This window comes from Magnolia sinica, chromosome 8, assembly GCF_029962835.1.
Source record: "Magnolia sinica isolate HGM2019 chromosome 8, MsV1, whole genome shotgun sequence".
Taxonomy (NCBI): Eukaryota; Viridiplantae; Streptophyta; class Magnoliopsida; order Magnoliales; family Magnoliaceae; genus Magnolia; species Magnolia sinica.
Window position 1 is genome coordinate 43,428,847 of NC_080580.1, and position 72,089 is coordinate 43,500,935.

At 39.3% G+C, this 72,089-nt stretch overlaps 1 protein-coding gene across 1 annotated transcript; it reads left to right on the forward strand.

Annotated features, from left to right (window-relative positions):
- Positions 1-19,190: 19,190 nt before the first annotated feature.
- LOC131253269 (uncharacterized) lies at positions 19,191-51,263 on the forward strand. Its single transcript, XM_058254219.1, has 7 exons — positions 19,191-19,481; positions 20,772-20,827; positions 21,433-22,361; positions 22,587-22,785; positions 24,407-24,589; positions 24,827-25,203; positions 50,899-51,263. Exons 1-7 carry the CDS (start codon positions 19,309-19,311, stop codon positions 51,037-51,039), a joined length of 2,058 nt encoding a protein of 685 aa, XP_058110202.1. The 5' UTR covers positions 19,191-19,308; the 3' UTR covers positions 51,040-51,263.
- The last annotated feature ends 20,826 nt before the right edge of the window (positions 51,264-72,089 follow it).

The window sequence follows — 72,089 nt, forward strand, 5'->3', positions numbered from 1 at the left end:
TCAACTCGCTAACCTAAACCTAAACCTAAAACTAAAACCTAAATGTATTCTCAAATCCCTAAACCTAAACCTACATCTAATCCTAATCTCAACTCTCTAACCTAAACCTAAACCTAAACTTGAAAACCCAAACCTAAACCCGATCCCGAACCCGAACCCGATTTCCTAAACCTAAACATTAACCTATTCTCAATTCCCTAAACCTATAGCTTATAACCTAAACCTATACCTAAACCTAAACCTTAACCTTAACCTAAACCAAAACCTATGACCAAAAACCTAAACTTAAACCTAAACCTAAACCTTAACCTAAACCTATAACCTTAACCTAAAACCTAAAACCTAAACCTAAACCTAAAACCTAAATATATTCTCAAATCCCTAAACCTAAACCTACACCTAATCCTAATCTCAACTCCCTAACCTAAATCTAAACGTAAACTTGAAAACTCAAACATAAACCCGATCCCGAACCTGAACCCAATTTCCTAAACCTAAACCTTAACCTATAGCCTAAACCTTAACCTATAACCTATAACATAAACCCAATTCCCTAAACCTTAACCTATAACCTAACCTAAACCTAAACCTATAACCTAAACCTAAACCTAAACCTAAACGTAAAACTTAAACCTAAACCTAAAATCTAAAACCTAAACCTAAACCTAAAACGTAAATGTATTCTCAAATCCCTAAACCTACAACTGGAGTCGTAAACGCCAACAGGGAGAATCTTTCGGCAATTTCACAACCCGCCTAGTGAGTACCTAAGTTTGTATTTGAGTCATGTTATTTACAACATCTGAATTTCTTCCATCCATACTTGCAACTTGAATTATTTCATGGGTTTTGGGATCTGAAATTTAGCAAATGTCTAACCATTTTTAAAAGAACACTACCACAGAAAATTTCTATATCAACAGTGTCTTAATGCTTGGTTTTGCCCCATTTTCATCTACATATCATTCCTGGGGTAACTAATAGAAAATTCGAACGGTTCTATACCGGCAAAGTAAGCATATATTAAGTTTCTTCTTGTCCTATGCAGGGCTTTGACAAACTGAAAGAGAGAGTTGAGAAGTGGGAGGGCATAACAAAGGCACCGGCATAATTTAATCTAAAGGTTTTTGCTGACAAAGACACGTATGAAGCCATAGATAAACTTACAAAGTTGCAGAACAAGACTGCTCACCAGCTAGCCATGGAAGTCATCCGCAACTGAAATGAAAGTGTTTCTCTTGCCTTGCTTCAATCTGAGGCAGCTCATATGAGGCCAGAGAATGGTTCTTGGTTCACCATTGCTGAATGGTCTTGTAACTCTTCACCATTAGTAATTGCTTCAATCTGAGGCAGCTCATATGTGATTGTAATTGAATGAATGAATGATTATGCAGGTGATAATTGAATGAATGAATGATTATGCAGGTGGTAATTGAATGAATGAATGATTGTAATTGAATGAATGAATGATTATGAAGGTGGTAATTGAATGAATGAATGATTATGCAGGTGGTAATTGAATGAATGAATGAATGATTATAATTTTTTTTTTAAATGTAGGCTATAGCTACGGATATTAACCGTAGTTGTTATAAAATTCGGGATATTGCTACGGATCCAACACTACTTTTAGCTACCAATAATATCCGTAGCCGTTGGTTTTTTTTGCTACGGATTATATCTGTAGCTATTTTAACATATTGCATGGATTAGATCCGTAGCCATAGGTTTTAGACCTATTGTTTCGGGACCTACGACGATGGTCGTGCCACGGACGAGCTACGAATTTAATCCGTAGCTATAGTTCTATAGCTACGGATTAAATCCGTAGCCTTTGCCCATTTTTCTGGTAGTGTTACCTTTATGGCTTGGGCATATGTATTGGAATTTCAAAGCTCTCATGATTCAATAGATTTCCCTCTTTGGTGCAAGTAATATATTGGGAATCCCACTTTTAACAGTCAAATAAATATCGTGGACATAATGTGATTTCGGTAGCGGTCCCTAGGTCGACACGTAATTCCATGAATTTTGGGTAGTGGTGCACAAATCGATGCAAGTAATTCGCAATGCATGTTACATCCTTTAACGCCCTGAAATTCGGGGGTCGAGGATAACTCAGCTCACGAGTTTCAAAACATCACTTATACAACATATTTAATGATGGATGTATGTTGGCTGTATTAGTGCATAAAACATGGAATAGATTAAGCCAAATAGCAAATATAATTCAGGGATAAGTGAAGAAAGCAAGCGGAAGACTTATAGAAATATATGTGTACAAGTGCAAATCCCTGAAGTACATATACATACCAGGTCGTAATGAAAGTGTTACTATCAAAATTACAAGTATTAGATTACATTATTTAATTTTCCAAAAGCATTCCCAGCATCCCGCGCATCTGAACGAGGCTCACTAGAACCCGCTGAAAACTACATAAAAGAGAAACCAGCCTCATCATCATCCATCTCCCGCTCTGCCACAAAAGTCGCATCAACATCTGTAACATCAGCAGCTAAGACAGAGTCTGGTGGGTGTTTAACACCGCCCCAGAACGTGGAAGTGAGTGATCAACTCAGTGGAACAATAAAGCACAGGTTAACATGTTATCAGTTCAATCAAGCAGTAATGATAAAGTAGAACAATTAAATAAGTCCTAAGTACTCTTGTTAATGCAAGGATGCATGCAGAATGATGCGTGCCCTCACGCGTACACCCTCAGCGTCTTCATCTTACGTTACCCATGACACCACCTCAAAATGCGCCACATCTACAAAGCACATGCAAATGCGATACATGAACATGATTACCAAGTTGTTATTAGTCCTTTTCATACAGTAGGATTGGGAAGCTAAAGTACCTTCCTCATATCACCATCCAAATAGTGATCCATTCTAGGGTCGTCAGTCCTAGACATCTCATACGATCATATGGTTTGAGGTCGTTGCAAAGGGCTCGTCACCAATCAATGCACGCCTATCATACCTTCATTACTACATTAAGGCTCGTCACCTCAATGCGGTATCCAGGCATGCTCGAGGTCACTACAAAGGGCTCGTCACCAATCAATATAGGCCGATAGCACGAATATAGTGTCCCATACCACCATAATCGGCTCACGAGTTTAGTTGCTCACTGGTCACTACGACGAGGCTCGTCACCCCAGCGTAGGCCGACAGCTCGACCACGGTGTCCCATACCACCATGTCCGGCTCATGAGTCTTAGCGGATCAAGGTACCATGGTTAATAGGATTTCATTGGTAAGTTCAGTACCCTAGATTCAAACAGTAGCGTCCATACATGGTGAACATACATCGGACAATCGGGTTGCTTGACGAACTCGACTAGCACGAACGCACGTTGGGTTGAACGACATAGAGTGCGCAAATACTCCGCGTGGCCAAACCACTGCCGACAACTCTAATACGACTCGGGTTTGTCTAATACGTCCTACGTGGCGAAAGCAACCTCAGCCACGATCTTAAGGCCGATTACCGATTTCCTGGACTAATGCATAGTCCCACACACATTACACTACAATAAATATTCATAACTACAATTTAGAATAGTAATGGAACAACAACTCAAATCATGTAGTGCGCAAGCATTTGAAGAATATCAACTTAACATAAATGTAAGCATAAGTAATGCTTGAAATTAAATAACAAGGAATGTAACTACATGAAGGAAATCATACACACTAGTGGGAGAGTTGAGAATCACTTCTCAACGCCCATACTAGGTTGAAATATCACACTTTAGATCATTCAGACATTTCTACAAACACTTAGAATACATAAAACAACACACATGACGTATGTTGAAATTACAAGCATTTGGACAATTCCTTTCACCAAGGAGTTGTCGCACATACATCTAGCATACATACATGACAAATAATCATGGCAAACATAAGTGCATATTTTATACGTATACGGTACTTTATACATACACATAGAATACACAAATCTCAATATAAAACATGCATATCAGGAACGCAAAAGAAACATAACATTTGGCATGTGAAATCTCATCCATAGCAAGAATAAATCATTAACTGGCATTGAAAGCCTTGAAAACCATAACCTATACGATTAAAGTCCGCACCTTAAACCAGAAAAGAACACTGAACTGATTTCAGACGATATGTCTTCGTCAACGGCGACAAGATAACCTAAGACAAGAATAGAAATGAGATACAGCAACACCAAGACTATTCTAAGCTCTAACACAGATTAGGGTTCGGTTAACTTACCCAAAGATGAACTCAGAATCGTCAGAATAGCGATTCAAAGTGAAGGTTTAAGGATGAAGAAGAACAGGAAAGAATCTAAGATGATTCACCAACTTCTCTCTCACTTCCTCTCTCTTTTCCTTTCTCTTTCATAGGTAGGGTTAGGAAATTCGTATGGAAAAGAGAGCTAGGGTTTTAAGAACTATAAATAGGCCTAAAGTTGATGAAAATAACCCCAAGGCCAAGGTATACTTAGGGTATAACCAAAACCAGCCTCTTACGATCCAACGAAGCACTTCCGGTGGGCCTATTACCACGAAAGGTCGGACTTAAGCTCACTGACCATGGATCTAAGTCAAGCTGAGTTTTCGTACCAACCGGATCTTCAGATCAGCCGTGGCGGACTACACTCAATTCAACGGTCACTGAATCTCGATCAGGTCCACAAGCACAAGGATATGCCTGGGCCACCTTCCCTGATCAGAGGGTGAAATTGGGTCAGAATTCAACGGTCAAATAGCTTAAAATCATCGCGCAAGCGACACGACTCAGATTTCATAAACTCTTAATAAATTTCCAACCGTTCTCACACTCTTCACTCCGAACTCAAACAAATTGACCCAGAACATCATCTGGACTTGATTTTCGAGGTGATGGTCAAGTCCAACAAGGTGACCGCAACAGCCTAAGATCATCGCTATCGGACTTTCGACACGCGGTCCAGGTCCAATCCAGAACTTCCAAAAATTCCCAAGAACAACTGGATTTAGCGATGGATCCCAAATTTCAGAGTAACATAGCGCTAACTAATCTACAAGTTTTGAGTCATGCAGATACAATTTAAAGTGATTGATGCAGATTTCACAAGCAGTCGAGTATAGCACTAATTACCCCAAAAACAACTACTAAGGAAAGATTAGCACAAAATTTTCAGGGTCATTACACATCCCTTCTGGGATTGGATGTCGCAAATAGTCGCTCCATGAACAAATCGTGTCACGTAATTCATCCAAATCATGCATTGTTGTCATCTTGGGATAACTGCATAAATCCATGTTAAACATAGGATACGCCGGCGAATCTCCGTAGAATGGGATGCAGTGCGAGTCGTATAATTCTAAACCATTTCCCACATTGTAGCGATCGTTAAGTGTGATGAACTGCATATACTTTGCTAGGCATACATCTCATGTAGGTTGCTTACACATATTGATATCTCTCGTAGTAGTGGAGTATAGGATGTATCAGAACCCTTTACTTTTAGGAATCTCTTGAATTATTGTTAATCTTAAAGGATAACCATCACTATGAGTAGGGCATTGACCCTCTCCAACTGTACAGATGATGCAGGTGATGTACAGACAGAAGACCTATAAGAACATCTCCTTATGGAAGATTATACTGAATGAATAAGAAGATAGTTTTATGATTTACTTTTATATTTTCGTTGCAAACTCGATAATGTAATAAGCTCCCATTGAGATGGCATTTGATAATTTGTAGAATTCTTCTACTCTGATGAAATAATAAATACAGTTGATTTTATTCTCGTGAATGGTTAACTTCATAAATATAACTAGATGTGATCTAAATGAAAAAAATGATGCGATTTTTAAAGCATCCAATTCATTCAATTATTAACACCCAATTTCTCGGGCACGAGTATAAACTCTGACCATGAAATTTTGGGATGTTACATCAGGTCAAACCTGGTTTGACCTAACGAAAACTAAGAGAAAAAGAGAGCTTTCTTCAGCTTTCCCACCAGAGCATTGTTTAAACGAACAATATTCGTTTGATTGAGTTGGGGTCCACCATCAAGTTGTAGATGAATGATCCAAGCCATTCATCTTATTGAGTAGTTGATTCTAACCAGATCCCACCTAACTTCGCATATTGAAAGCTCCCGTTCCTTTCTTCATTTCTCGCTAGAGCAGGATTTAAACGAACAGCTCCACTTTGTTCGAGTCATAGCCCACTCTCCGGTCACGTTTGGATGATCCAAACCATTCATCTCAAGGAGGAGGGGGATCCGATCAAAGCCTAACCCTTCCCACATGTCGAAGCATGTGTGGCATGGACACGATTTCCAGCGCAAGTAGGAGGTGCATGTGGTGCAATGCCAAAAATGGAAAACATCCTCATTGTCACGCTGGTAAACCTCGTACAGTAGGAATCCTTTGATCCTAGCCTTTCATTTTTGAGTTATCTTGACCATAAAGGTGCCTAGTTGTTAGGGTTTTGTAGCAAGTAGAATGCAAAAGGAATCTTTCCACTTCTGGCAACATATAGCCCTAGACATGATCCAAGCCATAAGATAGCCTTGCAAACCATCTTTGATGTTCATTTCGAATTGATCAACGTGTCTAGAAGCCTATTTTTAATAATTAGGGTTCACAACTATTACTTGTATCTCCCTTGTCACCACTCAATGAAATCCAAACCTATTAAGATATCCTTTGTGTTCGTCTAAAAGATGGGTCCCATAGTGTTCAGTGGACCAATCCACACCATCCATGTGTGATAGATTAAAAGATTAACCATCCAATAGTATTTCACCATTATCAGTGGAGTTGTCTTCTTCGAGTGGCTGAAAAACTCATCTTCTCTAAGTGGGCCATATTCTCTGATCTAAGACAATCATTCGGTTGGTCATGGTGTTAGAAGTCCATCTGTAGTTTTGGTTTATAGCCATGTAAGCAAGAATTGTTGTAACTAGTCATTTGATTGAGTTGTTCAGATTAGAGCCAATCTTATAACTAACTAGGAGATTAACCGTCGAACTCTTTAGATATATCAAAAGCCTATTTAGGCCACTTTTAGGGCATTCTTGCCTAAAATAAAAAGTTGAGAGAGAAAGAAAAAGAAACAAGAAAGAGTTCGTGAGACGAGTCGTGTCACACCATGTGACTCGTCTGAGTCGTGTAGTTCATTGAGTCCGGGTCAAGTCAGGATTCTTCCCTTGTTTAGAGAGAGAGAGAGAGGGAGAAATACTCCTAGAAGAGAAAGAAAATCAGAGGAAGAAAGAGAGTTAAAGAGTGGTGTCCGTGTGGTGTTGCACCAACTGCTGGGGGATGAGTCCAGCTCTATCTTGGTCAGGTGATGAAGTGAGAAAGAGAAGAGATAAGAAGAAAGTAGAGGTGAGGGAGAGAGATATTTGGGTGGTGCCGCACTCCCAATCAAGTTCAGGTCGAGCCAGCTAGCTGAGTCTTACTCAATGCCAAGTCTAGAACGAGTCGGTTAGAGTTGGGCTGAGTCTAGGGTTCTCTTTATCTAGAGAGTTTCTCTAATGTGTGGGAGGCAGGCATCAAAGAAGAAGCTTTGATCTGCATGTTGATCTTCCTTCTGATTTAAGTTCCAGTCGTGTGGAGGTTATCGACTCACTAAGTCAATGTTTGAGATCTGGTTGGCTTCAGTTTCCTTGCTAAACTTTTTATTAGGAAGAGAGAGTCAAAGAAAAGAAGAAGAAGAAGAAGAGTAAAGTAAAGAAAGGAAAGAAAAGGAAGAATGAAGAAGGAGAAGAACCATGAGAGGGAGTCGTTGCCAGGTTTTGCTACCGATTTAACTTGGCAGATGGTCTTGGGCTGAGTCGAGAACGAGTTTGGGCTAGGCTTAATTCCAATATGGGAGTTGGATGTGAGCATCAATTTGGAGGAAAGAAAGAAAGAGGGAGTAGGAGAGAAGGAATAAAGAGGGAAGGAGTCGGTGGTGGCGGATCGTTGTTTAACTCAAATCCGAGTCAGCCGAGTCACTCAGTTCTTCACCGGGTTCCTATAACAATGAGTGTTTTTCCGAGTTCGTGCTTATATCAGTTACAGTTGCTCCTTGTGTGAGTTCATGTTGAGTCGCTGAGCTGAGCTACCAAGTAGAGGAAAATTGAGACATGATTTCATTCGTTTTGTTACCGAGTTAACTCAGTGATTTTTCACTAAGTCTATTGTTTATAGATAGCTTACTGTTAATAGTTTCCATAGTGTTTTGATTGGGTCATGGACTCATGTGCATCGATCAGATTTGACTTATCAAGTTGTAATCAAGTGTTATCTAGTGGGCCTCACATCTAAGTTGTTCAATCGAGTTAGAATTATGCATATTCGGGTGATTCGAGCTAATTTCATCTTGAATTGATCGAGGTGAGGTTTCCCCCTTTAAGATTCCACTTAAGTTCATTAATCTTGCTATAGTGACATTTATTCTTTTGTAATTGTAACCTCTTAAGCTTCTTAAGTAATCTACTTGTTTCAGTACTCAAATATGCTAATCCTCAATGCAATCAACTATTAAATTGAATGATTGACATGCTTCTTTAATTCTAGTAAGCATGAATAATTTGATCGCCACATGTTATCTCAAGTTGAAAATTGATTAATCAATTAAATGTTTCCCACTTGTTATTACCTGATGATATTTTTGAGGTCCTCGAACTAGTGGACATTTCTGATTAATGGATTAAATGAAATTTGTTGTGAACGTACCACTACCTTGCGGATCATTTGTGCCTCTGTGGCTTTTAGGAATAATCCCTTTTTATCTCATCCTTTAATGGACCATTTTCCCTTTTGCGGTTTGACAGAATAATTGCCCTTTTGTGGCTTTGATGGTTTATTTTGTATAAACTTGTTGATTTTTGGGTCATTATGCGGAGTTCTTTATGATTTCTGAGTGACATCAAAATTCATGTGTTGATTTTCTATTCACTTTGCGGATTTCACTTGTATTGTGATTTACGGGTAAAGCTGAAGTTCACTTGTGATTTTCTAGTCACATTTCGGAGTTCCATATGATTTTTCAAGTAAAGTTGAAGTTTATTTATTGATTTTTTTAGTCACCTTGGCCAGTGCCATATGATTTCTAGGTGAAGTGGAAGTTCACTTGTTGATTTTCTAGTCATCCTACGGAGTTCACATACAACCTGATTTCTAGGTGAAATAGAATGGTCACATATTGATTTATCTAATTTTCTTGATATGTTCACTCGCATTACAGTTTCTACCACATTTTTTTAATAGTGGAATTATATTGGTTCACTATATTCTATGTATATTGTCATTAGTTAGAATTTCATTGTTGAATATATCTATTTTTATGTCATGCAAACTATACTTGATTGTGAGTGTTGGGTGTGTAATTGTGTAGAGGTATTCCTTATTCAATAGTCATTGACGCTATCAATATATATCAATTAATGCAAGTATAGAGCAAGCCAACATTGTTCACTTGGTTGCTGGAAAAGATTAAGTTGTTGGGGAGCTAGACGAGATTCTAATGAAGCATGTTGAGCTTCATCATTAGTTGATAGATTTTCATTTCAGATTAGAAATCATATCAAGTGATAAAAAAGTTAGAGCTCATGCTATTTCTACAAGCGATGACCATATGCTTGACGATGAATACATTTCTTTCTTAGCACAAGAAGATACAAATAATAAGACGAAAGAAACAAAGTTAGACTTGTATCTCAAAGAGTCAATTGTAAGGCACTGGGATTCAAACTTCGATGTTTTAGAGTGGTGGAAGTTGAAAGTTAGTGAAGGAAAATACCTTACACTATCGGCGATGTCACGGAATATATTGTCAATTCCTATTTCAATGATAGCATCAGAAAATACTTTTAGCACAGGGAGTAGGGTCGTGAGCAAGCATCGAAGCTCTCTTTCACTAAAAATAGTTAAAGCATTAATTCGTACATAAGATTGGTTGTGTCCGATTTAGGGAGGTAATAACTTTGATATTGAGGAGGAGGATGAGGAGGAAAACAAGTCTCAAGATTAGATTGCACATGCAACAACATTAACGTGATGATGTTATGTTAAAAATTATTGTTAATTTTCTTAAAACCTGAAAATGATGTAACGTGTACTTCTATGTTATGTTGATGGAGGTTATAAGTGCAATGCATCAATGACTTTTATTTTATTTTCATACAATATTTTTTTATTTAATGTTATAATTTACATTTCATTATTGCTTTTATATCTCATATTTTATTATTTATTTATTTTTTATATGTCATTATTATCAAATTACTAATTTCTCCAACACAAAGTGTAGATATGTTTTCGAGTGAACCATCAACTGACGTTTGGGACTATGGTTCCTTAGTCCACTGCCCGAAGTCTGGAAAATTGAAGATTTTGTGTCATATGTGTGGGCCAATGTCACGCCCCAAATCCAGGGACGGACAACTTCCGTGATGCCCCGAATCCAGCACTTAATTTCCATACACCAAGTCCCGAGTTCAGCACACTACAAGGAAGATTTTTTGACTGAAATATATATATATATATATATATATATAAATAAAATACATGATCATGAAGATCCATGATCAAAATACCAAGCAATACTCTCCATTATAAATCCAGATGGTTATAAGTATAATGTTTTTCAAAAGGTACACAACATCAACATTGTCAAATTGGAAAATAGATACAACGCATCGAAAAAGCTAAGTCTTCCAAGCTACTCCTGCCCTGAAAAAATGGGAAATAGGAAGCTTAGACAAAAAGCTTAGTGAGTACACACGTGTGCGCAGTGTGTCCTACATGAAAGCAAGAAAATATGCCACAAAGAAATCATGTATAGTGAAAGGCATATAGTACGTAAAGTATGATGCCAATGCCAATGCAATACATATGCATCATAGTAATACTCTAATTCAATGCTACCAACACCACCAAGTCATATTTTCATTTCTCTTATACCACAGCCATAACCGTATTACATGCATCTGTAATCACATCATCATCATCATATTATCATGCCATATCATAACTGTATATCTCGTGAAAACACCATAGTCGACACCTATGCACTAGACATAAGCAATCGACCTCACTACCCACCAATGGGGTTACAACCTCCATTTTGTATACTAGTAGCGTACCTCATTTGCGCTTCTCCTCACTGGAGGGTCAGATCAGTCCCTGTTTGCGCCTCAGCCCTTAAACAGGTTGGACCCACCTCTTCTTAACCCAACCTCATCAGTGGGAGTCAAATCCATGACTCATGTATCCACTTGGCCCGACGATGAGACATCCCTAGCTAGTATCGAGGTTTAGGGATTTTCAACCCAAGGGGCACATTTTCAAGGATAACTTAAGTCATCATCATAGATGTACATTTCATCGTCAAGATCCAACTCATCTTATACAGTACAACTGTGGTATTTTGATCACATGTATGTCATGTTTATGTATAAATTCAAGCAATTATGATAAGGTATACGTTCAAGGGCATGTGGTATGCATATAATGCCATGAGTTTAGGATCTGCCTAACCTTGAGCAAAAAATGAGATATAATCATCATGTGCCACTATCAAATGTATCAATCCATGTTCATGTGACTAAACTGAAGAGGACATATCTTACACATGAGCAAATATATTGAAGTACACTTGCACATACCATCATTCCATGGTGCATGAGTATGATCAATATCAACATGATTAAGTAGATGAATTTAGTATGCTATGAAGTGGAACAACATTAATCAAGATATTAAATTACATACTTCTATTAACCATAATCACTAACATCACTAAAATCATCCATAGCTATCATAATCACGAGCATTAATTATATTCAGAATTACTCCATATCCTTCACAAGATAGATATCCCATTAGCGGCTGTGGTACGACATGATTTTCTTCTATTGCGACTACATGGTTATACCTTAATTGGGCCTTATGTTTGATGAGTGGTGGTGACACAAAGTACATACACCAAGTAGTTATGAGATGAATGGCATAGATATAACATATAGTAAATAAGCCACAGGATGGATAGTGTTGGTGAAACTCATATAATGTAGTGGGCTTCACCTTTAAGTGGGTTGTTAGTAGGTTGGATTTGCAAATAATTGTAGTTCTATAATGGTTTGGAAGGCACAGGTAAATCTCATAAGATACAGTTAGTCCTACGTTGAACGACTCGTGTATATAATATACACATAAGAGTTAGTCACTGTTGGATGGCGTGGGTTTGTCTCATACAACGTAGTGGGTTTTACTTCCAAGTAGTACTGCAAGCAGATGGGTCCACACACAAACATTACGGTGGGTCCCAATAAGTAGATAGTATAGGTAACTCACATACATTAAGGTAGTATAAGGAAGAATAGTTCAGATGCACAAGGCACACGTTAGCGAGCTCCATGATCAAACTGTTTAGTTGGCAAAACAATTAAACAGTGCGGATAAAATACGTACATTGAGTGGGTTCACAAGTGTTTGAAAGTTATACATTCAATTAACAATATTTCATATTGTTTGACTTATTTAAGAATTGGATGTAGGTCATTTTGGAATCATGTTCTATAATTAGCTAGCCTAATGGATAAATGATGAAATATATAATACTTACATCAAGGTAGGGTCCATAATCAATTTGACACACGTCCTAAGTTCACATACCTAAGAGGTTACACTGTTAGCATAGTCCACAAGTCTGAGTAATCACACAATTCTCATATGCCCACATGGTCTTATAGCCACTCCATTATCAAAAGTCCATATGGTTGAGTGGTCACACAAATGTCACTCTACTTGCCATAATAAAGGATTTAAGGTCACATGGTTACTTATTTTTACTACACTATTACTCATACATCTATGGGCAACCACTTTATTAAGCTCTCACATGGTCAGGTTGTCGATGCCATAATTTCACTTGGTTGAGTGGACATATAATTTGTATCATAGTCTAGTAACCGCATCTTAAAGCATCTAAGACACAATCACAAGCATACCCACCATACTTGGTTACACTACGTTACACTAACTCTTAATCTATGACCGTCCAATACTTTATAGGAGAATGACTCAGATTCGGTGTCACATGATCAAAAGGCCAAGAACTAGCTTTCATCACATCAAATATAGTTTAGTGGTCCCTGCATCTGCCTCACCTATGAGCATAATGTAAGGGTTGTATCTATGTCGCATGACACCGAATTGAGGGCCACTCCATTATCAAGTTGTATAATCTAACCTATATCATAATTCTCATGACTAAGAAAATTTGCACGTACAACCCAATTGTTCATTTTTTAGGTGACCATGGTTGTGCCTATAAGCACGTGGTCATATCATTGGGTGGTCACCAATGCCACCTAACTTCATGTAGTTGGTTGGCCTTGTATGCATTTCGCAATCGTACGGTTAGATGACTACATGTACTCCATAATTGCATAGGATTAGGTGGACATACATACGTCACATGCCCACATGATTAAGGGGCCAAACACATGTATTACACCCTTACACTGGATTAAGCGGTTATTCACACATCTTACAAACATAAGATTAAAAGCCAAAAATTACCATTTTTGTACAGGCGAGTGGGCCATATAAGATCACAAGGTCGCATAGGTAAGTGGGTGGCACAAAATCACCAGTTCATTAGTTTAAGTGGGCCAGGGAATTTTAGCTTAGGCGATATCTTCATGTTTTCAGTTTATCTAATAGGGATAACTTTTGTATGGTTTAGATGGTATATAAACATAATAGTGGGGCACACAACAACCCCCAATAAACTTCGATGGCAAATAAACTTTATAGTGGGTCCCACATGGTGGGCCCAATCAGTTTTGGGTGACAAATAAACATTAAAGTGACCCTAAGGAGGTTAGCCACGTTGGAGGGTCACAATCTGTGTAACACAAATGGACAGGTTGGATCCCTCCTAAACATCAAAGTGGACCCTTGAAGGTTTCAACTATGGGCAATTTGGGTTCATCCAAGTGGGTGAGTCCCACCGATGTGGCAGGGTCACATTTATAAGGTCTACAAAAGTCGATAGATGGTATGGATCTAACACATATTATGGTGAAATTCTAGGAGGTTTTAGTGGCGGACATTACAACAACACTATTTCTTGTGCCGTTAAAATAGACAGATGGTTTGGATGTAGCCTAAACATCATAGTGGGCCCCATGGTCTGGTGAGCCCTACATGAGTATCAAAAGAAGCACCTACTTATCCCCCTTAAAACATTCATAATCATTTGTTGGGCCATCGAGGCATGGTTCACATATCCAACTCATCCATTATGTGTGTCCCACTTGGTTAAGGGGTTAGACTAAGTTGCAGATGCATCTAAATTTCAAGTGGACCCCAGCAAGTGCTTTTATATGTTCGAGCTCCGAGTTGTATGAACAGTTCAAAGGAGATCAAAGTTACATGGGTCCCAAAGTGATGTATTTATTATATCTACACTGTTCATCTATATTCATTTTAGAGCATTATCCAAATAAAAATGAATCATATCTAAAGATTATCTAGACCGCACCACAAATAGTAGTGGAGATAATGATTTCATCGTTAAACAATTCACAGGGCCCACCATAACATTTATTTTCCATCCAATCTGTTCATAAGGTCATAAAGACTTGAATTAAGAGTAAAAACAAGTTTCACATTGATCCAAAACTTCTGTGACCCAAAAGGGGTTTCAATGGTAGACGTTCAATCCTCTGCTGCTTTTGTAGTTTGGACCACTTGATAGTTAGATCTGTCTTATTTTTCTTCGTAAGCCTTAAGATGAACTCGCCAAATGGATGGACAGTTGGGATATAAGGCATACCTCGTGATAAGACCTACGAAACTTTCTGATTTCATAAGATTCTAGATGGTGTGGGCCATCTGAGTTCCGTGTACGACAGATTTTTGGTGTATCCCAATTTCTAAAGGGGACCCATCAAATGCACAATGTAGATGTTCGATATACATCACATTAGGACCTGTGGTTGCACCCACGGTCCCAGCCTCTATTCCATGCAGCAGACGCTGGCGGCAACAACGTCCAGCTGTTTTCATATATATATTGATGGATTTTCATAAACGGGGCCTATATCATGACGATCTACTCCGTCTACTGGGTTCCCGGGCTCGTGACAGATAAAATGAGCCCAATATTCGATATATTTCGGTGTATACAAACATCACAATGGACCATAATAGTTCATTATCATTAATATGATCCTTTTGATGGTATGACCTACCAAAGATTTGGATTAGGTTCATTTTTTCGGCTCAATTCTTAAAATGAGTAGGGGAATCGGATGGATGGCGTGGATTAAATATATGCATCATGGGTGGGGCCCATTGTGGACCCACAACCCCAACCCCTTTTCTCTTTCAAGCAGCAGCAGGGACGCTGCTTACCGCAGTGTCCTCTGGACGCTGGCAATAACAGCATCCACCCCTAGTGTTTATTTATTCATTTATTTTTATAATGTGGAGTGTGTGCACATGTGTGTGTGTGAGTGTGTGGCCAACCCAATGGGCCACAATTTGGACGGCTTGGATGGCGTACAAAATTCTGGTGGGGCCCACTATCAATGGGTCCCACATAAAGTCCATAACAAAATATTTATATTATTATTATTTTTTATATGTATTCTTTTATGCATTCACACCATTGATCACATCATTATCATTATATCATCACCACTATTAATCATCCAAATAATCAAGAAAGAAAACCAACTAAGAGTGTAGTGGGTGTACTCACCTTAATGGAATAGATGGATGGTTGAGATGGATGAAAGGGATGTGATTGATGGAGTTGATGGCCCACCAAGATCACTCCTCTCTCTCTCTCTCTCGCTCTCTCTCTCTCTCTCTCTCTCTATTGTAGGAAATGGTGAAAATGCTAAGGGATGGAGGGGTCTTTGTAGAGAAATGGATAAAAATTTGGTTAGGTTAGGCTAATGTGATTAATGTTAGCTTAGGCTAGGATTATGAGAATTTATGCATGATTAAGAATTAATGGTGGATTAAAGGGGCATGGGATGACATGGTGTGATGATGTCATGCATATGATATGGTATAGAGAGAAGTTGACTTTGGGGATCACATGAGAGAGGGATGGTATGGGAGGATGACATCACACACATGGGTAGAGATTCTCTCACCGATGTGTGTACGACATGTGTTGTGCACATGTGTGGAATAGAGTATATGACGCCAGACACACATGATACACTAACGATTCTTCGCGCTGTATCTCACTAACGGCATAGATGCATGGGTGGTACCTATGCCATCATGGCGATGGGACGATCGATATGAAATCTGTTTCGAAGATTTGGGGTTCCGGTCAGCTGGGTGTGCACTATGCACGGATAGTCTAGGTCTGGCCAAGAGCGTCGATCATTGTGCACATAAGCATAGAAAATGGTACGAAATGGACGAGGTCTTATAGCCAAGTTTGTTAACAAAACTAATCGGCTCAGGTTACATTTATCATGTCAGGGTGGAGATGCAAAACTGTGTCCTGAAGCTCTAAAGGAAGTTCAACTTCTTTTTCAAGCCCTTATTGATTTGAATAAAAAAACATTTCACTTCACCATCCAAACTTTGCAAGGCAGAAGAGGAAATTAGATTATTAACATTGAAAGAAGAGCAATTCCAACTCGCCTTAAAAAGTAGTATGAAAGAGGAGAAGAGTAACAAACCATCCAAGTTTCTCTCTAGTTTTGGTGCATTTTATGGGGTGTTGGGAACTACATGTAAATTTGCTCACAAAGAAAGTTTAATTAATTTAATTCATACTATATGAAAGCACGATGAAAAGCTCTTTCCACCTTTTGATTTAGGACAGGTGGACGAGTACGTATATGAAGAATTTGATAGCAGCTCGAGCTTGACAAACGAATCTCCTCTCCAGCAGTAATTAGTAAATAACGATAGTATAGAAAACTTTTCTAATGTTCTTGTAAATTTGCAAGTTTGTAATTAGAATATTTTTAATTTTCAGTTTGTATATTGTTTTTTATTTTCAATTTTATTGTGTTATTGTTTAAATGTTATGTATAAGTACAAGTTTAACTCGAAACTTCCGACCTCAAATTTGAACTCATCTTGAAAACTTAACTCAAACTCAAACTCAAACTCGGCTTGAAAGTTCAAGCTCAAACTTGACTCGAACTACTGACCGAGCCGTGTCGAGCTGGACAAAGTAGCCCGAGCATTGAGCAGAGTCGAACTCGAGCTGGGGTAGCAGTTAATCGAGCCAAGCCGAGCTGAGCCTAACTCGACTCGCTTCGACTCGATGTCTAGCTTTAGTTTGTACAGGTTGTCGAGTTAATACCACAGGAGTATCGGGAAAATATCACCAAAAAAAATGATTTTTTAAAATCAATTAAGATTTCAAGAATCTCGTGATAATATTGTTTATTCTTTTTTTTTTTTCTTGATATTATATTTGTTAGGAAATCAAAGGCCTTTCGTAGGAGGTTCCTGCGATGGGAACCTAGGTGGGACTAGAGGTGGGCATCGAGTCGAGTCGGACCGGATTGGGCCCAACTCGACTCGGTCCGAAGTTTTCAGTGCCTGACCCGAACTCGATCCGATCCGTTGTATTGCTGGCCTGATTCAAATCGAGTCCGACTCGATTAGGAAAATCGAGTCGGATCGGGTTAAGTACGGTTCAGATCGAATATTCTTGACCCTAAAAGTGTTTCAATGGTAGACATTCAATCCCACCGCTTTTTGTAGTGTGGTCCACTTGATCTTTAGATCTATCTTATTTTTCAGCTCAAGCCTTAAGACGAGCCTGCCGAATGGATGGACGGTTTAGATATAATACATACCTCATGATGGGACCCATAGAACTTGCTGATAGCAACACGCCAAACCAGCTGTGATGGTGCGTGGTACACCTGCCGATCCGCGTCCCAAGGTTTTTCCTTGGGACGTGGATTTTATGCTATGTGGGCCCACAGTGATATTTGTAAGAAATCCACACCGTCCATCAATTTTGAGGGCTCATTTTAGAACATACCAAAAAATAGGTGGATCCAAAGCTCAAGTGTGCTGGACAAGAGGGAAAACAAAGGAAGGTGGCCATTGAATCTACACTCTTTCCTCTCGTAAGGGCCACTTGAGTCTTGGATATACTTCATTTTTAGCAACATGTACTAAAATGAGCTCCCAAAACGGATGGACGGTGTGGATTTATCACAAACATCACGGTAAGACCCACCTAACATCTCAAGCAAGAACGTGAAATGGACGACTTGTTAGGGAGCTCTACTCGAGGCACCTTGAGCCGTGTGAGAAGATGATTTGGCTACTCCCCATCCCACCAGTCAAAGGATTGAAAGTCGGTGCTCTGTGGGCCCTAGCATGATGTATTTATTTCATCCATGCCGTCCATCTATTTTTCTAGATCATTTTATGGTATTAAAAAAAGAGAGGTATATCCCAATCTCAAGTGGACAACATTATAAGAAACAATGGTGAATAAACATTGTGCGGATCGAATCGGGTCGAATCGGATCGGATTGTGGATCGGGTCGGTTTGGGTTGACCATTGATCTAAAATCGATCCGATTAACTGTCAGATCTTACTGGGCCAACTCGATCCGACCCGATCCTAGTCTTCAGTTCGGATCTGTTCGGGTTGGATCGGGTCGGATCCATCGGATCGGTCCCTTTCTGCCCAGCTCTAGGTGGGACCAACTATAATATTTGTGAGAAATTCACCTGTCCCTTTATCTTGTGAGCTCATTTTGGGACACAAGTCAAGAAATGAGCGCTATCCATACTCAAGTGAGCCAAGAACGCGAGGTTTGAACCCACACAATTGAAATATTCGTGGGGTCACGGAAATTTTGAATTTGGCAAATATCTGCGTTTTCAATTCATTCGGTGGGAACGACGTTATGAACGGTACGGATGGCAGGTAAACATTACTGCCAACCCTGGGAGGTTTCAGCGGTAGAAATTTCCCTACCCTACTTTTTCTTTAGTGCGGCCTACCTGAGTCTTGGATTCTGATCGATTTTTGTCTCGAGTCCTGAAATAATCTCACAAAACGGATGGATGGGGTGGATTTCTCACAAACATCACGGTGGGTCCCACCTAGGTTTCCAGCGCAGGAATGCGAAAGGCTTTCGCAGGAAATCCAGCGGAAGCTATTGGAAAAAGAGCAACATCACCCCCCCTTCTCGTGCAGCTGCTTCCGCTGCTCAATGGAGGAAGAAAAAACCCTTTTTCCCGCCTAATCGCACTCTCTCTCTCTCTCTCTCTCTCTCTCTCTCTCTCTCTCTCTCTCTCTCAAATGGATGGAGAGAAGAGCCCTCCAGGATCCAAATCCAAGTTCTCCATCTACCAAAACCCAACCTTCTCTGCTGCCCTCACTGCCAAAAGCCTCCAGCCCTCAAAATCCACCTTTCTTTTCATTCTCTCCGTCTTCATCTCTTCCTTACTCGCTCTTCTCGCCATCCTTTCCAGGTTCTCACTAAAACACAACAAACACCTTGTCTGCATGGTTTACAGTGTTTCTTACTCATCACCTTTCTCTTCTATTGAAAATGCTTACATCTTTATCATTTACAACATAGGGTTCTACTTGGGTTTCAACAGTATTTTAAGGGAAAATTTGAAATAACGAATATTCTGATTTTTTTTTCCTCCTTTGAAAAATTCTGGTTTTGGGTCTATCCGCATTAATCTGTGCAAGGAATGTCACTGTTTTTTGGCTCATGGCATTTCAGGAGCTAAGAAAATTAATTTTTCAATTTGGAATTTGTGAAATGCAAAATGGAGTTGGAAAGAAGGAACTCTTTCACATCCATATCAGTGTCTTTTTGTGATTTTCATGAAGCACATATGAAAAGTAGAATCCAAAAAATTGCGTATTATTTCTCACATTCCCAATACTAACGGCCATTTTGGGGACAGAACTTGTGATGTTGGAATTTCTTTTCTTAGTGGAATTTCCAAAAGGTTTGAATGGAGCTCTTTTATGCTGCATGGGAAAGAAAGAGCTCTTTCACATCCATATAACTACCATTTCATCATTTCTGAAAATTCTACAAATAGTGGAAATTCCAAAAATATTAAAATATTTTTCTTGCATCCTGTGCCAAAACATAGCCTAAGATATTTTCCAGAATACTAGATTTACTATATATTTTTTTTCTTGTTTCTTTTGACTAAAAATAAAAAAAGAAGAAGCTATTTTCATGAGCATCCTAATTGTACCTCTAGTTCAAGAGTGCTGGTAAGGCTAGTTGCTAGACGAACTAGAATTCTAGGCATAGACATGGTAATACATGTGTGAGATTCTACCATTCATCAGGTGGCCGTGGCCCCACTATGTGTTTTCCCTGAACAACAATGGCTGGTCTGCTCACCAGGTGGGGACAAATTCCATGGGGATACTGGATGGTGAAAAAGAATTGACCTATTGTCAGTATTCAAGGTACAAATGTAGCTTACCTAATGGACAGGCTAGCCTTATCTTTGGGCCTGGTTACATACATGTTGGGGCCCACTTGGTGAACAGTCTTGATGTTGTACACATGCAACAATGGCATGAATGCCTACTAGTAGTCTAATGGCACCCGTGCAATTAACTTTACATTTCTCTGAATTTCAAATGCTCTCTCTCTCTCTCTCTCTCTATATCTATATATATATATATATATATATATCAAATAGGACTGTCAGTTTGCCTATGCATTTGCATGCCTGGTCTGGTTTTCGACTTCGGCTATTAACAAGGGATATTGTAATCAGGGAAAATGGGTTCATCAACAATTTGAGATTCATGCACTTCTCCCAGACTACAGCCTGTAAGCTACTCCTTGACTTTCTTATTGTATAATCGGGTGTTGCTACTCTCTAAATATTTGCTGGGCAGCATGCTTTAATTTTTAAGTCCAAATTGTTTTGGTGCATTTCTTATCTGACATGACGAAACGAGAATGATGATTTAGGGCAGGGAAAGCAAAAGAATGAGAACCAGCATATTGTGGTTCCCATTTTCTGAACCGTACCAAATACAGTCCCGAGCAGATGGTTATCATTCTACCAAAATATTGGCTTTGACCTACAATTGAGGTCATATCCAAACCCACCATTAGAACCTGTTTAATGTGCCTGTAAATTCGGGATTGGTTCTGCTTTATTGTTGGAAATGTTAAATGTGTTTAGGGCGGGCTGTGGAATGGGAATGCATTAGACAGGCTCCTCTTTTCACCTTTTCCACCCAAGTCACATGTAAGATAAGAATGGCTCTTCCTGTGATTTTGGTGGAGTGCATTCCATCTGCTGCACACCCACACACAAAAACACACCCGCACACAAAAAAAAGGTGGTAATTTCAGAATGGATCCATAATCGTTCATGATCTTTTGCTCTCTCTCTCCATAAGGATTCTTTATCTTATATGTTTCAGATTTGGTCATCAAGATTTCACAGATGGTGGTAGTTGTGGTTTTGTTGGGAACTCTATCTGCTTTTTTCCGAGCTGTATTGCTGCACAAAGCAAGAAATGGTTCTAGCGTCGGTATCTCCAAGTCATCTGCATCTGCTTTGAAAGGTATCAAGGAGCAGGGTGGTCTAACTGTGCGTCAACAAGGTCTTTTAGGATCAAGGCCAAAACAAACCGAACAGGTTGAATCAGAGTCGATGAAGAAGCCGCCCAAGTCAAGGCCTCATTCAGCATCGTCTCCTTCAGATGTGCTCGTCCCGCTCCATCATTCGGCCTCTAGTTCAAATCGTTCATTCCGGATTGGATCTGATAAGCGACGCACCAGCGGTGGGAAGACTGTGGCTTCTTATGCTCCATCATTATCTCCAGGTTCGCCATCTTCTCTGTTCCTTGTCTCACCGCCGGCGCCTTTACAGGCTTCAGATCGGCAGATATCAACTCCTTGGTCGAAACAGCGACCTACCAATGCAAAAGAAATCCAGACTGAGGCAATGCTTGAGCAGTTCTTGGCAGATGTAGATGAGAAGATAACAGAATCAGTGATGAAAGTGGCAACTCCTAGCCAAAGTCATATGAGCCCTCCACCAACCCTTCATGGTTTTGGCTCTGCCAGCCCCAGTACTATTGCAAATTCAGCTACTACCTCTGGGACTGCAAGGAGTACACCGTTGCGGTCTATGAGGATGTCCCCTGGCTCTCAAAAGTACACCACACCCCCGAAGAAAGGAGAGGGTGACTTGCCTCCACCTATGTCGATGGAACAAACGATTGAAGCTTTCGAGAATTTAGGCGTCTATCCAAACATCGAGCAATGGCGAGATCGTCTCAGACAATGGTTTTCTTCGATTTTGCTAAATCCTCTCGTTGAAAAGATTGAAACTAGTCATATTCAGGTTTCAATTTTCTCTGTGTTTTTTTTTAAAATTTTTGGACCTTATGAGTAAAATATAGATGTCTTTGAGAAGTTTCACATGTCATCCAATTTTATTATCTTTGCAAAAAGATTGAAACTAGTCCTATTCAGGTTTCAAATTTCTGTGTTTTTTGGGCCTTCTGAGCAAAATATAGATGTCTTTGAGAAGTTCCATAAATCATCCAATTTTATGATCTTTTTGCAGGTTATGCAAACAGCTGCCAAACTTGGTGTCTCAATTAATGTCAATCAAGTGGGAAGAGGATCACTGAATGCTGGACCACCTGCCACTATGTCTCCAATTGATGGGACCAAAGAATGGCAGCCAGCATTCACGTTGGATGAAGATGGGCTTCTTCATCAGCTACGTGCTGCTCTTGTGCAAGCTCGTGATGGTTCTGCATGTAAGTTAGTATTGTATCTTTATCTTCCCTCCTTCGACTTGCCAGAATTTGGTTGCTTATGTGTATCCCCTTTAGGTTTATATTGGAAGAGAATTGGCCAGCTACAAATGGTTGTAGGCTAACTTAACCTACAATCAGTTGATGCAGGACATGTGATCTAACCATTTGGATGCAGGAGATTATTAACGGATTAATCAAAATAAGTCAAATGTAATAACATGCCATTTTACCATGATTAAAAGAGTTCCAATAGATAATAAAATTCAGATTTATGTTAAATCACACTCCCACATAGGCATAAACCACATAAGCATGAAAATCTAAGGCCCAATGAGAGACTGGAACTCTCACGTTAGTATAGGTATGGTTCTAATTCAATGGGCAGATTTACACAATTCTAGGGTTCTAGGGTTAGAAAATTAGGGATTTTGAAGGCTATTGGGGCTAAGATTTTACAAAATCAAAGAAGAAATGGGGAAGAGGGTGTACGGCTGTTCATACAGTCGTTCGTACAGCCGTTACGGACAAGGGTAGACGGTACACTTTGGTTTTGATTGATTAGGCGTAGGTTATGGTTGTAGAATGATGGGAAGTGAGATGTGGAGAATGTTGAATGGTGAGGAAGATTTTGGTTCTAAAGTGGAGAAATAGAAAAAAATGAGAATGAAAAATACCTTTTAGAGATGAATAAGATAGAGATGAGGAGAATAACTAGGCTTTACACCTTTGGATTCACACCAAGCAATCTCTTTTCACAAGAGAATCTCAAATCACATGAGAGAAAAGGCTTTTCCTCTAAAAGAATCGTTTTTTCATTCAATAATAATGGGCTAGGGCTGGACGTCCCTCTTTATATAGTCTCAATAAATGTGTCTTGACAAAAATACCCCTCAATAAAACATACCTCACATGTCCCATGATGTAATAAGCTGAAAATAACACATCCTAAACTGTAAATAACCATTAAAAACATAAAAACAACTAATCCTAATACTAATTATCAAAGTGATCAAGGATCACAATGATCCGACCGACCGATCGAAGGATGCACATGATCCAATCGTCCGATCATCGTGTCCTTGTGATCTAATGGTCAAAACTCCTCAAATAAGCAGCCCACATGCATCTTCCTAGTGTAGGGTCTTCGGGGACGCACAATCATGCATGTTGGGTCTTCAAGTCCTCAGTGTAGCCCACTTGGGCCCATGTATAAGTCATTGAGCCAAAGTGAAGGTTGGGCCAATCTCTGCGTCCTTTGGTATACACCAAATGGTCAGATGTCCTCATCATTAGTGCTTACGAGCATTTTTCCGTTGAAGATATCTAATTTTTTCAAGTGAAAAATTATTAGTTTTTGCAAGTGAAAAATGGAAACAAAAATTCAGAAGGAATAAAAAAGGGGTCATACAGTATGATCGGTTCTAGCTGATCAATTCTCGTATTTGAATGTGCATTTGTCATTAATAACTTAACCTCAGAGGACTGCATAATCTGTTTACTCTTAGCAAAGTTGAGAAGTGTCTAATTTATGTGATTTCCAAACTTTCTTTTCATGGTGTTAGTCTCGCCAATTGTCTACACATTTCTCTCTTTTTCATGTGGATCTTCTTTCTATTTACAGCACAGTTGCCCTTATCTGTTCTTCAACATCCACAGCAGAACCCTGCAGTCCCTCTTATACAGGAGTGTGTGGATGCCATCACTGAACACCAGAGGCTTCATGCACTGATGAAAGGAGATTGGGTCAAGGGTTTGCTACCCCAAAGCAGCGTGCGTGCTGATTACACAGTACAGAGGGTCCTAGGTAAATTCTCATCTCATTGACCTCACGGTGGGTCCGAGGTAAATTCTCATCTAAGTGTCCTCACTACTTAGGGTGAGCACTTAACGGTTCTTGTTCATGTGTGTTTACAATAAAATAGAATGGACTTCATAAAAATACTAATTAGAAAGAGGTTGTGCAATTTCCAATAAAAAAAAGCAATCAAGGGCGCCAAGCACTCTGTATGACTGTTGGCTATCTATTTTTGGAATTTTGCAGAGCTTGCAGAAGGGACCTGTTTGAAGAATTATGAGTATCTTGGGAATGGAGAGGTGTATGACAAAATAAATAAAAAATGGACGCTTGAGCTTCCTACCGATTCACATCTGCTATTGTATCTATTTTGTGCTTTCTTGGAGCATCCCAAATGGATGTTGCATGTTGATCCTACATCCTATGCCGGTGCTCAGTCTAGCAAGAATCCCTTATTTTTAGGAATCTTGCCTCCGAAAGAAAGGTTTCCCGAGAAGTACGTGGCTGTCATATCTAGTGTGCCGTCTGTTCTTCATCCCGGAGCATGTATACTGGTCGTTGGAAAGCAAAGCCCTCCTATTTTTGCTTTGTACTGGGACAAGAAACTACAGTTTTCTCTTCAGGTAAGTACTATCACATTGAGAACCTTTTGTCCCATCTGACCAAATTTGGATAACATGACTGCTGATTTCTTGTTTTATTACTTGCATAGCTCTACATTTTAGCCCATTGAGCCTTGACACACATGCTGTGTTCAAAGTACTATTTTGCAGGTTGAGTGGATCAATATTGGTATTTTCAGTAAATTGGATGGGCAAATGAATGTAATTTATAACTGCGATCTGGATATAAGTTTGTCAGTATCAGTAGGAATTTGTATGTTTTTCAGTTATGCTTTTACATGATTCAGTTAACATAGTTCATCCTCTAAAAGTATATGAGACACTGTTTGCTGGTTATTTTCTTGGTGGATGGGCAATGGGGAAACCCATTTGTTTGGTAATTTGTAAAATTTGATTTCTGCGAGATAGCAAGATGTAAGTTGGATAATCCTGGACTCCTAATTGACCAAGCCATTTATCCATGAATTGAGCATCCTTTTTGAAGGAACATAATAGACAAATCAAACGATGTTGCTTATAATCAGATGTACCCAAATATATTGCATTGGGCAAAGGAGCTAGTTACAGAAACTGGTGAAGGGTACTGGAGGGGGTTTGGTACTGGGACTGGTATGTAGGTTTAAAATCATTTTTAGTCTTTGGTCCATCCTCGTATATTTATGAAATATTTTTGGCATATGTTCATGTAGATTTTTTGGGAATGCAATGATTTATTTTTTGGCATGGGGATGGGGGGTTCACATGCATATAAAATCGGGAAAGGCTCATTGGATGCAAGCTAGACTGCTTACTTTTGTTGATAGACAAGGAGAAACACTTCTTGGGGGTTACACTATTCTGCCAAGGCCTGCTTCAGTTCACCATCTGGTGTTCTGGTTGTTTTAGATTCTTCAGGTTTTTAAAAAAAGAAAAAAGAAAAAAGAAAAAAAAAACTCACATTGTGAAACAGATGTGTATTTGGTGATTTGGACATATATTAAAAAGGAATTCGTTGTGACCATTGTGGTAATTGATATTGAGGAAGAAAGCGTTTATTCCTAACCTAGCACCGAATCTGGAAATGATGCAGGCTCACAGCCCACTAGGTCCATAGTAGGGCTCAACAATACGTAAGCCCATGGCCCACCAGAGGGCTCAACATATGCTGCTTTTTGGATTGTTTATTTACAAATTTGGGGGCCTAAATCAAAGATTGTAATTTATTATTTTTGGGAGATATGGGGGTTGATTTAAAGATGTGATTGAAGATATGAAGGGGGATGTGATTGAAGAGATGGGGCTGATTTAGAGATGTAATTAGGATTTTACTTTCTATGTTTATTTTTATTATTATTGGGCTTTTTCTACCTAAAATAGTTTAGATTGGTTTGAAATAAACTATGGTTGATTTGAAATCAATCTCTTAGTTGGGGGGATTTTCATTAAAGATTCATTAGGGTCTATAAAAGGGGAGGTGGTGTAGGAGTTAGTCATTCCAAAAATTTTCTAAGTGTGATTTTTTCTTAAATGTTATAAGAGAAGTTTGATATCAATAAAGTTATTTCTCCCTCTCCACTCCATCATTCTTGTTTGGTGTACTATTGCTTGTTTCTTTCCGATTTGGGGGTCGAGATCTCATTGATTGGATATCAGGGTTGCACCATTTTAGTATTAGAGTAGGTGGTTGTTGGGGAACTACCAACTCTACAACATCTCCTAATGGCTTTGAAGGAGGTGACACAAGAAGACTTTGTGCAAGTGACCCAATTGATATGCATACTCACCGATCAAGTAGATCAACTCATGCATACGGTATGCAATCTCACTAATGAAGTGTGAGAGCTCCAGCGTGGAGGGAATCTAGAGATTGAAGTCAGAGCATGTGGGCATGTAGGGGAGGTCCCTACCAAGGTCCTAACCAACAACAGGTGGCCTCGGTTTGTGAAGACGCCAATGATCGACTACTTCGATTGTTGGACCGCAATGGAGAGCCTAGAATTAAGGTAGAAATTCCGAAATTCCATGGCCAGTTGTATGTTGGCGACTTCATCAATTGGCTAAGTAAGGTGGAAAAGGTGTTTGAGTACAAGGAAATCGTAGATAGTCGGAAGGTGAAGTTAGTAGCTGTGAAGTTTTGTGGTCACGCATAAGCATGGTGAGATTATCTCCAAGCTGAACGGATCCATCAAGGTAAGGAGATTAAATTCTTGAGAAAAGAAAAAGAAGTTTACAAAGAAAGTTCCTACTTGCGACTTATTGATGAGGACATCACGTCACGTACACCCTTGCGTATGTATCAGAGGAGGAGGCGGGCCGCACTGATTTCCCTGTGGCTAGGCGAGTGCCCGTGATCGTGTTGAAGACCTCATTTGCATATGCGAGCATTTGGAAGACCCCATCCTGGGAAGATGCACATGAGTTGTTTTATGGAATGATTCAGACTGTTGGATCGGAGGGACGTGACGATTGAGCCGTTGGATCACATGATCGGGCCATTGATCGTGGATTATCCACACTAGTTTTCTTAGATTTTATCAGCTTATAGAATTTAGTTTTGTTTATGTTATGTTTCTACACCATTATTAATGTTTCTATTTGATTTTAGTTAGATTAGGGCTATTTTCGTCAAATTTCATAAAACAGGGTGTTTATTGTAATTTTTGAACTTTCTTGAAGCTATAAAAGAGGGTGGGTGTGTGAACCTCTTCCTCATTGGATTTTGTGATAAAAAAAGAAAAAAGCTCTTGTTTTCTTCTTCCATCTTTATGCGATTTGAAGATACTCCCATGCGATTTGGAAAGGAGATTGGTGCGAGGCTAATCTTCATCAACGGAGGTGCGATGTCTCAATCTATCCACACACCATCTTCTCTTTTCACCCCCATCTAGGTATTTTCTTCAGGTTATTCATTCTCCCATCCCAAATCTTCGCCTTCTCCCAAACCCAACTTTCCCATACTCGTCCACAATCCAAACCCCAGCCGACCTAAACGCATCCACCCCACGCCCCACACGTGTGAATCCCACCTTGCCCCCTTTTGGTTTCCCATCATCATTATATCAAAACCCATTTTTTCCATTTCCAAAACTCTAACCCTAAACCTAAAATTCCTACTTTTCCTACTTTACCGAATTACTCAAACCCTAATTTTTACCCTAGGTTGTATTAGGTTTTCTATTTTGAAATAAACTATACTCTATGCTAATTGGATGTCCCTACATTCATTAGTTCATAGTTTCTTTTTTATTTAATGATATTGTATTACGATGTTGGTAGCTTAGGCTTGGATTATGCATGATGTTCTTTTAATTTTCATGATATTTGTGATGATTATAGCAATGTTTGTATTATTATTATTATTATTATTTTTTTTGTAAAATATCTTAATTCGGTTACTTGATCTCACATATTATTTGGTTCATGCATCAGTCTTGCATCACTTATGCTCATGACTTATATTATATCAAAGATGTCACAATCTACATTAAGAGAACAAGTCCTTAAATGAATACACTGAGTTTCATACTTGACATCACGGCCAGGGTTTCGTGAGTATGAAGACCAAAAGATTTCAACATATCTTAAAGGTCTTAACTCGGATATCAGAAATGAATTAGCTTTCAAGAAGTATTTAAAACTTTTGATATATACACACTTGCACTGAAAGTTGATGAAAGAATTAATTAGGGACTTAGGAGACAATTTGGTGTGCCACGAGGACCGTCATCGACTATGGGGCAGCATGCTAACTTCCCATGTAAGGCATCCACATGGCTTCCCATAGGTTGAGGGACGATGGGCCAATGTTTAACAATGAAGCCAAGCCCCAACCTAGGGGATGTGGTTATGGGCGAGGCGCTAGTGCACTCAAGATGGAATGAAGTAATACTTATTTCACATTCTTTAAGTGTGGGCAACCGGGACATTGTTCTTTTCATTGTCTTGAACATTAGTCCATAATTAAAGTAAATTTCGCCGAGGAAGGAGAATACGTTGAAGACACTCCCGACTACATGCAAATGAAAGTTGAAGTGCACACAAAATATGAATAACATGCATATCAGGATGAGGTGCATGTTGGTGAAGATGTAGCAGATGTGTATGGTAATAGGGGGGAGTCGTTAGTTATCCAACGGACTATGCTATCGATGCCTCGGGTGGTTGGTGAGAGACAAGGGTTAAAACATAGTATTTTCCGCACCACTTGTACTTCTGGTGGGAAGATATGCACAATTTAGGTAAACGGGGGAGCAGTGAGAATATTGTCTCACAAGAAATGGTGGATAAATTAAAACTCAATGCACATAAGCATCCACAACCATATCAGATTTGTTGGTTTAAGAAAGGGGGAGAAGTATCTGTTAACTCTAGGTGCTTAGTTTCCTTTTCTATTGGATTTAAGTATAAGGATAAGGTGTGGTGTGACATGGTCCCCATGGAAGCATGCCAAATTTTGTTGGGGAGACCGTGGTTATGGGACCGAGATATGGTGCATTTGATTCGGGCCAACACCTATTCCTTTGTCAATGATGGTGTTAATATCATATTGCACCCAATGAAACGTCTTCCAACTCCCAAATTTGATAAAAAGGAGGGTAAAAAATCACTTAGTGTGCATAAGTTTAAAGAGGAAAGGAAGGAGATTGGCATCATTTATGTCTTGGTTGCTAAAGAAGACATGAAGTAGTCAAATTTTCCGCCTTCTATACAAGAGCTCGTTAATGAATATAAAGACTTGGTGCTCGAAGGACTCTTAGCTGGACTTCCTCCTATTATAAGGAATATTCAGCACTACATTGATTTAGTGCCGGGTTCGAGTCTACCGAATCTTGCACACCACTAGATGAGTCTAATTGAAGATGCTGAGCTCCATTGACATGTTGTTGAGTTGTTAAAGAAGGGTTTAATTCGGGAAAGCATGTCACCATTTGTTATTCCTGCATTATTAACTCCTAAGAAAGATTGATATTGGAGGATGTGCGTGAACAATCTTATGATCAACTGGATTACTATCAAGTACTAGTTTCATATTCCTTGCTTAGATGATATGCCAGACATGCTGCATGGAGCATTGGTCTTTTCAAAGATCGACCTGAGGAGTAGATATCATCAGATACGTATTCGGCTCAGGGATGAGTGGAAGACTGCATTTAAGACTCGAGATGGGTTGTATGGATGGCTCGTCATGTCATTTGGCCTTTCAAACAAGACATGCACTTTCATGAGGTTGATGACAAAGATACTTTGCCCCTTCATGAGAAAGTTCTTAGCGTTTATTTTGATGATATTCTTGTTTTTAGTCTGGATCTATCTGTTCACCTTGATCATTTACGGCAAAATTTTGATGTATCGCGGTGGGAGTCACTATTTGTCTACTTGAAAAGTGTTCCTTGTCGATAGTGTTATATTTTGGGGTATATTGTGTTTGTAAAAGGGATCAAGGTTGACCAGGAGAAAATCCAACATTACGGAGTGGCCCACCCTACCAACCCCTTTGGAGGTTCATTCTTTACGTGGCTTGGTGACATTTTACTGGAGATTTATTCGAAACTTTAGCACAATCATCGCACATGTCAACAATTGCATGCGGGGAGGTAAGTTAGAATGAACTAAAGAGGCAGATCGAAGCTTTGATGCCATAAAAAAAAAAGATGATAGAGGCTCTAATTCTCACACTTCCGGACTTCAATAAAGTATTTGAAGTGGAAAGCGACACTTCACATGTTGACATTGGCGCAATGTCGAGTCAAGAAGGAAAGCTGATCTCTTTATTTAGTGAGAAACTTAATGATGCATGGAAGAATTACTCCACGTATAATCTCGAATTCTATGCAACATTACCTGATCAATCGGGAGTTCATTCTATACTCGAACATGAGGCATTAAGATATCTTAACTCCTAAAAGAAGCTGAGTGCTTGTCATGCTAAGTGGATGGTTTTTCTACAGGGATATACTTTCCTTTTGCTTCATAATGCTAGTAGTCAGAACAAAGCGGTAGACATGGTGTGCGGTAAAAGAAGTTACGTGAAGGTAACAGTGGCAACTGTTACATGTTATGGGGTCGTAACGGCCGTAACAACCGTTATGGAAAACAATGACCCGTAATTGTCGTTAACGGCACGTTACATCCCCTATAAAGGCCATCATAGCCTCGTAATGGTCTATTACAGGACATATATAGGTTTTTCATACTTTTTAATGAACATTATAGGGCAGATGCAGGTTTTTGGGGGGTTTTTTCAATAAATAAAAAAATAAAAAAGAGGGACCGTAATAGCCGTTACAGGGCTGTAATAGCTGTTACGGGGCTGTAACAACCGTTATGCCCCGTATCGTAAAGGTAACGGTGGTGGCCGTTACGGCCATCGTTAGTGTTACAGAACACCTTGGCGGTAGATAACTGTAGGAGGGTGGTTCTACTAAGAACTCCCACCATGGAGGTCATCGGATTCGAGGCATTAAAAGAACAATACAAAGAGATTCCCATTTTTAGTAAAGTACTCAACAGGAGTGTGGATGGCCGAGATCCAAAGTGTGAATTCATCTTACACAATGGATATCTATTCAAGGGTTCTCGCGTATGCATTCCTGAAGGATCGATGCAATAGAAAATCTTACCTGAGCTACATGGAAGATGATTGAGTGGATGTTTTGGAAGGGATAAAACATTGGCTATGGTGGAGGAAAAATACTATTGGCTTTGTATGCGTCGTGATGTTGGAGGTTTATAGCATGATGTCATTGATGCCAAGTATCCAAGGGTCATGTGCAGAATACCGACCTTCATACATCGTTCCTTGTTCTAGTCACACTATGGGTGGATATTTCTATGGACATCATTCTGGGTCTTTTTAAGACTCAGAGAAGAGCATATTTGATTTTCGTTGTGGTGGACTCTTTTTCAAAGATGGCCCACTTCATCCTATGCAACGGGACGATGGACACTACGCACATCGCCAACACATTTTTCACAGAAATTGTGTGACTTCATGAGGCACCTAAGACTAACTTCAGACCGTGCTTCAAAGTTTGTTGGCTACTTCTGTCTAACTTTATGGAAGTGATTGGAGACTAAGCTTCAATTCTCTAGCGCATCTCATCTTCAAACAGATGGCCAAACCAATGTAGTCAACAAGAGACTTGGTAACTTCTCGATGAGTATTGTAAGCAATAATGTATCTCAGTGGAACTTGGCTCTATCCTAGGTTGAGTTTTTTTGCAACAACTCGGTAAATCGTACTATCAGAAAAAATCCCCATTTGAGATCGGAAATGGGAAAAGTTCCCATCATGTACTTGACTGGTACAAGATCAAGTAAGCAAAGATGTTGATGCTTTTGCCAAGCATTCCAAGACTTGTGAGTTCAAATAAAGAAGAAGATTGAAGATAGCAATGCCAGGTACTGAAAAGCTAGCTACGAATATTAGAGTAAGAAGATAGCCTAATTATGGTCTCTCCGTAAAGAAAGGTTTCCGAGGGAAACTTGCAATAAGCCAAATTTAAGAAGAATGTTCCATGCCAAGTCAAGAGGAAGTTGGATAATAATGTTTATAAAATCGAGTTGCCAAATGACTTAATATCTCATCGACTTTCAATGAGGCAGTTATTCGAGTGCCATGGTGAGGCATTTGACATGTGATATGAAGCTATAATTGATATGGATAAACAACTCTCAAAGAAATAGGAAGAAATTGAACAAGTGTCACGAATGAAGACTGTTAATACTCAACGGGGCCAATACAGGTAATACTTAGTGAAGTGGAAGAACAAACCCTATTTTGAATGTACATGAATCACGGGTGATGAATTGAAAGGATTGGATCTAAACTCCTACTTACATAAAGCGTTCAACTCGTTTTCTTTTCTTCTTTTTTTTTTTTTGGGGGGGGGGGGGGGCCCATATAGGCTCAATGTAAGGCCCAACAAGATGTCGGCCCATAGCATAGAGGGCCCAACATGTGCTGAATTTTGACAATTTATTTATAGATTTGGGGGCCTAAATCAAGGATTGTAATTTACTATTTTTGGAAGATATGAGGGCTGATTTAAAGTTGTGATTGGAGATGTGATTGAAGATATGGGGCTGATTTAGAAATATAATTAGGATTACTTTCTATGTTTTCTTTTACTGTTATTAGTATTTTACCATCTTAGGTAGATTAGATTGGCTTGAAATAAATTATGATTGATTTGAAATCAGTCTCTTAGTTGGGGGGATTTTCATTAAAGATTCATTTAAAAAGGGAGGTGGTGTAGAACTTAGTCATTCTAAAAAATTTGTGAGTGTGAATTTTTCTTAAATATTGTAAGAGAAGTTTGATATCAATAAAGTTATTTCTCCCTCTCTACTCCATTCTTGTGGGTGTACTCTTATCTGTTTCTTTATGAGTTGGGGACTCGGGATCTCTTGACTCGATAATCGGGTTGCACTAGGAAATCTTAAAGTCAAACAAAATTCAATGATTTGTCAAGATGTTTATTGGGAGAGTTTGATTGCCAACATAGATTAGTGGTTATGGATGTTTACATTAAAAAAGGGAGTGAAATTAATAGGTGTCTAAAAACTAGGTGGTGGAATATAAAAGGAGAGAACAATGTTATTTAGAAATAAATTGATGGAAGAAGGAAAGTGGAATGCCGAGGAAGAAGTAAATTTTATGTGGAATGAGATGGTTGGGTGCATTAAGAAAGTGACAAGAGATGTTTTAGGAGTATCTAGAGGGAAAAGCCAATCATAAGGCGTTCACTGTTTTGAACAAAGGTCGATCGTTGTATTAAACATCAAGCGATTGCTGTAAGTATGACTGGTAGATCGGGCTTTTAATATGAGGCCGATCTCTCTATCTGATGTGCGAGTCTTTTGTACAATAGTGATCGTTGTTTTGAACAACGGGCGATCATTGTTTTCAACATTCGACGATTGCTATTTTGAACATTGGGTGATCGTTATTATTACGAGTCGTAGATTGCGCTTTCAATGAGTTCACGATCGTTGTACAAACAAACACTAGATGGCAGTTTTCTTTGCCGTTGTCATTTATTAGCCCTCTTTAGGACTGTAAGCTTATGTTTCCTAGTCATTAATTTCCCTTGTAAGTAGGGAACTGTCACGTTATAGAGTTAATATAGGTTAGCATCTTCATTTACAAATTCAGAAAAGCAACCACAACTGGCTCATACTGATTGCGTGGCCATTAACAAAGATGTGGACATCCGCATGCTCGAGCGCTAGCAACTGGCATGGCTTTTGTCCCTCACGAAGATATTGACACATAATATTTTATTATAATAAAGCATATAGTACACCACAGGAGAAGAGGAAAGTGTGCACATGCACTTACACTAAAAGGGGCCACTAACCACCACTAACCACATACACAATACAATAGCATTCTCTATACTCCCCCTCAAGTTGGAGCATAGATGTTGATCATGCCCAACTTGTCATGAACACGATGAAGAGCATCTCGACTCAAGGACTTTGTAAGAACATCAGCAAGTTGATCCCCAGATCGAACAAAAGGAGTGACGATTTCCTTAGAAGCGACTTTCTCCCGAATAAAGTGACAGTCGACCTCAATATGCTTGGTTCGCTCTTGGAAAACTGGGTTACGAGTAATATGGATGGCCGCTTGGTTGTAACAGTGAAGAGGAATAAGATCCGAAGGAGGATAGCTAAGTTCTTCAAGAAGGTTGCGAAGCCACACGAGTTCACACGTCGCATGAGCCATAGCACGATATTCTGCTTCAGTCGAGGACCGGGCAACAACTGGCTGCTTTTTGCTCTTCCTGGTTATAAGATTGCCACTTAGGAAGGTACAGAAGCCGGATGTAGAGCGGTGATCAAAAGTACTACCTGCACAATTGGCATCAGAATAGCCAGAAAGATGAAGATGAAACTGAAAGCGGAGGCCAAGACCCGGGGCTGATTTTAAATACCGAAGTATGCGGTAGACAGCCGTGAGATGGGAAGTACGGGGAGCTTGCATGAATTGGCTAACAACCCCCACTGCAAATGAGAGATCTGGGCGAGTAATAGTCAGGTAAATAAGCCGGCCTACAAGTCGTCGATACATCTCGGGATCAGTAAGGAGAGTACCATCATCTGGTCGAAGCTTCTGTGAAGTATCTATGGGAGTGGTAGCAAGCTTGCACCCTAACATGCCGGTTTCCATGAGAAGATCGAGCGCATATTTTCGTTGTGACAAGACCAATCTGGATGATGAGCGAGCAACTTCAATTCTGAGGAAGTAGCGAAGAGGACCAAGATCCTTGATTTTAAACTTGGTCTTCAAAAAATCTTTGACTTCCCTCATTCGGACAGAATAATATCATCCAGATAGACATGAGAACCATGATGCCCGTCGATCGTCGACATATAAAGAGAGAATAATTGGCATGACTACGAACAAATCCAAACTCTAAGAGAGCCTGACTAAATTTTTCGAACCATGCAGTGCGGATTGTTTGAGTTTATAAAGAGCCTTCTTCAACCGGCATGCAAGTGCAGGGTTGTGAGAAGCAACAAAGCCAACAAGTTGATGCATGTAAACTTCCTCTGCAAGATCACCATGGAGAAATGCATTCTTAACATCAAGCTGAAACAAGGGCCATGATAAATTAACGGCCAAGGAGAGCACAACGCGAATCGAGTTAAGCTTAGCCACCGGAGAGAATGTCTCGAAGTAATCCACACCATGAGTCTGTGTGTAACCCTTAGCAACAAGACAGGCTTTATAGCGATCAATTGAGCCGTCTGGAAGAAACTTGATCATATAAACGCATCGACAGCCAACAGGTTTATGGCCTAAAGGAAGTGGCAAAAGGTCCGAGTATGATTCTTCTCAAGAGCAGACATTTCTTCTATCATCGCCTTCGTCCAATCAGGACTCTGAAGAGCATCTGAGAGAGATCTAGGAATAGTCTGTGATGAAAGGGAAGCTGCAAACGACTGAAAAGACGGTGAAAGATGATCATATGAAACGAAATTACTAATGGGGTGTTGAGTACAAGATCGTGACCCTTTGCGCCAGGCAATGGGAAGATCTAAATTCGAGGAAGGAGAGTCACCTGAGCCAACATCCAAAGTGAGCGGAATGATGGATGGCTGAGCGTGTGAAGATTTATCTCGACGATAATACACCTGCAGAGGCTTAGGCTCACCCATATCACCAACAGGATGTTGAATAGAGGGGAGAGGAGTTTTCCCATGATCACTAGTGGAAAGAGGATAAGAGTCATACTCCTGACTCGCAAGAGGATTACAGAGGGATCGGCCTGGAGCGGAGAAAAAAAAAATATCCTCAAAGAAGGTTACATCGATAGAGACATATTTCTTGCGAGTCAATGGGTCAAAGCATTTATACCCTTTCTGACTCCGAGTATACCCTAGAAAGACACATTTAATTGCCCTGGGGCTAAGTTTATCATTACTCCCATCTAAAATTTGAACAAAGCATGTACAATCAAAAACTTTAGGTGGTAGAGGAAATGGATTATCATGAGGATAAAATATAGTAAATGAAGATTTGTAAGACAGGATATGTGAGGGTATACGATTAATAAGAAAAGTAGCAATTACGAGAGTATCACCCCAAAAATGTTTAGGTAAATGCATACCAAGCAGAAGGGTGCGAACAACGTCAAGAAGATGACGATTCTTTCGTTCGGCAATACCATTTTGTTGAGGTGTGCGAGCACATGATGTCCTAAACAAAATACCACGTTCCTGCAAGAAGGACAGAAAGACAGTAGACATGTATTCCCCTCCTATTATCAGAATGGAGGGGTTTGATGGAATAATGATATTGAGTGCACACTTCATGATAAAACACTTTAAACGCATCAAACACTTCACTTTTAGATTTCAAAAGATAAATCCAAGTCATGCGTGAATAATCATCAATAAAGGTAACAAAATATCTCAATCCAAAAGTCGAGGTAACCGGAGCTGGTCCCCAGACATCCGAGTGAACCAGAAGAAAAAGTTCAGATTTCCTCCCAGAAGAGCTAGGAGGAAACGTAGCACGATGATGTTTAGACAATTCACAAATATCACAACATAATGGTTTAGTGACAGATAAGGAGGGAAACAAAAGTCTCAATCTAGTTATGGTGGGTGACCTCAGCAGCAATGCCACTGAGTCATGGACTCTCGATATAGAGAAAGGGTACTAGAAGCAGCAACGGGTGTATCACCGAGAAGATAAATGCCTCCTCGCTCATGCCCCCCACCAATTACTCTCTTCATCTATAGGTCCTGAAACACACAATAAGAGGGGAAGAAGGTAATGGAACAATTGAATGATTTAGTAAGAGAGCTAACAGATAATAAGTTTAATGGAAAACAAGGCACATGCAAGACTGAGGACAAAGACAAAGACAAAGAAAAAGAGAGAGGGATGGAACCAATTCCAGAGATGGGAGATTGGGTTCCATCTGCGACTGTGACATACTGAGTGTGAGGAGAAGGAGAATAAGAAGAAAAGAATTGAAACTTACCAGTCATATGGGAGGAAGCTCCAGAGTCGATGACCCAGGAGGTAAGAGAGGATGACGTAAGAAGGGTAGTACCTGATTGGGCCGAAGCTGTGTGAGAAGGCTCAGGAATATCATGAATGTGAAGCTGCATAAGGGCATCATATGCAGCGTGGGAAATGATGAGAGACTCCTCTGAAGTAGACTGCTTAGCTGTCGGGGTGGAAGACTATGTCTCAGAAGCAACAGTGGATGCAACAAAAGCAGCGGCATACGACGGAGGACGACCTTGTATCTGCCAGCAATAATCAACAGTGTGATTAGTTTCACCGCAATGTGAACAAATGCGGGAACCATCACGTCCACGTCCACCACGACCACGAAGACTACGGCCGCCACGACTGCGATCTCCCTCGCGGCCTCTACCACGACCACCAAAACCAGAAATGCGCCCTGAACTCAAGAATGATACCTGAAGACCAAGAGAGGACTGATCGCCAGCAAGATGTGCCAAATGCTCGGGTGGCACAAATGAATGAGAAGGAAGAGTAGAGACAGTAGCACGGTGACACATGGTATAGACTGTCGTCAATGGGGGAAGATCCTGCATAACAACCTGATCTCGAACATGAAGATAATCAGAAATCAACCTAGCTAGGAACTGCATGATACGAGTATGATCCCGCTGCTTATGAGCATGTTTATGATCCTCTTTACATTTGGAAGGAAGAGGTTGATACATATCCAACTAATCCCACATACCCCGAAGCGTCGAATAGTAATCTTTTAAGGATCTGGAGTTTTGTTGGAACCGACCAATTTCTTGAATAAGCTGGAATACCCGTGAAAAGTTCTGAGATTCTGAGAACATATCATGAAGTGTATCCCAAATGCCCTTAGCCGAGGATAAAAACATCACTGAGTGGCTAATCGAGGAATCCATACTATTCAACAACCATGCAATAACTTGATAATTCTCTTTTGTCCAAGACTTGTAAGTAACATCTGTAGAGCTTGGGGGATCATCCAAAATATACGACAACGTGTCACGGGCTCCTAAAAATACTTTTATAGATTGTGCCCATTGAAGATAGTTGTCACCATTCAACTTAGTGGAGGTAATCTGCAAGGGGTTGGATTCAAGAGACCTTATGCTAAGAGATGAGGGCCCTTTGTCAGTCATAGGAGAGTCCAAGAGAGATAAATCTATGCCAAGAGAGCCCCTACGTCAAGAAAGATTAATTTAAACAACTCTATCTCACTCAATCCTTCAAGAGAATAAGAGATAAACCTCAAACAAATATTAATCATCCAAAATACCATGAAACGCAGTAAAAAAAGCTCTAACCGAGTGAAAACGGCCCAACCGCACGTCCGTATGAGGTTAAAAACCTCTCAAACATTGATCTTAAGTAAAAAATCCACCATGGGTAGCTTGGGAGGAAGATTTCGGTCAATCTTGAGCAAAGAAACCAAAAAAAAGCTTACCGATTTGAGGTAAATCGAAGAAAAATGGAAGATGGGTCTGATTTTCGAATTTCTCTATTTCGCCCAAAATACCATGAAAGGGGGTCCAATAAAATTCTGAAAAAAATTATGACAAATCTTCTAAAATCAAGATCTATCAAACCCCTAAACTTTTAGCTCAACCATTGCCCGCTGGAATGGTCCTTGCCCTTTATGAAGATGGCATCCTCATGTTTGACCGCTGGCCACTGGCCTGGTCCTTGCCCATTGCCTAGTTGGTTTGAACGTGGAGTGCTTCTCAGACGTGTAAAGGACCCTCATGGCAACTTTGTAATTTCCTTTCGAATATAATTAAGGGCTTGTGGTATGTCATGGCCTTGGATGTAACAAGAATTGAGATATCAATAAATACTAGATAATTTAAAATTTCATGAGTTGTTTGGAATGGTTTCAAATATCTTTTTCAAAAAGTTGATGCCATTTTCACGTAATCCAAAGCAACAAGAGGTAGATCAAAATTAACAGGAACTAAAAAGATAACAAATCATGGTTCCAACATTAGGACGATTGTTGTTTCAGTGAGTGGTTGACCACTGTCACTTCGTGGTGGACGATCGTTGTTTCTATGTGGTGGGCGATCTTTGTTTTTGCGTGGTGGGCAATCATTGCTTCGTCGTGTGTGCGATTGCGCTTTCATCAAACTGGTGATCCCAATTATAACTGTATTGCTATCGTGTTTTCAGTTGTAGTGCATCAAGATTTTAGCGATTGCTCTTTGGTTGGAAACACGTTCGCTCTTTGGTTGGAAACGCGATCGCCTTTAGTGGAAGCCGCAATCGCCCTACGATGTAACAAGGATCGAACGCACTTCGTGACACCGATCACCCTAACATTGTTATAACAATTCCCTTTGGTTGGAAACATGATCACAGTTTCAACTGTGGTGCTATCGCATTTTGATTTGTAGTGCTATTGCGATTTTAGCGATCGCCCTCTGGTTGGAACCAATGTTTTAAATATCGATGATATCGGCCGATATATACCACGATATATCTTGTATCCTACCCGTGCAATACGAAACACACAATAGGTGGTGCTGATATATCCCACATGTTCGATCTGGTGAGCAGTTTTTTGAAATTATGTTAAATCAATGTAAAGTAGTTACAAATCCATTGGTTCTTCATGTTTTGCATGAAAAATCATGGAGTTAGAGCTTTGATTTCAATATCCATTGGTTCTTCATGTTATCCATGTTTTTTTTTTCGAAAATTTCCTTCAACCAACTGTAATTAAGACTAATTTCAAAATATTTAGGAGTATTTGATGAAATGATCATCAAATACACTCTAATTTCGAAATTTGAGTGTAGGTGGTCCAATTTGGGAGAAATTGGGGAAAATTCAAAAAATTCCCAATTTTTACAAAATTTCTTGCAATATTGCACTCCAAACATGAAATCAAGCATGTATGAGGGCTGATCTATTGATTCGTTAAGTCCTTGTCAATTTTTGAAAATTAAAAATCAATTTTTAATTAAAAAATAATAAAATATTATTAAAATATTTATCTTTTTTGAAATTTCCCTTCAACCAGCTGTGAATTGAGACCAATTTCGAAGTATTTTAGGAGTGTTTGATGAAATAATCACCACATATACTCTAAATGTCATGCATTAAATTTGAATATGGCTGCATTAGTTCAGTTAGACAATGCATAGTTTAGGACCCTATACAAAGAAAACCTATTATGTGCACTTGTTTTTTGAGATCTTATGATTTAAAAGTGTGTATTAAGTTTTTTTAAAACAATCACTGAAATTTCATTGAAAAATTCAACTATTTTCCTAATGTTTCCCCATGTTTCCCAAAAAGTGTGATAAATTACCCAATACAAACAATATATCTCGCGCGATAATCGATACGTATCTGTATCCCAAGGATGCGATATCGATATTTTGAACACTGGTTGGAACCACTATCGCCTTCTAGTTGGAACTGTGATCGCCCTAACGACGTAATAACAATTGCATGCACATCGTAATAACGATCACCCTAACTTTGTTACAATGGTCGCCTTATTAATGAAACCGCGATTGATCTCTTTTTGAAATCAAGATCTCCCGTACATTACATATAGAAAAAAATACATTGCTTCACATTATTCGCATACATCCAAATTACACAAGATCCATACAAACATATATCCAATTTCCACATTTTTTTTAATCTTACACAACCCATACATCCAAAATTCCTCAACTCATACATCCAAAAAATTACATCCAAAAAATTAACAAATAACCATATAAATTTAAAATCCTCACTGCTTTTGCTTTCTCTGATACTTCATCCCTCCCTTTGTCATTTTCTTCATGAAGAGGGTGTTACTTGTATGAAGAGGGTGTTACTTGTATGGAGAGAGGAGGTACTGAGATGGATGAACATCCCGCTTCGGCCTCCCCTCATCGGCCGACTTTATCCCGCGGTCAACTTTAGAAGTTGTCACTATTGATGAGGCCCATTTAATAGTAGCAGTAACAACTTCAGGAGTAATTTGATCCCCTTTCTCATCCAGCTCAGCTTATCTTAGTTGGGGGGTGGTGCCTAGCCTCATCCATGTCAACTGGGGTGTGGGCCAAGGTGTCCCAAAACGGTTACGTATCGGCCGTAACGGCCGATACGTAACGGTAACGGTGGTACCCGTTACGCGATACGGGATGACCCGTAACGGCTGTTACGGGCCTTGGAAAAAAAGAAGAAGAAGAAAATAAATAAAAAAACCCTAACCTTTTCCTTTCTTTTCCTCTTCTTCTTCTTCTTCTTCTTCTTCTTCCTCTTCTTGGCCTGCTACGGCTGCGGCTGCGGCTGCGGCTACGGCCTCCTCCTCCTCCTCCTCCTTCTTCTTCTCTCTCTCTCTCTGTTCTTTCCTTCTTTCCCTCTTTTTTCTTCTCTTCTTTCCCTCTTTTTTCTTTTCGGTTTCCCTCTCTCCTTTTTTTTTTTTGGGCAGGCGTAAGCTGCTGTAGGTACGTGTCACGCTGAGACAAGCGCAGCGCTGACACTCCTCGAGCTCCGAGTTGTACGAACGGTTCAAAGGAGATCAAAGTTTTATAGGCTCCACAGTGATGTATTTATTATATCCACACCGTTCATCTATTTTTAAATATTATTTTATAGCATTACCTAAAAAATGAATCGTATCCAAAGATCGTCCGGACCACACCAAAAATAGCAGCGGAGGTGATGATTTTCACCGTTAAACAATTCGTAGGCCCACCGTAACATTTATTTTCCATCCAATCTGTTCATAAGGTCAAAAAGACCCGAATGAAGAGGAAAAACAAATTTTATATTGATCTAAAAGTCATGTGAGCCCAAAAAAGTTTTCAATGGTAGACGTTCAATCCCCCATTGCTTTTTGCAGTGTGGTCCACTTGATAATTAGATCTGTATTATTTTTCGTGTCAAGTCTTAAGACAATCTCGTCAAATGAATGGACGGTTTAGATATAACACATTCATCATGCGTGGGGCCCAAAAAAATTTGACATGTGTGCTACACTTCACAATCCAAGTCTCACCTAATTTGAGGCCATAAAAAATTGTACCAAAGACATTAATTTAAAATTTACTAATTAAATTATAAACTGCAATTGCTAACTCACAATGCCAAAATCAAATTATTTGAATAGTTTTTAATTGTTATTCGGTGTACTCTTATTTTTTAAAATAGGGCCTTTTGGTTTTTTTCATGATTCACTATCCAATAAATGTCCACTAATACATAAGTGGGATAATGACAATAAATTGCATGAATTTGAGGCTAATTTGGGGCATTGATTGGTCCTCCAAGTCAGACCGAAATTGGCAACGCCATCTACCTAAATTTAATTTCATTTTTTTAAAGAACTACTAGGAGAAAGATATTAAATTGTTAAGTATATAAATTAGATATTTAGAAAATTAAATATATACATTTTGTAGTCAAAATTCAGGTTACTTGGTTTAAAAATTAATCAGACAGTCCGATATAGCTTCTCACCAAAGAGTGGACCGTTACACCACCATAAACATGTTCCAATTTATAAATGAATGCATATTTGGAATGCTTAGAATATTCCGGATTTAATACATATTTTTTTATATTTTTTTGGCAAAAAAAAATATTTTACGCCATTACGGGCCGTTACGCCCCCGTATTGCCGTTACGACCCCGTATCCGTATCGGTTTTGGAGGTCACCGTTATGCCAACCGATACCGATACGGGACACCTTGGTGTGGGCCCTCGCCTCATCCATGTTAGCCGGGGGGTGGGCCCCAGCCTCATCCATGTTAGACAGGGTGTTGGCCCTTGCCTCATCTAGGTTAGTTTTCAGGTGGGGCCATCCAACTCAACTAGGGGGTGGACCTCCACCTCATCTAATTTAGTTGGGGGTTGGGACCTAGCCATGGTGTGCCGTAAAGGCCATTATGTAAAGGTAACAGTGGCAACCGTTACACGTTACGGGGTCGTAATGGCTATTATGAAAAAAACAAAGACCTGTAATTGCCATTAACGGCACGTTACGTCCCCTATAAAGGCCATAATAGCCTCGTAATAGTCTATTACGGGACAGACATAGGTTTTTCATACTTTTTAATCAACACTACGGGGCAGATACAGGTTTTTTGGGGGGCTTTTCAATAAATCAAAAAAAAATAAAAAGAGAGACCATAACGATCGTTACGGGGCTGTAATAGCCGTTATGCCTCGTATCGTAAAGGTAACAGTGGTGGCCGTTACGGCTACCATTACCGTTATGGAACACCTTGGCCCTAGCCTCATCCATATCAACTAGGGGATGGGCCCTCGCCTCATCCGTGTTAGCCAGGAGGTGGGCCCTCTCCTCATCTAGGTCAGTTGCCAGGTGGGCCCACGAGTTATCGATGTTAGCAGGGGGTAGGCCTCTGCCTCATCCATGTAAGCTGGGTGGTGGGACCCATCCTCATCCATGTTAACAAAGGGTGGGCCCCTTTGCATCCTCTTCAGTGGGGTGGGCTGTAGTCTCATCCATGATAAGCCTCCATCCCCTATATACAAAAACATTTGTGTTAGAGTTGCAATATATGAGTAAGTTCTTTACTAAAGTAAAGACTCAAAAAAGGAATTTACTTATTTAATTCATTTCCAATTTAATAACTCTTAAATCCTCCTTTACCTCCTCAGTTCTTCGCACACCTCATATTGTTCCTTCAACTTCCTCAATTCCTTCACTTTTTTACACCTTTAACCTATGGTCCGACTTCCGCACCACACAATCCATCTTTTGCATGTGATTATAGACCTTATCGGTCACCATCACCATCACGTCCTCGAACAATTGTCTAACATTATTGTTGGTACTTTGTCTCTTAATAAGATGGGACTATCGATCTTTGGCAACTTCCTTCGCCTCTCTTTCTAACGTATGCTTTTTCCCCATTTGCTCATCGCCCTTCTTCCTTTCATCCTTCCTCCCATCCTTCTTCCCCTCACCCTTCTTCTCCACCCCCACTTTCCTTGGTTTTGGCAAGGGTGCATGGTAGAAACCGTTGCCACCATCTATGCCCTACATGAAAATAAAAGTTGCGCAGAATATTACGTGCATATTGAGATGAAGAATTAGTTCAAAGAGAAATTCAACTTACGTGGAATTTTCTGGAGTCTTTAATTGCATCTATTTGTTCCTCATTAGTGGAGATGAGCTCCAGTACAATCTCGATCTTCAATAGAACGTATGTTGTGTCATTGCACATTGTACAACGTAATGCACATAAAAGCATCGTTATACAAATCTCAACTTACAAGCACTTTATTGAACTCTCCCCAACTTTTCACACCGCACAATTTTGAACCTATGCCAATTTATAAAGCATGGGATTTGAGGGGGAACGCATCTCTTGGCCCCGCCATGACTATCTAATAGCATGGGAAATCGCTCAAGGGCCCATACCTATTAATAATAAATAATATCACAATTAAAGTAAATTATAACAAAAACACGATTGTCAAATAACACAATACATACTTGTAGGGTGAAGGAGCATCTCATAGATATGAATATCACTTAAGATTTTGATCTACCTCATTTTTTGGGTTCATTCCCTAAAATGATCTAGATAAATAGATGAACGGCGTGGATAAATCATATACATTATGGTGGGGCCCACAGAGCACCATCCAATATCAAGTTGCTATTTGCCGACTCAGTTGCAGCTTGGCTGTCGCGTCCGGCCCGAGCATGACTTGGTTGCAACATTGGAACCAATGATGCAAGTGGGACCCTAAAAGTAGGGCCCATATTGATGTATGCATTGTATATCCATGCCGTCCATTTGTTTTGCCTTGTTTTTTTAGGGCATGGTCCCAAACATGAAGCAGAAACAAATTTCAGTGTGGTCCACTTGCAAGAAATAGTGGTCATTGAACGCCCACCATTAAAAACTTCCTATGTTCTACCATAATGTATTTTGACCATCCAACTTGTTGATAAGGTCACACAGAGTTGGATGAAGGGAAAATAGAAATATTGGGTGGATCTAAAACTTTTGTGGCCCACAAAAGGGTTTTAATGGTCAATAACCATTGTTTCCTTCATTGTGGTCCACTTGAATTGTGTCTGCTTCATTTTTGGGACCATGCCCTAAAATAAGCCGGAAAAATAGATGGAAGATGTGGATATACAATGCATACATCAAGGTGGGCCCCATGGTAAGGGTCGCATCGTTTTGTGTGAGGCCTGGGGTGCACCTAATCGGCTCCTTCCAGTAATGTGGGTGGGATGGGCCTTGGACGTGGGCCCACCTCAATGTGCATGTTGTATATCTATGCTGTCCATCTGTTTTGCCAGCTCATTTTAGGGCATTGACCGAAAAATGAAGCAGATCCAATTCTTAGGTAGATCAGGAGCCACACCACAAGAAACAATGGTCATTGACCATTAAAAACTTTTTGTGGGCCACAAAAGTATTGGATCAAGTTGATATTTGTGTTTTCTATTCATCTAGGTCTGTGTGACCTTATGAACAACTTGGATGGGAAATAAACATTATGGTGGATCTTAGGAAGTTTTTAATGGTGGATGACCATTGTTTCTTTTGGTGTGGTCCACTTGAGATTAGGATATGCTTCGTTTTTCGGTCCATGCCCTAAAATGACATGGCAAAGTGAATGGATGGCATAGATATAGGACGCATACATTGAGGCGGGCCCTATATAGACACATCACCTGAAGGCTGAACCTTATAAGAATGGCATTGTCTGTAAGTCTTTCCAATTTCAACCTTTTTTAAAACCCAAAGGGTCAGGGAACGACGAACTGACCATTTCTAAACCCCTAAAACTAGATTCCTGTTGAAGGCCTTCAACACGAAAATTGGTGATTCTTTCCAAGAGGAGAAATTTTTGGCAGAAAATTGCAAGAAGATTGAATATAACTTCACTGAAATCCCTAAAAAAAATTGGGTTATCTCATACGTTTTGAAGACTAGTTATTGATCTGACATCCAAGCATTTCTCGATCTTTTGAATCTACTCCAAAGTTGTCGAAATTGAGTTTCTCAAACAGAGGTAAGGTATTTTCAATTATTTTTGTTTTTTTTTTTTAAATTTTAAATTTTTTTTAATTTTAGTATTTACGCCAGATGTGGCTCGATTTTGTTGCCCCTAATCGACAAAAAATGTCGAAACTTTCGTTGATATTTTCAAATTACCGACAATCCAAAAAAGTGGGCGAAATTTTGTTGATATTTGGAAGAGAAACAAATTAATGGGTTTTCGTTGTTGTAACACCTATGATACCGATATTATCGTCGATGTTATCGATAATTCGTCGACAACACGAACACTGACTGTCACTACCGTGGATATAAGGTCCTAACCTAAGTCCCATAATCAAGGCGAAGTCCAACTCGTGGAACTTCAGCATGGTCCCTTGCATGTTGAATCTAAGGTCACCAATATGCTTCTTGAGAAGACTGCACAATTTGTCCTTGGAAATGAAAATCCTCTAGATCTAAATCTAATAAATATCCAAAACAAGTCTGCCTAAACACTTCTCTCCGTTTATCGCAATTAAGAAAATCTGCCCTCATGTCCCTTATAGACTGTACGGAGCACTGGGTTGATAGCTGGGCTTTCACATAATCCAGAGCAAGTGCAGTCTTAATTTCCATACGACAATATATTCAGATAAATTATTAAATTGAAAATTAAAAAGGATATTCACAACAAAAGTATTAATTTCCATACTTCAATATATTCAGATAAATTGTTAAATTGAAAATTAAAATGGATATTCACAACAAAAATAAAAGGAATTAAAAAGTAACAAATCGTGGTTTCGATGAGAAGAGGATTATGGTTTTAATGTAAGGTTGATCATTGTTGCAAAGTAGGGGCAATCGCGGTTTCGATGAAGAATAGATCGCTATTTCGTCGAAGGGTCAATCGTGGTTTCAACGATGGGCGATCCCGGTTTCAACGTAAGGTGGTCGCGGTTTTCCTGATTGTCCTCTCGATTGCCCCCAACATTGTGATGATGATCACATGCTTGTTGAAACCGCGACTGCGAACGCCCCCGCTTAACCTCGATCGGCAATGATCGTCATAGGATTGCAATCACGATCGACACATTGTTGAAACCACAAACGCTATTATGATGAAACAACGATTGACCTAGCGTTGAAACTGTGGATCACCTCTACTTTGCAACAATGATCAGCCTTACATAGATCAACCACAATGGATCACTCATAAAACAATGATTGCTTTATCAACCTCCTTTTTTTTTTTCTAAACTATCCAATATTCCTCCACTAAAACACACAAGCTACAACTATCTCTCTTCTTACCTTTTATGCCGAGAGAGTTGTCAGAATATTGGTGAGAAAATAGGTTTTTTTTCAAAGAATAGTTGGACCGACTTGAGAGTAGTCTAAGCGGTCTTTCTTTCTTTCTTCTTCTTCTTCTTTTTTTTTTTTGGAAAAAAGGTAATGCCTGAGAGGGGAATGCCTGACTGACTGCTAAGAGGTACGCTGGAGAAGAAGTAGTAGCTGAATTTTGGTTGGAAAATGCTAGGCCCACTGTGGAAGCTTCATAGATGAAAGGTTTTTTTGATCTCCCTCCCAAAAGTAAAAATGGCATCTTCTGAAGTTGGTTGCTGTCTGTGGGGCCAACTAGACCCGTTTTGTCATTCAATTGTGGGGCCCACAATGAGATATGTATCCGATCCACGCCGTCCATCCGTTTTGGCTTTTAAAGTTAGGGCATGGACCCAAAAATGGGTCAAATCCAAATCATAGGTGGCCCATGAAACAGGAAACAATGAGCATTAAGCAACTCCCGTCAAGGGTTCTTGGTGGCCATGGACAGTTTGGATCAGGATAAAATTTGAGTATTCCAACCATGGAACTCTGTGGGACTTTCTGAACGGTTTGGGTTGCCCCATAGGTGGACCAGACGGAGGTTTCAATGGCCCATGTGATGCAATATGTGGGCCGCAGCAAATCATCTCTTGCACGCAGCGCCATTAATGGGCGTAAGGCTCGAAGCAATGTGCCAGGGGGCATTTTCGTCCCAAGAAAAGTGGAAAAGTTGTCAGAAGTCTAGAAAAATAATTATTTGAAAAGTGATGCTCTTTGGCGTCCCACAGCAAACCTTAGGTCTAGTTAGGGAAAAAGCCCTTAATTAATTTGTGGGAACATGTAGATTCCAGGCCTTAACATACTGTAAGCCCTTAATCTCTTGGAAAAGACTCTTGAGAGTGAGAAGAGCAGTGTGTGCATGTATGCATAGCATAGAGTGATGGTGCAATCCTAATCAAGTCCTTCGTAGTGAGGCACATAAAAGTGTTAACACAGTCTCTGGCTTTAGCTGCATAGTGTTTGGAGTGTTGTCTCAATAGCTGTTGAGCATCCAGGGAACTTGTTAGATGTTGACATCAGTCATTCTTGTCAGCTGTTAGGTGTCGGGATAGTTCATTAGTGTAGGGCTTTCAACTATCTATGGATATTGGTATTTTATAGCCAGACACAGCCATATCATATCCATATTGACATGGCACGATACGTGATATGGGTCTGTATCAGCCCGTAAAAAAAGAAAAGAAAAAACTGTGCTGCATCATCTCGTATCATCCCGTTTCGTGTGATGGGGGCTGCATCAGTGCCGATGCACAATACGTATATTGGTCGAGACCAATGTTTTGATATAAGTTCGTTGGACAGCTTGCATGTCATTTTCTCCTCTTTTGCTATTTTTTTAATGAAATTTTCTTGCTTAGGGATTGATCTATATTGATTTCCAACCACATTTGTGCTTGAAACAAAGATCAAAACGAGCCGAAGAATGGAACATCCGGATGCATTTTCGGGGAAAATCGAAAAATTGGATTTTATATAATAATAATAATAATAATAATAATAATTTTTTCAAAATCAAGTTTGGGAAATGAAATTCATGTTTTTTTTTGAAGATGAGTATAGCTCTACCATTCGTGCTGTATTTTTATGTAATTTTGCCATTTTGAGCCATTTTCGGATTTTTTTTTTTTAATTTTCAAAACTCAGTTTGGGGAATTGAAATATTTGTCTTTTGAATGTAGATTTATGTTCTTGGAACATAGATCTACTGTCTATGTACTCTTACACTTGTCTCCTGATCAAATCTATGCTTAATGGTTGAATTGTGTGTATGATTTAGCCTATAAATTTTACTTTATATATCTTGAATTGACAGAGATGATAGTTGAATAGTTGATAGGTAATCATATTAGTAATATATAATATCAATTTATGACATAGATCAACAGTCTGTAGCTAAAAGACAAACATCACAACTTACAGTAGGTCAACCCGACAAACAATATTCTTACCAAGGAATGGTCCGATACACTATTAAATACATGTTCAAAACACAAAATGATATCTTGAATTTCCATAATTATTTGGCTAAAAAGAAATTGTCTGGCATGGTCCGAGATGGGGCTGATAATGATATGCAACCCGTATAGATTTCCAGCCAGCAGATACACCCACCAATACTGATATTCAGAGCCATGGCCACAAAACATCTAAATTCCTCTAGCTGTGGAGTGTAGAGAGCCTCTCTTTAGCTGTAAGGCCCCTAACATGTACAAACTAACGTGACAGTACAGTTTCCCTACAATGGCATTCAATGGAATTTAGTGGAATGTCACGATTAAACGGGAGCTTTGCTTCTCTCTGTTCTAAACTGTGCTAGGACCCAAGGGGTATTTATAGGCTGTGAACGTCGGTGGAGGTCCACGTGTTTTCCTTCCATCACGTGGACGCGTTAGTGCATGTGGTCCATGTTGATTGGACGACTTGAAGTGCCCAAAAGGTCAAATGCTTGAAGGCTTCTGCACTTTTTTTCGCCCCGGGGGGGGGGGGGGGGGGAGTCCTTGTCTGGCGGTGCCTTAAGAGTGGTTGTCAATTCATCTTATTACTTGGAATGTACGGTGCTGCTTAGGCTCCAATTGTGCAAATTGTTCCCTTTATCTGAGTCCACTGGGGACTTTGGATGGGGTGGACTTCCAATGATGGGAATTTTCATGCTGCTTTGTAGCTTTTCCCTCTCGTCCTACTTTTGCTGTGAGATTTGCTCTTATGCACTCACAAATGCACAGACGCATATGCTGCATATGATGTGAGAATACTGATGAAAATGCCTACTCAATTTCTGTTTCTATTGGTTTCATTCGATGACAAGAAAATTGGTGTGGCTTTTACAGGGAAGAACGGCACTCTGGGATGCTGTTTTACTTATTTGTCACAGAATCAAGCTGGGATTTGGAGGGGTAGTACAGGGCATGCATCTTGGCTCCTCGGCTTTAAGTATCCTCCCGGTTCTTGATTCAGAAACTGAAGACTGAGTTGGGACATGGAAGGCATTGCGTGATCCTCTTTTTCTTCATTGATGCTTGATATCTCACTAATCAGAAGATGTTTAGGATATGGTCTGTGCTCTAATATATGTGACCCCACATTCTATGTAGGAAACAGTTGGGTACTCATGTGTCCATGTATTTTGAGGAATATGTGGGATTGGGTTTGGGTTTTGAGTAAGCTAATATCAGCTCTTTTTCAACCTTGCAAATTTCTTTTTTCTTTTCTTTTCTGTTCTATTATTATTATTATTATTACTAGACAGCAAATCAGTTTCTAGTTTCTGGATGTGAACCTCCTTTGGAAGACTCACGCGTCTGCATCATCTCTCACCCATATACATGGAACACTTACTTGTAGGGCAATTGTGACCATTAATCTAGTTGACCACTATATGAAGGGGGGGCTTAAGGTAAGAAAAAAATCACAACAATTGGGCTGTTGTAGCATATGAGCAAAAGCCAACTCAAATGGATTGTCAACAAAAGGTGGAAGTGTGAGAAGAAGCATATCCACATTCGATTGGATGGGAAGAAATTGTTCCAATTCGGCAGATAGAATTATCAGGTCATTGGGAGTTCTTGGCTGGTCGGCTCATGTGCTATCAGACCAGACCAGTGGTATTTCTCTCCAACCACTCGGTTACTAGTTCAGGCTCTGTTATTGACTGACATGACTTTGTTTCATGTTCTGCTGTCATTCTTTGTTTGTTTTCTTTTTGTGCAATACCCGTTCATTGGGGATGTCCCAGATTCTTTGTTTTTAAGTCTTTGGTGTCCAAAATGGGACCCTGGATAGTAACTGTTGTGTTCTATGTTTAAAACCTGGACTGGGCCTCGTTGGACCTGTATGGACCTGAACTGCTCAGGGTTTCGATAGTCAGGAGCTATTTGATACTTTGGCAGAGCATATGATGCTTAATTCACAGGCACACCTCATTTGTACACTGTCATACATTTAACTTAAACTAAGTGGCATAAACTGTGAAAAACATTATAATTAAGTTACTGTCCCAATATCAGATTGGTTGAACAATCCCAACAACTGGTTTGCTGAATCAGGACTGATTGGATATTTTTTTATTTCAATTGTCCAACAAACGTCTGCTGATACATACATATACATTTATGTTTTTGCTAACCTCCCCAGGCTTTGTACATGGGGTGACCAATTATCGATCTGACCATTCATTCATTCATATAACTAGCAGCAAGTCGTGGTGTAAAAATCACACCAATCAGATGATCATACGCATTTGATCAATGGCATGGAAAATGGACAGCTAAGATTAAATAGAGAAACAAAATATCTCCAATCATTATCTTAAAACATCTAGAAGATAGATCCCACTAATTGCTTATGATTCCCAAGTAACACTTTGGTTTGTGTAGACACCCCACCTGAAACGGAGTGACTAACCACACCAGAATTAGCCTACTGCCTAGAACTTGAAAGAGCCCCCCCCTGAAGGCCTTAGACAAGACCAAACAAACCAAGGACTTCTCTTACACCTCAGCCAAAATACAAGGCTAATTGGGGAAAAGAGGGCCGGTGGAAATCCAATTTTAGCTGGCCTTCATATGCCCATCTAAATGAGGACCAGTTGCACCTCGAAATCTTGGTCAAACAAGCCACCAGAAATTACCTCAAAATCTAGGCCAAAAAAGGTAATGGAAATCTAGAAGACGTCCACAAAAATTCAGGCTCAAATGTCTCAAGGTTCGAGCTAGTACGATGTTTTCAGCCCGTGGCTAGCCAGACTGGGGCGCGGATTAGGTACTACCCCCGCCTGTTTGGAGCTCGGGACAGGCAGAGGCACCGATGGCCACTGAGGGGCCACAGTAATGTATTAATCTTATCCACACCGTCCATCCATCTTTTAATATCATTCTAAATACATGGACCAAAAATAAGGCATATCCAATGCTCAAGTGGACCACACCATAGGAAGCAACGGTGCTAAGGACGCCCACCGTTGAAACCTTCCTAGGGCCCACTATGTCGTTTATTTTCCATCTAACCCATTGATATGGTCATATATAAGTGAAAAAACAAATATAATCATAATCTAAAACTCCTGTGGTCCTTAAGAATTTTTCAACTGTAGTAATTTAATTACCACCGTGTTGCCCTTTTTAGACTTTGATCTTATCTATTTTTGGGATAATATTCTAAAATAATATGAAAAAAATGAATAGACGGTGTGGATAAAGTTCATAAATCACGGTGGCCCCTAAGTGGCCATCAGAGCCTCCCCCTGTCCGGGGCTCCGAACAGGCGGGGGTAGTACCTAATCCGGGCGACTAGCTGTTTGCCTTAAGCTTTTCTCTAGATTACAAAATTTGTCATAACAGTTGTTTATGGAAGAGTGTCACATATCCCAACGGTCCCAAAAACAATTGACATGGTATTTTAGCTCCAATTTTTCACTTATTACCAAAATGTCATTGGTCTCATGAGAGAGAGAGAGAGAGAGAGAGAGAGAGAGAGAGAGATTTATGCCATTCAAGTTCTAAGCCAATTCAAGCCCAACATCCAAACGATCTAAGTCTTCCTAGTGGGTCCATATTTAACAGAGTAGGGTTGGAATTTAAGACATCTAATAATCTCTTGGACGGGAAGAGTATCAAGTGTTCCCCTCTTACATTTTCTGAGCCCATAGTCACCCTGTGCGGTTTATACTATTTACTTTTATTTATGCTAGAACATATCCCTTCTCATACACCTCCCTGTTGCAATTTTCTTTTATGGATCCTCCCAGTGTATTCTCTGTCTTGTTGAGCAATCAGATCTAGATATAATAAAAATCAAGAATCAGTTTTTCTTTACTTTTATTGCAATAATCATCTCATCCGCGGGTCATGATCACAGTCGAGCAATAATCATCCCCTTAGTATGGCCTCAGTTAAGCAACAACCCTTCTTAGTTTGGATCTTGTCTACAACAGAGTTGAGCAATAATCATCTATAGCTAAAAATCTTCAAAAATCCTAAACTCCTACAATGTAGAGACCACACACCCGCATGGATAGAGACGGGTACCTAACGCTTTCTTCTTCATCACCAAGGCCTTTACTTGGGATTCCCAGTTACAGGCCCGCCCATATGAGTAGTTCAAATCAAGGATCCCATTGACTCCATTTCTTGTGATTTTATGATGTCTGCTTACTGTACATTATAAGATTATTAACTAGTGGCGACTACAAGTCAATCATACCATTCACAGGTCGTTACTATTTGATTCCCTAGTGGGGGTGGCTAACACTGAAGTGTGAACTGACAGTGGGGTGTACTAACAAGCTAACATGGAAAAAAAAAAGAAAAGAAAGAAAAAAGTCATTACTATTTGTGAAACAATGAAGAAGAGTGGAGCGCTCCCATGCACGCATATCCATAGAATGGCGATTTCATGGGGATCCTAGTTACTAGCCAAGCCCGATTCAAAATGTGTGATTGGAGCATATCCATAGAATGGCGATTTCATGGGGATCCTAGTTACTAGCCAAGCCCGATTCATAATGTGTGATTGAAAATCTTTGGAGTTTATATATATATATATAAAATTTAAAATTTAAAATTCTAGTCAATTAATTTTCGAGCATTTTAATTTTTTTGCATTTTACTTTCATGCAATTTACTTTCCTATATTTTCTTTACATCTATTTTGTAAACTGGGGAAACTACATTAGTACCATTTATACTACCAGCACCTTTCACCACGTAGGAACTTATTGGGTCAGTTGGGAATTCTTTTTTGATTTGGTAGTTAAGAAAGCCTTTAGGGCGTGTTTGGCCGGGTGGATTGGAAGGGATTGAATGGTATTAGGGTGGATGGCGAGGATTTCAAGGTAATGATGGTGTTGTCAGTGGATTGTCTTAAGATCCATGGGATTGCTATGTCCTGGGATCAGATCACCCAGTCTGTTTGGCGCACTCGCGGGATTTAACTTCCAATCCCTTCTAATACCATTATATCCCTTCCAATCCGCCCGGCCAAACAGGCCCTTAGAAAGGCACAACCTAAATACATACCAAAGATCGTCCATATAAGCCAGGAGGTATATCGCTCAAGGGACCTATTGAAGCTAGGAAGCCCAAGTTGCATTCATACAAGTGCGTGCTCTCGATATGTTTATGTTGTGAGAAAAGAAAAAAAAAGAAGAAGAAAATAATAATAATAATAATAATAATACTAAAACATTGTGAAAATAAAAAAGCAAAAACAACAAAAGTGTCTAATGGCATCATTGGGCCTAAAAGTGGCCGGCATGTCAGATGCTCCCAAAAGTCTATATCAATCACTTGCAGTCCCATTCTCACTTGGTCATGTGTGGCCATGATGTTCTATCTATGCATGTAGCAGATGAAGCCTCAATAACCCTTTTTATGGTCGACATGGACCACATCATCAAAAGATTGGATGACTTAATGACACAGTTCCTCTGAGGCGAGGTCACATCCCTACCCAAAATAGGCACGTGCAATCACTGTGTTAGCAATTAGTCAATATAGCCTCCTCCAATCTTCAAGCTTACTCCTACCTGTCTTCAATTTCCCTCATACTTCAACTCAAAACATCCAACCTCTCCCAATCAGGAGTTTTCTCCAACATCCCCCTATCGGGAGCCTTCTACAACCTCCTCCAACCGGGAGTCACATCCAGCCTCTCTTGACTAGGAGCCATCTTCTACCTCCCCCGACAGAGAGTCATAGAAGACCATAAGAAGTCGACTACTATGAGGAAGATGTAATTCACATAGCTCTACAAGGGGTAAGACAACCCTCACCCAATCTCCGAATCGATTTTAGTCGCTGTTTGATAGAATTTTGTAGCAAGTGTATGTATGACTTTTTTATTTTATTTTATTTTATTAACACACATACTCACACCCCACACACACCCACTCACTCGCACCAGTGGAATTTCATCACAATAGGTGCTTGAACCTATGACCTCATGTTGAAACTGTTGTGAGTCTACCACTGAGGCATGGGTTAGGACCACGTGTATGTATGACTTCTTTCTTTATGAAAAAAGAAATTTCTAAATTAATTACTTGAGCTTGGAAATTTTTGCCTTCGTAAATGAGGATTTGGATTGTTTATGCCTTGTGATGTAGGAAATAAAAAACTTGATTAAGCCGTTTTTCATTCTTTATTTTGAGTTGAAAACTCAGGTTCGATTACCCCAGGGAAGTGTACACTAGATTCTCGTCTTTGAGGAATAGGTAGAGCCAAAAGGAGTTTTGTATCGAGGCTGTCACCTTTGCACTGTTGGACCTACATTGACTTACTTTTTAATTTTATTTTCCCTAGCTATTATTACTCATAACACCATTTCAATGCCTGCCATTTTTTATTTTTATTTTTCCTCTGGTGCATTTGCAGGTTTTCACCATGTCTTGAGAATTTGATCTTTCTTACCCATAGGCAGTTGTGCCTTATTTTCTTTTAGTGCTCTTTTGAGTTTTCACCAAAGTCTACTAGTGTGCTTGTTAGCCTCTGGAGTTTTCATCTTGCCCATTCTGTTTAGGTGCACTATTTTTTTTTTTTTCTTTCTAGAGCAATTGTTGACAACTAGGTTACTTTATTGCTAGCCAAACGTGAATAACTTTTCTCACCTTCATCACTGAATACAACCATAAAATGGCCTGAGTAGGGACTTGACCATTGTTTTTATTGGGACTGGGGGGGTTTAAGGCTGATGCTTCCTAAGGGGCTGACACATTATTGCTTTTAAATTGTTGTTTCGCTTTGCCATTCTTTTATTTTTGTAATTATTTATTTATTTTCCTTTTGTATTCTCCTTTTTCTCCTTTTAAATTTTTTTATTTACCCTCGGGAAGCTTATTGGGACCTTGGGGTTTGGGTTTAGGCTTATTTATTTTTTATTCTATGGTTAAGATACCTCCTGTATTATGATCAAGCGCATAGATAATTTAAAAGCGGGCTTTGGATGAATGGGTATTGTCGATGCAAAAAATCTAGTTCACCCTCGCCGAGCTCCGATCACCTGCACAGGAGAAGAACAAAGGAGACCCTGGTTAGAGCAGGGGACCTTCCGATGCCAAAGTCAGGCTAGGAATCTAGGTTTGATAGTGTAGAGGGGCCTCGGGTGAGAGATTTTGCATACCTGTCCATGGAACATGAAGGTCTGTTAATTTAGGCACGATCTTAGCCATTAGGTGAGAAGTGCGCGAGCGGCGATGTTGTTGGTTACTCTATGATCGTGCATAAGGTCACTACAACAAAAATGTATAAAACCGGCACTTTGGGTGCATCATGCACCGACACTATTTAAAAGCGGGCCCACGGATGTTTCTGGATAAAAATAAAAATAGGATGCGATTTTCATTTCGCTCCCAACTCTCTCTCTCTCTCTCTCTCTCTCTCTCTCTCTCCCGACTCTCCTTCTCCCTCTCCCGATGACTCTCTCTCTCTCTTTCTCTCTCTCCCGACTCTCTCTCTCTCTCTCTCTCTCTCTCTCTCTCTCTCCCGACTCTCACTTCTTCCTACCCCGACTCTCTCTCTCTCTCTCGCGACTCTCAGCTTCTTCCTACCCTCGACTCTCTCTCTCTCTCTCTCTCTCTCTCTCTCGCGACTTGCCATTAATTTTAGGGCTTAGATGAAGATCTGAAACAGGTAAGAGTCTAGATTTTATCAATTTTAACCTTAGTGATTTCCTAATTAGGGATTTACAATGTTGAAACCCTAATTAGGGATTTACTATGTTGAAACCCTAATTCAATGTTGAAACCCTAATTAGGGATTTTTCTATGTTGTTTGATGCGAATACATAGAAACGATTTGTTGTGTTATACATTTTTGATTTGTTTGATACTTCGATTTGTAGTTTTTCGATATGAATTCTGTTGGATTTCGTGACGGGTGGAGTTTTTCAATCTGAATTCTGTTCGATTTGCAGTTTTATAACCCATTAGGTATCTAGATCTGCTACTCTTTTCTGCACTTTGCAAGGTTTTTTGACTAGTTATGGTGGGGGTTTACTAGATCTAGAACTAGGGTTTGGATTTCAGAAAATTCAAGTGAGAAGATGCTTTTTCTTTTTCCATTTTTCATCTGCGGATTTCTTGTGTATTTTTCAGGACTTTCTCCTCTCATGAGCTGAGAGAGTAAAAAGATCCGGATCTCATTCCACGTTCTTCCATCTCCAAACTGCCCTTTTCCAACTCACTCACTCATTTCAAAACCCTAGATTTCTACTCTTATTTCTCCAAATTTCTTCCAATATCCCGACTTCCCGACGAGATTCGACGATGCTACTTTGGATTTTGGTTTTGCTTTCTAGATTCCTTCAATTCTCTCCCCTTGATCTGATTTTTCAATAAACCTGCGTTTGCAACTGAATGGTTTTCGATAGCAGTGGATCTAGCTCGGTGATCCATGCCATTTATCATTGATGCCTAGGAAGCTCGGTGATCCGCACTCTTGCAAGTAGAGCCATTGCTACTAGTAGAAATCATTGCTACATGCTTATATTATTAAGAAAGATGGCGGTCAGTATATCCTCAGCCTTCATCCACAAAACATCTAAGCTTATCATTGCTACATGCTTATATTATTAAGAAAGAGAAAAGGGGGTGCTATTCCTTGAACGCTAATGCTGGGTGGCTTTATTGCATGATCCTCTTCTTTAGAGGGGATATGCGCTTTACATGATGGTTATTACATTATTATGGAATTTCTGTTTTTGGATCTGTTTTTAGCACCCCTGCTGTTGGGTTTGCAGATAGGCATAACACTGCCCTCGTTTGCCACAGATGGCGATACCCGGCATGTCACCCTCGCCTATGGCTACGTGTAGAACCATCCATAAAAAATGCATACAAGCTTGGAGTTTTTCCCGACCTTGAAACTGCAGTCTTTGTTGCAAGGTAAGTGGATTATACTGTCCGAGCTCAGGGTAAACAAGAAGATGATGAAATGTTGAAAACCTAATCAAGGGTATGTTTGGTAAAGGCCTAGTGACACTATTCTCATTGCTGCTCGTGGAAATCATGTTGCCTCTAATATTCAGATAAACAAGCCTCTTTGCCTGGTATGTACACTTCGTTCCTTTTGGTGCTTTTCCAGTGTTAGTTGCATATGGTAAAAGAAAATGATCTCATGTGAAATCCCCCGTAGTAAATTATAGTGTGAATTTTTTTCAATACGTCCTGTTTATATGAAACATGCTACAATTGTGGTATCAGTGGCAGCTATTGAGGCTGCTCGTAAAATTTATCATGCTATGATTTTCCATGGGAACATTACACCGGACACTTCTCTGTTAAGATCATAGCAGATTGAATTTGAACTAGAATAGATCATGCATGATATGTTGCCAATCAGCATACAAGCTTGAAAATAAAAATGTTGAAATACTCATCATTTATCTTGATTGAGACCAAAATGAAATAAGGAGTTTTAAAATATGTCCTATAGTCATCCTTTTTCTACTGATTTTGTTTGTGTTCCTGCCACTGTCATCAGTAATGGATGGCAAGTCTTATGAAGTTCTATCTTACGCTGTGGGATGCTTACCAAATGACACATGAACCCACTTTCAATCATTGCTTGTTTTCTTATGACCCCTATTAGCAGTGATAAGGCAAAGATGATGATACTGAAATTTTAGAGGATATAAGGAGGATACAAAGCAACTGCCCTATAAAGAAATGGAAACAGTGATTAAGGTTTTTTTTTTATTATTATTATTATTATTATTTAAAAATATTTCCTTCCTGGTTTGATCGATTATAGGTTTCAGTTTCTTAGTAAAGCGGATTTCTTCCTTAGTCTACCTGATGAATGAATTAGATGGCATATGCATGCGCCACTTTGACACATGAATGGTGTGTAAATGGGCATTTTTACTGGCATTTTGCCTTAGCAAACCTCATTTCATTGCATAGATAATTCATATTTTTAACATACATAATATTAGAGCCGAGTTTAAACCGATCCAAGTTGGTGGACTCAACTTGAAAACGACACATGAACCCAACCTGAAAAGTGAACCCAGACCCATTAAAATCGAGTCAGGTCCACCAGGTACCTGCGGATTTCAGTAACCACTAACATTCCTATCCATCTCCATCTGTCCCTATTCTCATGTTTCCCTCACTGAATATGTGACCATCAACCATTTTTATTTTCTACCATCACCTTGAGGGCTACTCATCAAACTTGTTACCATCCTTCTCTCTCTCTCTCTCTCTCTCTCTCTCTCTCTCTCTCTCTTTAAATGTTGATAGGTTCTCGGGGCGTAGGGATTGGGCTGGGAAATTTCGATGGATGGGATGGGGGTTACACAATTCACATGCTTCCGGCAAGTATCATAAATCTTTTTATAAATTTTATGTGTTGTGGGAGATTTGAAATATGAATCAGATAGGATCCATTTGTGAAGATCACCTGAAATCTAATTTTACTTTGTGTTTAAACTGAAATTACATGTGCATATAGAGCTGATTCTTTAGGGTACTTATAATTTATGTATTGATAATGAAAATTGAGTGGTTATCAGATTTTTGTTGGGAAATAATGCGGTGGAAAGGAACTGCAGTGTATTTCCAAGAGCAGGGGTTTCATACTTTCCTTATGCTTGCCCTGTTCTTTTGTTGGAGACCCTAGTTTTTTCGTTGTGTCCTTACATTACATTGTATAGAGCATGTTCTACTATAGGTTCCTGTGCTCCCTAGCTTAAGCGTTTATTTCAGCTTTATAGATACAATGACAGGTGGTGTGTGCTCCCATTTTCTTTGAAAAAGCAAAAACATGAAGGAATTATTAATGTGAAGCTCTCATCAGGTATCTAGGTTCAAGCCCAACTAATCTTTCTAGAGTGCCATCTGTTCGAGGAGCTATACCTATGGAAGGGAATGCTGCCATCCCAAATGTAATTTCGTAGTTTCCTTCTCCTGTGGAAATTTTCTTAACCATGAGGTCTTCTCCTTTGTCTTGGATTTGATTGAGATCCATGCACTACTGATGGTTCCACTCAATTCCTGGTGGAACTTTGTTCACTGGATTGATTTTTGGGCAAGCAGAACTTTTTATACTTTTTGTACCTTTCTAATACCAAAAGTAGAAAAAGGTGCCTGCATTAAAAACATAGGGTGTAAATCCTTTCTATTTAAGAAAGTCTTTCTAATAATTAAGGTAGGTAAGTAGCAATTTGTGCAGGAAGGCTTTTTCTTTTTCTCATTTGTGGGACACTTCTACAATTCGAAATTATTTATATGCAAGAATAATTGTGAATATTTCAAAGTCTTGGTTGAGTTTGTGACTTGTAACTTTAGTTCTGATTAATAAGATATAAATTGGCTATCACTCTCAGCTGTTTAGGCAGTTTTAGTTGGGTTTGTGACTTTACTATGGTTCTAGTTAATAAGATATAAATTGGTTATCCCCCTCAGCAGTTCAGGCATTGATAGTTCCTAGTTTTATGACCTTGTAAGAATTACAACCCAAGTGCAGTATGGCCATGTAATGATGGATGTTGTTTCTTTATTGCAGTCCCCTTTTTACATGTTGAAGGCTTTATATATATATATATATATATATACACACACACACAAGTTGAAGGCTTCTCTTCTTTTTAGTATATCTGCATGTAAGTCTATCATGTTGATAGTTCATTGATTGCTTGGAAATTCTTATTGCTAGACACTGATTGGCAGTAACTGGAAGAAATTTTACACATGTTGGAATTTACATTTGAATGCTAGGAATTGTGATCAGATTGCTAGATTTTTTATTTTTATTTTTATTTGGAAAGATGATGATCTTGTTAAGACCAAAGGCCAAAAAAAAACAAAACAAAGAAACAAAAACTACAAAAAAACAAACACAAATATTTGCTAGAATATAGATCATAGAAATTGAATAAACTTGCTAGAATTTCAGTTTAATTGCTAAAATTTTACCATTACTTGCTACTTTTATGATTAAATACTCTGATTGTCATATTTCATGAATGCTTACTTAAGTTGCTTTATTCTGGATCAATTGTCTTTCTTTACTTAAGTTGCCTTATTCTGGATCATCTCCAAATCCTTTGCTCCTTTCCAACCCTTAGAATCTGCATTTTCTAAGATTCCTATAAGCATTAGAAAATCCTCAATTTTTCTGTTAAAAGAAACAAATGAAATCCTGTGAAACAAATGAAATTTATTTATATTAGCAGTTGCTAACTTATGGATGGATGTCTGTTTGCTTGTTTTCATTTGCACATCAATATCAAGCATAAAGACAAAAAAGACAATAGTATCTTATCATTAATCTCACATCCTGCTAGCCTTTTTCTGGCAATATTCCTTCAATTACGTGAATTTTATAATTTTGATGAAATGTCTAGATGTTGTATGTCTTACTACATGCGAGGAGATTATTTTAGGAGAGAAACAACCATTGAACACAAAACAACAGCTGAGAGTCAGGAAACAACTACAATATTTCTTCTTCTTTGTTTTTTTTTTTTTTTTTTTTTTTTTTGGCCTTTTTCCATCTAGATCGGATTCAAACAATCTGCTTCATTTACTTCTTTCTTTTGCTCTATATGGGAATCGTGGTGTCTTTGGAGTTTATTAGGTGGGATAATTGAACTATACTCTATTTTCAGGTTTACCCATCTTGTTTGGTGGGCGTTGAAAGGGACTACTTAGCCTTAAGCAAGCAGTATCCAAAATTATCAAAATCCCCGGAATTCACTGAGGTATGACTTTTCCTATTTCAGTTGCTGCTTACAAGTAACGGCTATCTTACTTGTCTTGAATCTAGGCTGAAGTGTGTACTCGGTATGTATTGTAATGGATCTTCTCAATTTTCCTTATATTGTTTTGCACTGGCCAAAGGGAAACCTGAATCTGTCATTACACACTCCTGTCAGGTATCTTCTCTTTTTAAATTGCCCCGTTACAATGCAATGTAGTTTGTTATCTGCCTTCTTTCTATTGGCTGTGTAGTTACTTTTGCTTATGTGTTGGGGAAGAGTTCGGAAATGGGGCTATTTTTTTCATCAATTTTTTAAAAAAATGGGATTAAGATTAGATTTTTATGCTTCTGGATTTCTTTATGGCAGAAACTGTTCAGAATAAACAGTTTATTATTTCTGCTTATGTGGAATAAACGCTTGGTTGCCACTTTGATCTCTAACATGGTACTGTTCTTTTATAGGCGTTGCGTAAGTTTGGCATTATTTGCATAGAGGATCTCATTCACGAGATCATGACTATTGGACGCCATTTCAATAGTCATATTGTTTCCTTTCTTCTATGTTGCCCGCAGAAAACTATTTTCGGTGGACAACCTACTAAAGTTGACTACAATCATATACCTTGTGTTGCATTCTGGTAACAAAAATATTTCACCTAAATTTCCAAGTTATTTTCCATGACACTGCTGTATTCTGTGTGAAGTAAATTACAACCACATCCATTTTCATATATCTTAACTTTCTATACCAAACTGTCTTGTTAATCTCCTTCAATGATTCCCCCCCTCGGAATACTTTTAAAATGTATAAATACCTTTAAACTTCATTGCTGCTTGTAAAGACTTTAAAAATCATAGACACTAAGAATTCTTTCAAAAGAGATGAACTTGATAATTTACTTCTTTTTTTCCTTTGTGCAGGATTTTAATCAATTATGCCTAAATTTAGGCTTACAAGCACTTCAGCCTTTGGACGCCACTCGTGCTAGGAGTATGCCATATAGAGGATTTGTTTTTTTATTTATTTATAATTCAAGACCATTTTCAATTTGTTGTAATAAATATTATATATTAAAAAAATTAGAGGTTTTTGCAGGTTTCAATAGAATTATATATATATATATATAATTACTGGCCTATGCTAGGCCTTCTCAAATCTTTACAAAGACTTTTACTGGCGCTTGTATAGATCTTTATTGGCGCTTTTCCGTAATTAAAAGTGTTCAAAACCCTCCTTTGACTGGCGCTTGAATAGACTTTTGGCAGCGCTTTTGTTAGAAATACCAGCACCTAGCAAAAGTGTCGGTGAAACTAGAAAGGTGCCGCCAAAGACTCCACAATTACCGGCGCTCGTACAAGCGCTGGTAAAAATACCTTAGCACCACCAAAGCTTTTACCATCATACCCTTCTGTCGGCATTTGACTAGTGCTGGTAAAAGATATTATTGGCGGTTTTGGGGTCTTTTACCAGTGGGTAGTTATTCCCATCATGCATTATTGGAGTGGATTTAGCTTTGTTGGTCGGCTGAGGATTATCTGAGCTGAGGTTGCCTTAACTGGACTTCGTTAAGTTGCTAAGGATGACCCGAACCGAGTTTATCCACGCCGAGCTTCGTCGGTTGGCTGAGGACGGCACAAACTGACTTGGTCAGGATGAGACTAGCAGGGACTTCAGTTCGAGCGCAATATTCTATCTGGCCTGCTCGTTCTAGGCGACTTTTTAATTATGATGAGCCACTTGGCCTTTGATGGGTGATTCCGAGCAGGAGCTCGGTATTACGTATTGCTCGGAACTATTCTCGAGGGGTCGGATGCTGGTTATATGTTACGTCCTCCAGTCATAATATTGCCGAGCCGACCTAAGAGTGGTCAGACTACATTCCCCATAACAGGTATAATTACTCCCTATTCTCTTTAGGAACTCTCTTGTTTTGGCATTCTTTGAATGAGGGAATGCCTTCCCTTCTTGTAAAGGGAGAGATCAGGAGGTGTAGGAGTTTAGATAGGTTGGGGTTATCTCTTATTGAATGGCACCATCCATTGATCAGATGGCGATTGATGGTGGGCCATCAAACATGACGAGTGTGCGATGCACGCTCATGCCAAGTTGGTAGATCAACTAAAGTAATGGGAAATGAAGAACCAAGAAGAGAATGAAGAAGATGCAATGGAGGAGGTGAGAGATGTGAAGAAGCGAGGAGTGGGAGAACGTGAATTGCTTTGGATATCAAAACCCTAGCATCCCTCACACACACACACACACACACACACACACACAAAAACACATGAATTTAGAGAACGTGTGGACCTTATGTCTTATTCGAATATGAACATTTCAATGCTCCTCCTAAAGCTGGAGCATTCTAATGATGCCCGACTTGGAACAAGGGCTCACATAGTTAAATTTAAGAAAGAAATACCATATCATTTTCCTTTAAATTAAGATGACCGGAAAAGAGAAACTTGAGTTTGGAGAGGCACATGTAACATTCATTTAAAAATAGAAAATAAAGGTAATTTGGTTAACTAGTACGAGTTGTGATGAGTAGTGGAGGCAATGAGATGATGAAGAACTTCATGCAAATAGGCACTTCTGTGACTTCAGAAATGTGAGCAACCGGACCAGTGATCCTACACAAACAAGTCTAGTTCAACTATTTAACTCAAACAAGGTTGGCCAACTGCCTAACACAAACGTAAGTCTCGACTAACTATTCATCATAAATAAGAATGCAACTGTCCAATATAAACAAAGTTTAAGCCAACTACCTGGAATAAACAATGTTGGGACAACCATTAGATCAAATACGAGTTTGAAATGCAAGAGTTGACGAAAACTGCCCTGTATAAATACTAGTAGCATTACGCATGTTAGCAAAGGAGCGCTTGATACAAAGAAGTCACAGTGACATTGAAGTAGGTGGTGGAGAAGAAGCTGGACAGTATCACATAGCAAGAAACGATCCAGTCAACGAGGTGGTGTGGTAGGCCACAACAACAATGACCCAATGTATACTATCCAACAACATGCATAATGGCCTAATAATAGGTCCAATATGAAAATTACGAACAGGCTCACTATAATATGAGCCCACTCTTGAAATCCAAGATCACAACGAACAAATTATATATAACAATCAACAATTGGGCCCAAACAGACAGGCCCATAGCTACGGTCTGAAAACAATCAAGGTCTTTAACGATTCATAATAATGGTCGACCAGGCCCTCGATGACAGCCCATAATGAGTTATGCCCCAACCAAGTCAGGCCTGCAGCAACTAGGTCCACAAAGATCTTGTCACAGAGAGCCAGACCTGCTGAAATCTAGGCCCATAATCATAACAACCTTTCCAACAATCATTTCCATAAGGATGCATCTATCATCGTTGGGGAAACAACACTACAATCCAAAGCGCTGGGCCTAACATCTCACAACATTCACGTTAGGTTTCAGTAGTAAACCAAAAAAAAAAAAAGAAGCTCGCAATGATCCAAGCAGCCAATAGTCAGAAATTGGGGCCATAGAAGATCAGCAAGCAGATGTAATCACAATAATATTTTGGAGGGATGGCCATGATCTTGAGAGATGGGCCACCAATTGACTACAACTTTTTCTCTAGATATGGCCCAACAACGTGTTTTTTTTTTTTTTTTTTTTTTTTAAATTTTTTTTTAAAAAAAACTTTTCTCTATAGGGATGGCAACAACCGGATCAAAATGTTAACAACCACGATCAGCAGATGAAGCAACAATCTAATAAAGATTCACAGACAACAATGGCCGTCCAAATATCTTTAGATCAGGGGACCACAATGTCTTCTCAGCAATAATAGGAAGATGAACACTGATATCAGTGAGCAGATTTGTGAAGCCAGTATGCGATCCCCATCTCTTAGATTCTACATGGCAGCTTATTTTCAAATTCAAATCCCTTACTTTTAATTATTATTATTTTAATTGTGAATTATTTTTATCATCATTATTATTTAATTGTACATTATTGTTTGTTTTATTATGGTAATTATATAAGAGAATACAATGTAATCCCTACGGGTGGAGAAACGATAATAATATTTCTTTCCTTGTCTTCTCTTTTATCTCTCTCAATTATCATTTTCTTCCTTATTCAATCATTCTTCCCCAAATATCTAATAAGGTATGCATAATTTGGTATCAAAGTATATTGGTCCATCATGACTAAAACTCAGGATTTCGTTAACTAAATTGAAATTCAAATGACATAACTGTAGAATGAATCGAAAAACTATCATAACAACAACAAAACACCTCTTGAGACATAGCTGATCTTAAGGAAAAACAAGCTATTTGGGGTTGGTAATTTTACAAAGTCGAAGGACACATTACAAACACTTTTACAACATAACATTGGTAAGATAATCAAGTCACCCTAAACATACCATCCACCCCCATTATTGCCCACACTTTCAACATTTTACAATTCAATGATAGCCTGTTCTTCTTCCACATTACTTACTAGATATATGAGGGTGGATTTTTCCTGCTTCAATGGGGAGGATCCCCTTAGCTAGATTTACCAAGCTCATCTTTTCTTTAGCTATAACCAAATCTCTTGCCATGAGAAGATTAGATTAGTGGCTTTCCACTTTGAAGGCAAAGACATTCAATGATATCATTGGATGGATGATATCATAGCGATATGGACGTGGGACGAGTTAAAATCCACTATATGTGTTTGCTTCAGTGCCACAGTATATAAGCGGTCGGGTGAGATGTTGTCATGGCTGCAACAACGTGGATCAGTTCAAGAATATAAAGATGAAATGGAATGTCTTGCGGACTTATGATTAAACTACTAGATTTCTTCATGATTGATTGCTTGATGGGAGGGTTGTATGATGATTGGGGGTGGCGTTAAACTTTTCATATGATGTCCTTGATGAAGGTAATTAGACTGGCACAATCAATGGGAGAAAAGGTCCCTTTAGCTCACAAATCCAACTATTCCCACATAGAGTGTATTCTTTCTTTAGTTGTTGCTCCACAGTCCACACTTAAGCCATCCACAACCCTAGAAACTATTATTGTTAAACACCCATAAACGCCCCACCCTAGGCTGATAAGCTGATTCAGTTTGAACTGATGGATGATCAACCAAACCCCAATCCAAAACCTTACACCCTAGAACCTAAATCCTAGGAACCCAAATCATAAACCCTAAACTCAACTCAGTCAACCTAATCTTAAACCCTAGGAACATAAAACCCTAGAACCTTGAGTCAGCTCGACGAGTCGACTCACCCAGCCAACTCGTAGAGTTAACTCACCCAGCTAGCCTACTTAATCCAATAACTCAGTCAACTCCCCTAATTAAGCCCAAAACCAAGCCCGAACCAAAGCCCAAAAGCAAACCTAATTGGAGAAATATGCAAAACTTCAAAATAACAACCTTCACAGTAAAGCCTCCACACACTTGGAGGAGGCTACCTGCCAAAGCAGGGTTTCCAAGTGGGGACTGACAATAACCAGCTTATCACCGGCCACATGATACTCCCCCTCTTTGGGGTGGCGTCCCTCAAGCATGTGAAAATTTTCTTTTCCAAACCTTAAGTGTGCAGTTGAGGTGCGTTTACTTCGATATACATTTCCTTACTCAAAATTACCTTTTTACCACCTCATCCAACTCATGAGATGATGCCATATGATAATCTCTAATCCTAGCCCTTCAACCATCTTTTGCTCCTATGATTACCAGAAAACTGGGTTTGGAAGCTATAATAGCCCTCTTCCCTTCTCATTTTAAGCACTCATCCACTCCCATTTCAAAGCATCGGGCATTTAGGGAAGCATCCATCCTCCTCATCCCTTAGGGCTTTAGCCATCTAGCCATCCATCCACCAAGGAGAGAGAGAGAGAGAGAGAGAGAGAGAGAGAGAGAGAGAGTCCAACCTAAGCTTGTCAAAGCCTAAAGCCTCCTAAGCCACCTTAGTTCAAATTTGAGTCACTCAATCTAGCTTGTGATACTACCGTTCATCCAACCGTTCAAGCTTTAACTAGTTTCATCAAATCCAAGTATAAGCATTGTGTAACATTTATTGTAACACCTCGAACTTTTAATACTCGAGTATTGAAAGTTCTCGAGTGTCACCATGAAGTTTAACTTAGTATATACATGTGTACGATACCAATTTAGCTATCTTAACCTTAAATCTATTCTCCAACATGAATATGATTGTTGAGAATGATCTTCATCCATTGATTAAGCCATCCGACCATTGATTTTAAGATAAGATCATCATATGTCCAAGTATTCCTACTTGTCCATCATAACCAACTGTTCAGTCAATTATCCATCGATAGGTAAATATATCTAACCGTCCAGTTTGAGTTTGGACTACTCAATCATAATAAACTAACTATTTGATATCTGTATCCGCTCATACACATATCAAATTGAGATTCTGATTCGTTCATCTTGTTTACCACCTATGAATATGTCTAACCCACCATCAGAACTACAATCTGAGAAATTTACACATGTGAACAAGTCACTTGAATCTAATGGTATACATGTTCTACCTCTTGATTATTCCAAAAACTTACTTGTGTTCATCCGTTTACAAAATCGACCGTATAACCACCTACATATATAATCAAAGTACTAACCATCAAGTTTTTCTATTTTTAACATGTCATCTGACTGTTCATCATATTTGGATCCGCCAAATGGACCGATTAAATATCATAATGAATAACTCAGTTCAAAGATCATAAGGTATATGCCATAACTACCGGGTGACTTCTCTATTAGATATATGAAAGTGTTGATTTAGACCTCGGGGTGGTATAACCCATTAAAAAGGCATCTTGGCTATCTATAAGCGATCAAGGCCCAAAATGAAGCAATGGAGAGAGAATGAAAAATAAAGAATTTTGTAAAATTTCAATATATCTGGATGGTGTAGTACGACGTTACGGACGGTGGAAGTTGAAGAAATAAAAGATAGTAAAATCATAAATACTTAATGCCATTAACATATACACTTGAATTATATATCACACAGTTCCCATGATCCGTTTCATGTAAAATTTTATACCATGCCTATTTATCATAAATTAATCATACACGTTGAATTTCAGCCCTTAAATCATTGTAAAAGTGGCATAATTGATAAATCAGCCCCTTAACCATTGATTTTGGTGTCCATCGAGTGAAGAAAGCTCGTGGGTAGTCATAGTAGGATATTTCCCTTCGTATGAATGACTTGAATTTTTTATCATATAGACGAAGTGTGAAATATGAGAATCCCACCTTGGTAGGCTTTTTCCTTACACACGAAGTTATCCGTTTTAAGCTTACCGATTCTTTCTAAATCTGAAACTTTCGATTGACCCACTTTACACTGTCAATTGCAACTCAAATTTGGACCACACTTTGGCCTCATATGACTATGATATCATACAAAATTTAGACCTCGATCTATGATCCTACACCATTGAATAATGACCGCCTTAACTCCAATTCCTTTATTTTGGTGCAAAAGGTGAAAATTTGAATTTATGCATTTTTCACTATTAATTAACCACCAACTTTTGTCCAACCATTTTCCTATCCTGATTACACATTTTTTTTCAAAATTGGGCCTTGATCATTAAGTGTGGACGGTTAATTGAGATCAAGTTCGTTTTGACACCCATTAGAAGAATTTTCAAGAGAGGTCAATCTAAATTTTAGATCACCAAGAAAATCATATACTTCAACTCTATTTGATAACCCCGACATACTGAATGAATTAGATTTAAAGAAAGATCGCCTGAAAAGGTCAAATTGGAGAAACCCAATTCAAGTGGGATGTGAAACATACCCCTTCTCACACTCCCACTCCTTTATAAAAGGAGTGTGCGTCCCCTTCTCCACTCACACACCACCTCCAAACATCTAAATAGGAGAGAGAAAGAGAAAGATAAAGAGAAACATAAACGTCCATTATCATCTTCCTTCTCCACATGTATGGTGTCTCCCTTTTGCTCAAGCGATGTTGTGATTTATGTAGAAGCTTTCCTACATCGAGATCTACCTAAGGTTTAGATCTAAAGCTAAGGTGAGAGATTCTTTTAAGCTTATACTAGTTTTAGTTGATATGATTTATCTTGTTTTTAAATACTTTCATATTACTATGATTTTTTATGCAATTGATTGATGGACTATTTGAATTATTTATCCTTTTAGGAATTATGGTTAAGGTATGATTTTAATTATGCGTGATTTTTATGAATTTATGTGGGGTGATGGATACAAGCCTTGCCCTTTGCCAATTTTGAGAGCGACGCGTGCTTCCACTCTATATTGAGTTGGCCTTTTACTCATCTTTCCTTATTCTTGTTGACTTAGCTTACTTACTGTTATTCTCTTTTATTGAAATAACTTAATGTTACTTTTCTCATTTATTAGTTAGCCTTGTATTATCTCCCTTTATGGCTTGGGCATGTGTCTTGAAATTTTAAAACCTTCATAGTTCGACTTATGTAAGACCCGTGTCCTAGTCCGTACCGTTCCATTAGCTTTCGCGGTCCTTTCGGTCGAATTCTGGCAACCTTCGTACTGCATCCGATGTTTGCACGCGATCCTAAACTGGGTCCCACATACCTAAGTCGGTTCTAATCGAAACCTGTATCTTAGCGACCGCATTATCGCCGCGGTTCCAACGCCGCGACTCGCGCACTGAACCGATACTCAGGCCAGGAGATGTAGGCCAGCGTTTGTTTCGAAAAAACGCTGCACGTTGTGAATATCGAGGGAATCTCTACGATATGTCCCATCTATTAATCAATTAATCAATGTCAAGTACCTCAAGTACAACAACCCATCCCTACTTTTTTCAAAAGTCCACTCTCTCTCTCCACCTCACCATTTCCTTTTACAATTTTCAAACTCACCCATACCACTTTTACAAATTTTCAACTCAACCCATATCCATCCTTACATCACCCCATCCATATTATTCCCATCACCTCACTCCCTCTCTCTCATTTCTCAAATCTCCCAAGCAACCCAAAATTTCATACGTCCAAGCTTCTCTCTCTCAAATGCCAAGTGTGGCCTACTTTCCCTACCCTCTCATCTCCCATCTTAACCATTCATCTTTCATCAACCACCATTAAAACTAAAGGCAAGGAGCTAAGGAGGCTAAGGGACCAAGAAAAAAGAAGATAGGTGGGTGATTTACCGTTGTTTTTAATTTTAGGGCTCACTTGTTGGTGGGACCTATTTTGATGTATGTGATTTAATCAAGAGGGGCCCATAGTGGCGGGGTCCCTCTATCTCACTGTGTCTCTCTC

What these genes read in the sequence shown, in the direction of transcription:
- LOC131253269 (XM_058254219.1), top strand. Translation starts at nt 19,309, where the DNA reads ATGGATGGAGAGAAGAGCCCTCCAGGATCCAAATCCAAGTTCTCCATC. An exon ending in CTTCTCCCAGACTACAGCCT is followed by an intron (nt 20,828 to 21,432) that starts GTAAGCTACTCC and finishes TATATGTTTCAG; the next exon opens with ATTTGGTCATCAAGATTTCA. An exon ending in CACAGTACAGAGGGTCCTAG is followed by an intron (nt 24,590 to 24,826) that starts GTAAATTCTCAT and finishes GGAATTTTGCAG; the next exon opens with AGCTTGCAGAAGGGACCTGT.